Here is a 60,948-nt window from a genome sequence, read left to right as displayed (position 1 = left end):
TCCTTTGGGAAAGGTAGGATCAATAGCTACAGTATATTATATTAATATTATAATCCTAATAATAACTGAACCTGAACATGATGTGGTATTCCATCCTGAACCTGTCACGTGGCTGACCACGCCTGTTTCACGTGTGCGTGTGGGCACACCTTCACCTGCCTGTCATTGGAGAAAAGCCTCCTTCGCTGGCGGCAGCAGCTAACGCCGTGAACGAATGCTGCTCTTCAGTGTTGTTTCTCATTGTGCTGACAGATAAATAAAGTGAGGCGACAGTAAACGTGTCTTTGTGTCGCGTCGTCGTCGAATCAACGCGCTGCTGTTGTTGTTCACTGGCAGCTGAGCTGAGCTGTGGAGAAGCAGCAGCAGCAGCAGCAGCGACATTCCCTGCTCTGCTCTGGTCGTTAGGGATTTAAGGGAAGGACTGAGTCCGAGCCCCGACTGAGACAAACAATAGCAGCTATGAAAGGCGAGGGGAGGGCTCGTCCCAATGCAAATATCCACTTTGTGCGCCCTGAAGAACCTGCGCCAAACACTGACAACCAGCAACTTCCACACAAAGTGAGTTAGAGCTGCAGACCATGCGCGTTAAAGAAGTTTAAACGTTTGTTAAAAGTCTGTTTTTTAAAAGAGGAAGAAAAAAAAAAAACATCTTTGTCGCTCTTTGTGCACCAACGTGCTGATGAAGGTCTTTCATGGAGGCTTCAGTGATTCAGCAACAAGTGTTGGACTTCCAGTCTTCCATGGTGACAACAGCGCGCGCAGGAGGAGAGGACAGTTAGTGGAGACAGAAGCATCACTGGAAACGTGCACGTGCACCTGCTGAAGGACGTGAGACAGAGGTATGTTGTCCTCAACTACTCGTGTTCTCTCTTTAACCACTTCATCGTGTTTGCAGTTGGAACTGTCGAAGAAGTACAGTGTTTTGTATTTACTTTCCATTTGTGTGTAAACACGAGCGTTTTGTGGGGAAACTCTGCGTGCACAGTTATTTTCTCTTCATGCGTAGCAGTTATCACTTTGTCCTCCCCCTGTCCCAGGAAAACATGATTATCCTCAGACCATTGATACGCTGGTTTCATTCAGGACATGCATGAGAAAGGCCTCGCAACATAATAGGTCAGTGGGAGCCTGTCTGCTTGGAGACGCGTGAATCCTGCCTGAATATTGGAAATGCTGTGTGACACACACACACACACACACACACACACAACAGTTTTGTGCATTTTTGAGATCCCTGTTTATTTATTTATTCTATTTGACCATTATTTAACCGGTTGAGTCACTTGAGAACCAATTCTCTCATTTACCATGATGACATGGCCAAGAGGCAGCACAGGAACAGGGCACACATACAACAAACTGGGATAAATCCAATATATTATTATGAATCCATTCATAACAGTCACAAGTGACGGAAAAACAGTTAAATGCAGGTGCAACAGTCTAAGAGTGTAAGATTGGACCACAATGTACAAATAATAATAATAATAATTATAATGATGTATAATTACAGCACCTGTTAGCCATAATTTATTTTTCATAAAATAGTGTAGTTGTTTAATCCTGCACTGTAAGTTAATATCTATCTATCTATCTATCTATCTATCTATGTGAGCTCCATCATGACTCGTACTGACAAGTGCAGTCTCGAGCCCCCCTTTGCATCATTCCCGCAGTCTGCATCCTGCTTTTTTTTCTCTCTCTCTCTCTCCCTCCACTTTTTGTTGAGAGGAAAACTAACCAGAGTGAAATGCTACTGTAAAACCCCAGCATATCCCCCAGAGAAACATCAAAGTTGGCTCAACATGAGGCCTTTATCGGAACAATTGCTCCATTCTACCCCACACCCCCAACCAACCCTGACCACCCCCACAACCCCCTGTTCCCCCTATTTCCACTTGATTAAGCCCTAAGCTGAGCAGAGTTGAATCTGGAGGGAAAATGGTTCTCTAAAAAAAGTCTCTCTCTCTCTCTCTCTCTCTCTCTCTGTCTCTTTCTTTTTCTTTCTATCAATTCACTTTCAATTTCTTTCAAAGGTCTGCATTGGCATGGGAAACATGTGTTTACATTGCAAAGGCAAGTGTAAAAATAAAACAAAATGATGTAGTGACACGATGAAAAAAACATGTATAAACACAGAGAGAGGACAGTGGAATAAAATAAAATAAATGATGTCAGAATAAAACCACGTATGCTCTGTTTATGACCATGTAGGGTCATATATATGTATAAATCACACATAGTATGCATATAAAATGAAATATGATTGTACTGAGAAAGAAAGAGTAGAATTTACAGAGATGAGCATAAAGCCTGGTGCAGATGAGGAGGAGGAACACCTGAGGTCAGACTCTAAAGTGGTTGTGTAGTGCATCAGAATTTCATTTCCTGTCACAGCAGTTCACAAATCTCGCTGCTGCACATTGTTGTACTTCAGCCAGCAGTTATGGACGTTTGCTGTAATCTGTCAGGTTTTCAAAGTCTTTCTGAGAGTTTTTTTTTGTGATCAGAGGGGAGTGCTCGTCTCTGAGGTCTTGGCACAGTTGGCAGGTTGTTAGGAAGTGCAGCTCGGTCTCCACCACTTTTTGGGTGCAGTGGGTGCTGGGGCTGAACGATCTTGAACAAATATCTAATTGCCATTATTTTGACATGAATGAATTGTGGTATTATTTCACAATATCAGAGGGAATGGTCATTTTTTTTACGTCATTATTCTAATTTTCATTCGAGAAACCGAATGATAATTGTGTGATATGTGTGCAGATCTGGGAGAAACAAAGACAATAATATAGATACTAATAATAATTAATCTCTAATTCTGCTCTGCATGCATTGTTTGTTGTATTCATTTGGACATGAAGAGTGGATTTGCATAACTCCATATGTGGAGTCTCAGTTTGGTGTTTGTCCCATTTGATAAAGTCCTGGTTGGCTCGTGGGCCCCAGATCTCTCTGTTTCTCTCTGAGGTTTTGAATCCCATAATGACAAAAGGATAAATGTAGGCAGACCAATAAATGTGAGGAAGGGGGAAGAAAACTTTGTTTTTATGTGCATATCTATGTGGAACCATGTTCTCAAACAACTACAGTATAACCATTGGACAATAAAACCTTTATATTATAGGATATCCAGTTCCAGGATATTGTGGCACACTGAATATTATTCCCAGTCTCCATTCTGTTTGTTGCACCTTATTAAACTCATTGGATCTCCACTTATTCAGCGACTGCCCCATTTAGTATCCACTAATCTACCTTTTTATCTTGATTATTGATTTAGTTTATTAAACTGTTGACATATTAATTGTTTTTGAAATAGCTATTTATATGTTATTGTTTTTTTTGTTTTTTTAAATAATCAACTGAACATTGCGGCTCTAGAATGATTTTTAAAAAAGATAGGATTCATCTGAATCCATGTTTGGGTTCACACAGAAGCATAAAATGCTTTACACCACTATCCTATTTTGGGATGGAAAATTAAAGGATTTATTTATGACATTCATTGCTCATATTGTTAATATTTGACATTGGGTAAAGTACAGGTGGTTTATTTTGAAGTGCCAGATGGGGGAACCTGCATATTCCCAGTGATTCCAGTTCAGATTCTTGTTGTTGTTGTTTTACTTTGAAATGTTCACCAAAAATATGTATCCACGTGTTTTTGTAACGTTACAACATTTGGTGACATTTTCTTTGAGTAACAGAAGATCAGTCACTGACCACGTTGCTGTTCATCAGACACACATTGTACAGTGTACATCATAAGTGTACATCATAAATTTGTTTATGATGCTTTTTAGTTTGTGGTGGTGTAAAGACCCGTCATTATAATTTATGACTACTGTTAACACGTCTCTGTTGCTGCGGTTAGAAAACCCCTTGTGCTTGTGCAACATCAAATATCATCCACATCCTGCAAGTCCCGACTTCTGTGTTGAAATCTGCAGCGTGCTGTAGGTTTTGCACAGTTTTCTGAGTCATTAGCTCAATCGGTGAGAGTAAGCAGAAGCCGCCTGCAGACCACTGTACACATTCTCTGTCCAGTGTGAAGGTTGCCGGGCAATGTGAGCTGCTTTATGAAGGCTGCTGCGATAAATCTTTTTCTCCCCGAGGCCTCTCCCTCCACCTCTTTCGGTCTTACACCCCACCACCACCTCCTCTTCTCTCTGCTTGCTTCTCCTCATCTGCATACTAATAGATGGAGCAAAGGCTGGCTACAAAACCGGCCTGTCAAACTGATTATTGATATTCTTCAGTTTGGGACATAAATTTTACGGGAACTATTGTCGTTTGCCGTATTTATAGTTTTCTCTAACGTGCTGTGAAATACAGCAGACTGCGAGTCTACCAGAGAGTTTGAAACGCTCTTGTGTTCTGCAGGGGAATTAGGGTTTGTACGTCTTTGTGTCGGCCACTAGAGGAGGACAGCGTTCAAGCTCAGTTCACACGCAGTAAGACCCACTTTTAGTCCTGGTGCCTGTGTTTGTGTTCACGCTGTGTCTCCCTACGGAGAGCTACAAATGTTTTGCCCCAGACTCAGCACCTTTCAGAGGCCACATCATTTCAGGAGTCTATCTCCACTGCATCTCCTAAACAGGAAGGAATCATTACGCTGACAGCAACTCACAGACGGAGCGAGTGTTTAGTTTATTTAAAAATACACGCTCGGAACAGCAGTATGAGACGAATGTACCACTGCCACATCAGTGTAGAAGCATGCGGTTTGTTTTGAGGGGAATTCTACTTTTTACATTCATAATAAAGCAGCTTATTACAGTTTTTTCACAGGACAGATTTGATCTCATTTCATCATCATCATCGTCGTCTACCGCTTGATCCTCCACATGAAGGTCGCTGGAGCCGATCCCAGCTGACACGGGGTGAAAGGTCGGCAGTCCATCGCATGGACCAACACACAGAGATGTGTCAATTTAGATTTCCCAATTAACCTCAGTATGTTTTCTTTTTAGCGTTATGAATACAGCAATGATATAAGGAGATACTGCACATTTAAAGTACTATATTTTGCTGGTAGCACAGTACACAATGTTCAGTATATGTACAGAAATCTGAATGTGTGTGTTTGACTTGTTGCAGAGAGACTTGTGTTTAAATCTTTGCTTTTTTCTTTTAAATGCTTTTTAGTGAAACAAAATCTGAATACTTAATGAAAAACACAAACATAGAAAGAAAAAGAATCTCGACATTTTTGTGACATTGAGGAGTCCCTCAATGACAAAGTTCCTCTTCCTGACAGGCCTTATCCTCCAGAGACGGGTATAATTAGTGCAATGAAAACAGGAAACACCTCGCCCTCCCTATCGTTCTCCCCCCTTTTACTACCATCCTCTCTCTCTCTCTCTCTCTCCCTCTCTCCCTCTCCCTCCTTTGTTCGTAGATATGCATTTTTTTGCACAAATTATCAGGTGTGGACACTGAACAGTGTCTTTAATGAGTTCTGCGATGTTATTGCTGTGTCTTGCGTCCATAGGTTTACTGGAAATGAGGAAATGGCTTGTTCTTTTTCTGTCTTTCTCTGAACGAAATGAACAAACTGAAAAGAAAATGACTTTTGCTTTCCTTTAGCTCTCATTTTGTTTGTCAAGAAGAATTGCAGTAGATGTCTTTTATTTTCATATTTGTAACTGCAAAAAAAAAATGCAGTTTTCAAAAAGGAACAAAGAAGGAAAACTAGGATTAGGTACACACAAGGAAAAACTTCAAAATAAAACAGGAAACGATGAATGCTGAAAACCAGGATCCAAGACAATAACAGTCACTGATGACTGTTGTTGTTAAATTACTTTTTCCAGTTGCTCCAAGAAGCCAAAGGTGCTCAATTCACAGTGCTATGAACCTCACATTTAGCACCTCTTCCTGCCAACTTTTGTAACTGACTAATTGAGTCTGACCCGTTTGTGTCATGTTGCACTCATCATTCCAAGCCGTCTCATCTTAAACCTTCGTTGGATTGCCTGTGTGTTTTCATTGGTGATGAATGTGAATACACTCTCAGCTGTGAGGGACATGGGAGAGGAGAGGGCCTCTAATTTCTGCTAACTTCCTCCAAAGATTAAAGGCCCCGTAGAGGACCAGGTGTACAGTTCAGAGCCCAGATTATCCACCCATCGCACTTCCCTTCATCTTCTTATGCCACAGTAACCGCTCATGTGTCCTAAACACATTACATCTTTTTTAAATTAACTGCATGTAATTAATCCCGTCATGTTTTCCCCTGCTTTAGCACGCAGCGTACAAGAAAGAGAAGGTTCAGCTTTTTTTCTTTTTTTTTTTTTTTATTGACGCACAGGAGTGGCTCCAACCTTTTTCCCCGTCCTGGTGTGGAATGCACACCTGGAGGTGTTTGCTGAGTGGCTTTGGTAATCCATATAACAATGTAGTCTGACATCTGGTGCCATCACAAGTACTCGAGGCAGTTTGCTCTCGTGCAACCTCTGCGTCGCCTTTCGATGCTGCTACTGTTTCATGTGTCTGTATTTTTAGCACTAACTGAGGATTAAGGATCTAACAGGATTAACGATGATTACGGGCTGATCCAGCAGCCTGCTGAAAATGATTAGAGGAGGAAATTGTGAAACTAATTTGTGAAGATGAATAACCCCCCCCCCGATCAATATTCCGCGCCCAATAAAGGAATCTGAAGGCGCAGGTGAAGTGCAACTGTCTGGACTTTTTTGTTGACATGGTGGGTCAGTTCAGTTGCACTGCTCTTGCCCCTCGCAGTGTACACACACAAGAGAGATGGGTGCAGATAAAACGACAGGGTTACGCCCCGCCGAGGAATTGGGATGCCTGGGGGGGCTGGGAAACTTTCTGCCTGGCTAGCCTTAATATTGTGATTCTTCTCAGTCAACAAAGCAGCGTGTTTGATGGAACATGTCAGGTTCCTCCGGGACATACAGGGGCTGGTCCTCTGCTCTGGTTAGACAGCTGCCTGTCAGCACCTCAGAGCCCAGAGAGCCAATGACTGCTCCATGTGTTGTTAGAGACTAAAGAGCAGCAGAGTGTGAGTGAGGTGAGTTCTGACTTCTTCTTTCTTTCCAGACATGGACTCTGTGTTTGGTTGTTGAGTCAGGTTGACTTATGACGTAGCAGGTTCAGGCTACAGTCAATGTACAGTTTGAATTCTTGTTTAAACAGATTTATGGGTGCTAAGGCGCCCAGGCAGGTCTGTGCAGCAAGAGTAAAATCAAGCATTGGTGCGTACAGATTAGATTAGATTTAGACTCTGAAGTTGCAGCAAGTCATTTTTGGTGATTTTTGTTGTTCTTGTTGTTATTTTCCCTCTGTTTTTTTTTTTCTTCCCCAACATAAATGTTACATTATTTGTGTGCTGCATCTGAAAACAGGCTCTGTCAAGCAATACTATCAGACCTGACTGAGGGAGCATTTGTGTGTATACACTGGCAGCGCAGGGGCAAAAGTATTTAGGTTTTTTGAGCAGTAGAATTAACTTCTGAAAGATTTTGTGGGTTCTTCTTGGTGTTCTCCTGTTTGCAGCTGTCTCGTTCACGGCGCAGACTGTAGCGCAACACGTGTCCTTGGTCAGACCGAGTGTGTCCTCTCCCTGACTCCTTGATGATTTCAACTGTGAGAGCCAGCGCTGTAACTCGACCTTGCCTCCTTCGGCCACCTGTGCTCGTGTGCCCAGAGAAAACAGTGGCTTTTGTGTTGGAGTGAGACGTCCACACAGTGGGGGGCTAAGGTACATTAGGGGGCTACGACAGGTGGCGTGCTCTTCCTGGGCTTACCCGGCTGTAAAGAGCGCGCCGGCTATGGTGGAGCTGTTGGTGGAACAGCTGCATCACGCTGCAGTGTAGGTGGGGGTAAAGCTCATTCCTGACAAAGACATCAGAAACAGAGTGTGACTGCACTGAACTTTTGATTCTTTTTTTTTAACACATCAGTGCTGTCTGCATATCTCCATGTAGATATCAGTCTTGTGTGGCAGTGAGAGTCCGGGGGAGTAGGTGCTGCGTACAGTATGTGAGTCGAAGATGTAACATAGAGTCTGACTGAGAGGAGACACAGTGCTGCCGACCCCACTGACTGTTTTTAGTAGCTTGGTTTTGGTTGGGAAGGGGCAGAGGGGGCAGTAGCTTGTGCTGCCTGCATGGTGATGTGATGCGAACTCTCGTGGTTGTGTGAGGTGGACAGAAGGAGAGTAATGACTCATTCACTCTCATTCCTCTACTTGGACTCAGCTTCCCCAGCGTACAATACAAAACAGAGCTGTAAGTATCAATCCTGTAATTGATTTAGGCATTTTTTTTATTCCAGATATAAGGTATAAGATATAAGGAATTAATGTTTTTATTAATATGCACAATTTTCTTTTGGTTAACACTGTTTGTTAGCTTGTCTTGTTAGGATTGAGTGTCAGTATTGATGGAAAAATGTATTTCTTTATTTTGTTTCTCAAACGTAAGAAGGAATGGTCTTCCTTTGTCTAACATTTATGCACTTGTGTGTGTATGTATGTGTATATGTGTATATATATATATATATATATATATATATATATATATATACTGTACACATTTAACAAAACATTTATCCATGTCTTTTTGTCGGGAAATAATCAACAGTTGTGACAATAATTGTACCTTGCAGCTCGTGCATGACGTTTTTGCAAGTGCTGACAAAATATTGCCACTTAAAAAATCTAAATGGGTAAAATAATGTTGAATGTTTTAAAATAGCAGTTGTTGGGTGGCCTGTGTGCCACTGAGATGATGGTACGAAGTGAGGTTGGACCAAGGTGTCACATTCCACAGTTTGGTGTGTGTGTGTGTGTGTAATGACCACCCATCTAGTATATACAACAGGGAATGTACTTGATTGAAGTTTGGTTAAATTCAAGAGACGGTTCTCCCAATTAATTCCTCCTTGTTGTTGGTAAAGGTTAATTAAATATGAGTGTGTGTGCACCCGTAGGTGTGTGTGTGTGTGAACATACTCAGTGCTAACATTTTTCAGTCATTATCCAAACAGCCACTTTGTTCATCCTGCCCCTTAAATCTGTCTTATATTTTTTATCTTTGGTTAGATATGACGATGAAAAATGATGAAACTGCAGCTCTCATGTCATCTGACTAATTTGTTCCCTTGGTAGATTTTATCAGATCGTGTGCCACCCTTGGGACAGGCCTATCTGTTTTTTCAGATCACATAAATAATGTTTACCAGAAGCCTGCGTAAATAGGGCTATTTTAAACTTTCCTTGTAAAAAAAAAAAAGAAAGAAAACCCAAAAGGAAAGGTTTAATTCATGTCGATGTACAAACATATTATTATAAATGGTGTTGTTGTTATTCACTGTGGTTAATGGAAGATATGGCCTTAAAGCTTGTCACAGTAAACAGTCATGGTAAAAGTAACATTTTTGCAGGTTAAAGAAACCTGCAAATTGTGGTTTTAGACTTTTTATGGAGAAAAAGTTAATATTTGGCACATCTGAGAGAAAACAGTAGAAGTGATATATCTCAAAGTGTGTTTGTACAACGCATTGACATTATATTGATGTATACAATATGTACATGAACGTCTGTTACATAACGACTGCAGAACGTTATCTCATTACCGAACAGTTGATGTATGTCTGTGTTCAGCACAGGGGCATCAGTGGAATTAATCACCCAGAATTCAAAATATAACTCGGGTCTCACAGTTGTTTACTGTTTACAGAAGTGCAGCAGGTTACGCTTCTGAGCTAAATCATCAAGACTACAAACACACACACACGTCACAGTGGAAATTCCTAAAAAAGGCAGAAAATATAAGGTGGAAACTGTTTTCTGAGCGCAAGGGAGAGGGAAACACTTTCTGACCACTTTATTAGATACACACTGGCACCCAGTGTGTTCAATTACTAATAAGTCAAAACATAGATGGAAGGTGAAAAGGCGAGTAAATGGTCTAATACATGACCTTAATATATGCACCGGTAAGGTTAGGTAATCCCCTCAAGGGTTGTTAAAGCATGAAAATCCTAACTATTATGTAAATTGATATACTATATATCGATATATTATCAACAAAGTTGTGTTTCTATTTAGTGTATAACTCACATATGATTGTATAATGGTTTAACATTGAACTGAATAACTGAAATGCTATAGAATAGAATTTGTGTCATACAGTACAAAGCTGCTCTCTATCACTCTGCCTCTGGGTCACAGTATAATACCGTTATCCCTCATTAAATGTATTATGTTATGCAGATTAGTTAAGTATCATATCAATTCTGATCTGATCTCTAGATTTAGCATAAATGGAGCAGTAATCTGTGTTACATAAATAAACATAAAAATATGGATTCCTCATCACTATACTACCCGAGTACTGGAGCAGCAGCCGATCACTAAAGTTTATTTCTTGGAAAGAGTTTCAATATATATATATAACACATTTCTGCAGTAACATATTTAAAAATGTTATATATATTTTTGTTGAATAGTGTACCAAAACATCTCCATCACTCTTTAATTCCATAGAAATCCAAGATAATGGACCGTTCCATTTTTGTCACCTTTTGTCAGCCAGTGTGTGGTTATTTTGTCGTTGTATTGTGTGTATTTGTCACTAATGGATCACAACTGCGCCGTGCTGTTGGCGCTGTGTTCTCCCCATGAAATGCAAATCCACAGGGAAACCAAACATCCATTCTCATGCTCCCATGCTGCTCCCCAATGTCATCATTCTAGGTCTTTTGTCATATTTCCCCCACATTTCCTGTCGTCTCTTCACATTCAACTGGGGAATAAATACATACAAGTGCATCCGTGATTCCTAAAAATGTTGGCAGTCTCGTCTTCTACGTCTTACACTTTTTCAAAACCTGGGAACTTCGTTGACTTCAGTTCCTCAACTTGACCCATTTTTCATCCTCGCATGCAGAGATTCCAGCCCAATTCGATAAGTAAGAATTAAAAAGAAGGAAAAGGAGGAAAAAAAACAGGGAGGAGGAAAAGAATCTGCCACACTAACAGTGAAACCAGCCTAGTGGAAAAAGCAAGGGCAGATGAAATTATAGGGTCAACCGAGGTACAAACAGTATGAGACGGAGAGAGAGGAGGAGTGTATATTTGCATTGTGCACATGTGAGGTATGTGTGTGCCTGTGTGTATAGCAGATTATATGGTAGATATATATACATAAGAATAAATATAGACCCGCTGTATATATAACAACACAAGCAGCTCGTGATTGCAATTGTCACATCCTCGGTTTGCAGCAACGTTCCTGCTTCTTTTCGTGCTTTCCCAGAAAACTCCGACATCAAAGTGTGCGCTTGTTTCCCACAGTTTTCCCGTCAGCGCGCGCGGGAATCCGCTGTGTGTTTGTCGTGCGATCTGCAGACAGTTACAGTGTGTCTTTGTGTCACCGTGATGTCCGACTCTGACAAGAGTCCAGTGCCTCACTCTAAATTTAAACTAACCAAATTAACGTGATCTCCACATTCTCACAGGAGATGCAGCGTTCCTACTCACTCCTCATCTGTGTTTTCGTGCATCTCACTGAAGGACTCCTTGGGATGCCTCTCAGCTGTCATCACAATAGCTTGAGTGAGTTTATTCGAAGACATCCTCTTATTTTATTCTCCCCACAGTAAATCTGTTTTAAAGACTGACCTGGTCTGTCCATCTGTCACAAGAGGATGTCCCACACATGTCAGTAGTTTGTAAAGTTTTTAGATATTCCCCTGACAATATTTAAGCGGGATGTCATTGTAGTGAGTGACCCGAGCCACCAATCCAATGCTGATGTCTTCCTTTCTTTTTTTTTTCTTTTTGAAAAGCAGCAGAATAAGCTGAAACCCTAGTCCATTTGTATTGTCAGGACAAAGAAAGACCTTTGTGGCAGGAGGGGAGGAGGGGAGCTGCCGGTGGAGGTAGGGGAGCGAGGGGTCAGGAGGGGCAGAGAGGATTTAGTCAGAGTCCGACCCCTGCTGGGTGGAGTGTTGGGACTCAGGGAGGTGGGGGGGGGGCTGCAGGTCAGGTAGTGTGTATGTGTGTTTTTCTGAATGATGAGCCTGAAGTTGCAGCAGTGTGCATTTATCCAGCTGGAAGAGGCTTCAGTAGCAGAGCAGCAGCAGGGCGGGGGAGGTTTTTGCTACAGGGAGGGAGGGAGAATGAGTGACGGGGAAGCCAGTGCACTGCCTCTCTCACGCTCCGACTGGAGTTCAGTCTGCTCCAGTTGCCAGTGCCACAGCACACTGAGAGACAGAAGGGGAGAGAAATGGCTCCAGACCTGTTGATATCACAGCGATGACCGACAGAAGCGCGCACAGAGTGGATCGTACGCTGGATTCCAGCTAGTTGGAGTTAATGACATTTGTTCACTGAAGTTTTGGATTTGGCGTGACCGTTTTCTAAATGCTGTCGCTGGGCAAAATGCACTCCAGAGCAAAGTCGCAGAGTTGTGACAACTACCTGAGTATTAAGGTACAAGCAAATGTTCACCCTAATGTCTGTCCGTGCGTGTTTCCTGTGTGCTTCCTTTCCTCCTCTGTGTTTGCTGTAAACCTGGCTTCTTCTGAACCTTCAGTTGACTTTGTTGTGTGTGTGTGTGTGTGTGTGTGTGTGTGTGTGTGTGTACACACACTCAGAGGATTGATGTTTTTAATGCCTGAACTTGTAGATATTTGATATTTTGACTCTGTACGCTGTAGCCAAAACATTGCCGATTTTTTTGCACAGGCGTAGAATGACGGAGATGGACGTACAATTTGTACAACAATCAAAGGATTTTCTTCTTGTTTGACGTATGCACACACCACTTCTTTTCATTTAGTTCCAAGTATTCAATCCCTTTCTGTTAGTGCCATACGGTTACTAAACACAGAAATAGGAGACGGCTTATCGTGGATAATTGACATTACTAGTTTTTGTTTTATTTTATGGCTGGATCAAGATATAGACCGATTATTTACAAAAGCAATGTTATATTTGTGGGAACAGGGGAAGAAAACAATAAAACAATGTAGACACACTGTCATTTGTTGGGTCAGCAAAGTACACAAATTTGTGTCCTTTCTGATAAGTCAGGTTTCTTTATCATCCTCCCACTTGTTTTGGTATGCATCCTTTCTATATTTACCCTGCAGACGTATCAACAGTCTTTGTTAGTCTCCTTTGTCTCTGCTGTCACTGCTCATCACTGCTCTGATTGGTTGAAGGACTTCCACTAAATGTGTACTTTCTTTTTTCTTGATTTCTCTTCTGCGAAAATCCTAATCCTATATACTGTATGTGAATATGTGCATATACATATGTGTATGTGTGTGTATATATATGTATATATGTATATATATATATATATATTTGACATAAAGTCTTCTCTGGTTATTTACATGGGAAGTTTTAATGATCATTAAATGTACAAGAATAATCACTTTGCATCAATCACCAAATATGACTAGCAAAAAATTCTATTGTATGTTATAGTCAGGTAAAAGTATGTAAAATCAAATGACTGCAAATAAAAAAAAATAGTAAGTGTATAGTGTAATAGGGTCTGTATGTAAGTGGGTGGGCCAGGTTATCACCTCCAGACTTCCATTATTGTATCGCACTCACTAGGTGCAGGGCTTTCAGAGGTAGCGTTTATCTTGTGAGATAACATTTAGTTGACAGACTTTTTACAATGCTGTTTTATTACATGCTGTTGTCCACTGACGCATGTGCTAGTCTTTGGAGTTTAAGGGTTTGTTTTCGTATTAAACGCATCACTTCAAGCGTGTGTTTGTTCCCGTTACAACGCCGTCTTATTGACAAGTTTGTGTCTCAAGACTCTGAAAAGTCACTCCAATAACTTCTAAGTAAATGTAATGTTTTGATTCAACAAGTAACCTCACTTGGTTATCTCAAGACAAACATATTATTGTTGTTCTTAAATGTATCAGGAGTTATTCGAGGTGGAAAATATGTGACTGCGATTCTTCTGATAGTAATTTGATTTGTGCCAAAGTGTTTTGTGTAATTGTGCCGCTTTGGACTTGAAGACAATTAATTGTTCAGCCCAGTGTGCTGATCTTTTGTCTGACTTAATATCCCAGCTCCTCTTTTTATCTCCCCTCCTCTCATAAGATAAGATTTCCACTGGTTGGAACTGCGGGCTCCACTGTGTACTAAGGTCTCAGTGTGCTCCTTTGTTGGCATCCTGGCACCTGGCAGCAGGGCAGGTCTGAGCAACCTGTTGCTTTTGTCAGCCTGCTGCCTTTGAGGCTGTAAGCAGGTTGGTTAGTGAGCAGTCTGTATTGGGGCTCTCCCGTTACACTCCCCCCCGGTGGCTTCATGCTCCACTGGAGGCCTGGTAGGCAGCGTCTTTTGTGTCCATGACCCACTAAATGTGTCAGTGACCACCTCAGCTCTTCTCTCTTACTGCACTCTCTCTCTCGTCTTTCTCTGTTATGCACCCCTTCCCCTTTTCATTTCCCCAACTCTGTTTTTCCCCAGCTTTTTCTGTCTGCCTCAGAGGCTACTGCTGATTCACTGAGAGACAACCCCCCCCATCACCACCGCCTCCCTTATTGTTTAGCCTACTTACTTGCCCTGTGCACCTCTTGAACAGCTGGCTTATCAACAGCACAGACAAAAGTGTCCCACCTGGAGCTTCAAGTCATTCATTATCACCCAAGTCCTCCATCACCGCGGCTTACAAAGACCTGGCGTCAGAAAGAGTGGGACTTCCCACTCCACTCCACTCCTGTCCTGGCCTGGCTGAGAGTCTGAGGCCAGGCATTCACATCCATACACAGTGCATTGCATTCCTCTGTGGCTCAGAGTGGATGAGAAGCTCCGCTCTGGCAGCTTAGCTCCGTGAATCTGCTGAAACATGTGCATACGTCTCCCTCTGTTCGAGGTGACACTTTTAGCAAAGCTTCAATAGTTCCTGACAATAGAGAGTACCTGTACCTGAGCAATGATGTAATGTTTATTTAGCACAAGTCTGAATGGAAAAAAAACAACAACAATGTGTTATGCAACTATTGTTCAGATCAATGCAGTGTTGTGTGTGTGTGTACTGTATATTGCTGCATTGGATTACATGCACTGCCACTCCTGTGCAACAGGTTGAATAGCATTTCATTGATCCCTGAGCTGCTTGAGTATCTGCTCTTGAGTAATTGATCTTCAAAACACTGCCTCTGCCACTGTTTATTTGTGCCTTGGAAACCTGAAGAGAAACTCACTCTTCTGCCCTAACTATGTAAAGAGGGCTTTCCTCCCATTGTTAGCTTTCCTCCAATAAAACACCATGTTATTCTTCTCCTCGCGGGTGCAACAGTGACTAATGCCCAGAGACATTTTTGTCTCACTGAAAGCAGGCTGACTGTTAATGGAGGTAGGCGTTTTGTTTCATGGGACCAGCACTGTGCTGCTCATAGCACTTAAAGAGGCGGAGCGCACAATGACCGCCTTGTAGCAGAGCGATGGCATGTGTACCAATGCGCTGAACTGTACTCACTCCTCTAATTGATGGTGCTGAGCTGCTTAGATCAACAGGACAGATCCTACAAAGGGGTGAAGCACGGGATGTCTGCCAGACGAAATACACCAGAGCACAGGCCATCTCTTCTGTAGCCACTGTTTTTTTATTTTGTTTTTTTTTTCTTCTGCATGGTACGCTGTTGTAACAGTGTGGGACTTTTTCCTGGCATTGCTATCTGCCTGTATGGTTATCACTGGACTCAGATGTCTCTATTCCACTGTTGTGTTCCACTCGGGAAGATAGCAGAGGGATGTTTGGCCTTGGCTCTCGCTGCTGAGAGGAAGGTCACAGCGTTAACTGTGAACGTCACCTCAGTCAGTCTCATTACACGTTGTAACTAACAGAGATCCCACCACTGGGGTCACCGGAGTCACGCCACGGTCAGATAATACACAGCGATGACATTGTTGTTATTAGAGCATAACATCGCTCCTCTGGCCAGATCGGAGTTCAGTCTGGACTTTCCAGTCTGGCTGTTTTTGTCCACGGACGGTGACGTCATCATGACCAGGTGTTTCCCCTCTCTCCAATGGAAAGACCATCACAGCTGACATGTCATGTTTCCTGTCATGTTTATATTTCCTGACAGTCTGGCTAAGTGCACTGTCAATTTCAACGTGGTGGAACTGAAAAGTCAACTTGACAATATAAACTTGCAATATCTTTTTTAAGCGGTCATAAACGTCAGATTTTGGCTATTTCAGATTAAGTCATTTTAAGGATTTTAAATAGATTAACATCTTCCTCATCAGTACTATTAACTGGAAGTTTGACAGTAACATTAACATCACGCTGAACAAAAACAACAATGTTATACTTTGTTTTCTCTATTTCTGAGTCCTCTGTTGACTACTGGGATAGCACTTGGTTTGTGAGGTGTAAGTTTTTTGGAAGTGTAACCTGTTATTATTGGTTGAATGGGTTTTTAATCTGGGATTGGGGAGATCATAAAAAACAAATGTTCCAGGTTCTGATTAAACACTTTAATCTGAAAAGCTGATTACAAACTGAACAAGAAATGTCACTGTTCGGCTGCTCGCAACCTGTGCCCACATTTATTGATGCCATAACCTCATCGACACCAAGTACATGTTGCTGGAAGAGGCAAAAAAGCACTAAATGGATTTATTTTTTTTCACTCCAATTAATTTGTTCCTTTTTGATAAACATTTAAAGTCTCATATATGCCGCAGTGTTTTGATGAAAAAAATAGTCTCCTGTGTAGCTCTGAGCTTTAATTGCAACAGCATATTTACTGCAGGACATGATCAAACATGTCAATCCTCAATTGTCTGTATTTTCCCTCAGGACGCGGAGTCTTTGGACAACTGCATCCAGAACACCTTGTCGGCTCTGTACCGCCCCTTCACTGTCACGGCTGCCACTGTCCTCTGGCAGCTCTTCAGTGTGGTGGAGAGACAGTACCGCGGAGACGGCCTCCGCTGCCTCATTGACTTCTTGCTTCCTGCCAAGAGGATTCTGCAGATCATCCAACAAGAAACCTGCGTGAGTAGCTGATATCCTCGACACGGAGCAATCTGAGAATGCCCGCTGTGATTTGTTTCTGAATTCCTTCTGAAGTATAGCCCGGCCAGTGATGTTTGACTCGGATGAAGAGGATGAGGAGAGAATGTAATAAAAAAAGCACCAACAAAAACAAGGTTCACCGTGTCTGTGAAGCGTTTACTCGTGCTTTTCCAAATTCCTCAAAAGGAGCATAATGCTCCTCTTGAGAGATAACCACCTGGAGTGATAAGACAAAAAGTTTGCAACAAAAGAATGTGAGAACAGTGAAGCGGAGTGTGATTATCTTTGCCGAGTGGGAAGACTGAGAGACAGTTGATAATTGTTCTAAAAACAAGCCGTAAAGCAGCCAACTTCTCTGAATCGGGAAACTGGTCTGTGAGAGAGACGCTGCCATGGACGCTTGTGTCCAGAGTGAAACTTAATATTTGCTTTCAAAAGCGTTGATTGCTGCGAGTTAGGACTGTATGAGCAAAGCAGTGAAACTTTATTCCCCTGCATTCATCTCTCTGGTGATTACAGTGTGACGATAGCCATGGAGCAATAGTATCACCTAAGCCTTGCCCCTGAGAACAGTCTGAGATGCATGAGAGCCTTTGTGTTGCAGGCAACACGAGAGGCTTCAGAGGAAGATCACATCCTCCTTTGCCTTGACTTTCACAAGAGCTGAAAAAGCCAACCCTTGAGCGCCATATTCTTACTCCCTCTGTGGGTCTTCTTTTTTTTTTATATGCTGTCACTGTTAAGATTTGTGTTGTTGTTGTTGCTGCTGTGAAACCAGGCCTGATCAGACAGGTTTTCCTCTTTGGTGAAATGATCACTGACAGTGATTCATCTAGAGTGTTGCGTGAAAACATTTCGCCTCTGCATTAAACATGTGTTTGAACACAGCACTTGTCCTGAAATGATGCAAAGCATACCAAAGTATCATAATAATGTATTATGAGAGCGGGTATTAATTGATTGTCTCCTCTTCGGTTTTTCTCTCAGGTGAAGTTCAGAGGCTTGCTGTTCTATCACGAGGGGTGGCCCCTCTGCATCCACGAGAAAGTAGTCCTGCAGCTTGCCCCTCTGCACAAAGTCCGTCTAAAGCAAGGGGACTTCTACCTGCAGATAGTTCCTTTAGGACGCAAGACTGCCAAGCTCGTGATAAAATGTTTGTCATCCAGTGGGCAGGCCATTGCGGAAATCCCTATCGCAGAGAGCATGTACGGCAGCGTCTTCACAGCTGAGTTCCTGCAGAATGTAACGCGCGACCGAAACCTGCACCCGCTACAGAACTGTCTGCTCACCACTGGTACCTCTGTGTACAGGACGCCGTGGAAGAACGTGGTCAACCCTCTGTTTGTCAGCAGCACGTCAGAAGCCATCATGCAGGCCCGCTGCAGCAGAGGCGGCTTCCGTGGCCACCTCAGCACCTGCAGCACAAGCGGGTCCACGGGGACGCTGGACAGCCACCGCAGCTCCAGAGAGTCCCTGCACTCTCAGGGAGCGGACTCCATCTTCTCTGAGCCCGCTTCACCAAACACGGACCACAGGGACCCGAGCGAAGAGAGCCACGGCAACAGCACAACGGACCCTACTGCACCCCTCATTAAGATTGAAAGAGCCACTGAAGAGTGTGGGACAGGACAGGGGGATGAGGACAATGACTGTAAAGAAAGAGGGCCAGGGTCCAAGATGCTCTCTTTCAGTACAGATCTCAGTAACCCAAGCCCTCGGCGTCGCCTCCCGAGGGACTCTGTTGCCTTTGAGAGCAAGAGACTTTTTAGAAAATCCTACATGGAAGCCTTGCAGAACCCCATGAGCCTTGGGTCCAGCTCTGAGTCCATCTTGGAGGAAAGCCCTGAGCACAGTGCCGGCCTAAGCGAAAGAACAGTAACGGCCGTAAGTAGTGGCTCTGACACCCGAACCTCCTCCAGAGAACACTTGTCGAGAAGGCTGGGCGGCCGTGGATGGCTCAGTGGTGATGACTCCAGGCCCAGCACACCTTTGCTTTACTTACAGAGGGGGTTACGGAGTGCAGAGCGACGCTCAAAGTCACTGGAGAGGGCTAACAAGGCAGGCCATGTCAAAGGGCACCGCGAACGATCCTCCTCCGGAGGCTCGGCAAACACATCGCCCAAAAAACTGATCAACGGCTATGCTCTTCGCTTTGGGAAGCTGGATGTGGAAGCAGCTTTTCCTGGTTCTGAGAGAAGAAGCAGCAAAGAGGAGCCAGGTGTGTAATCTCTCTCCCTGATGTAAACATCATAAATACTGGCAGACACCTTCCTTCACCACAGTGACCATGTGTGGGCAGTGTAGCTTATTTTCAGTTAAACTCTACATTTAATACTCAAACCTACAACGCCCGGCTGTCTGAGAATATAGTTGATTATATACTATGAGCATAAATATTTAAAACTGACCTGTTTTGAAAGATTTATTATATCAGTACAACTAATAACACAGGGTAATAAAGATGTAGTGTGTCAAATACTACATTAAAATATCTAAAAAGCTCAAGACTGTTATATATATAGCCAACACCAGTGACGGTTGCTGGTCTTTGGAACAGGGGAAGCTCATTTCAGGCCACAAACGAACTGCTTTTTAGAATTTGAATTAGTTTTATTTGCACACACACACACACACCAATTACTGAAGTGTATTAGATTTAATTTGAAATTCTGTATTTAACCCACATAAACCTGGTGCAGGAGCAGTGGGCAGCATTTTATCTGTGTCCGGGGGAAACGGAGCTTGGGTACCTTGCTGGCACCCCAGCCGTTGACCTGTCCTGAGATTTGAACCGGTGACCCTCTGGTTACAAGCCCAATTCCCGTCCACTTGGCCACGCGATTGTGAAACGACCACAGAGTCTTTACTGAACAACGTACACACACGCACGCATTAACTGCATGACGTCCTGTTCCCTTCACGTCTATCTTAAAGCTCCTAGCAAATGTGCAATTATATTTATTTACTACCATAAATGAAAGCTATAACTTTGTCAGACTGAGTAAGAAACGTAAGAAACTCTGGACTAGTGGAAAGTGTGTTGTCTTTTGTTTGTGAATTTTATTTGTCACTTAATGGAAGTTGGCGTCTCCTGCATGTTCTGCCACCAAAGCTCTCCTCAGACAACGATGCCCATGATTCTGTGCAGACTCATGGCTTCATCAATCTAGGCCACTGTTTGGATTCAGAGACCCCTAGTGGCAGAAATGGGACTTTAATGGTTAAAACTAAATGAATATTTTGAAATTTTGATAGATACTTGGAAACCATGACGTATATAGAATCACAGAAAAGAAATGATTTTGTTGTAGTCGTATGTTCCTTTACAGAGTCTTACAAGCTGACATGTTTGGCTTCCTGCAGCAGTGAGTGGGTGAATCATCAGTCCACAGCTCATCATCTATCACTTATCAAATAGTACAGCCCGAGGGTGTGAAAACCAGGTTTCACTCTTTAACAACTGGATCACTGTGGTTTCTTACCACGGTGTGTGTTCATACCTTGCAGCAGGACTGATTGCAACAGTTCATGTGTTCATGGCTCAATCTGAAGTTGAAGCATTAACACTGTGTCAATGCAATTTAAAAGCCCACGCTGTGTGTGTGTGTGTGTGTTTTTGGATCGTCCCAACCCTGGAAACAAAACCTTTAGTCACTTCTGTGTGTTTTCTTTTCTGCTGTCGGTCTGTTGTGTTTTGTGTGGGTCCATGACGGGCGGTTCAGGACATCAACAACATGAGGATGTCACAGAGGGAATCGGGCTGTTTTTAGAAAACACGGCTTCTCTCAGGAATTGAAATGTCATCGTATTTACTGTCGACCAGGAGTGTCACATCATAGTCTCCCAGACATGAGCTGTGTGACCAGGTTATACACAATATATAAACGGATTTGAATGTACTAGAGAATACTACAGAAATTAAACCACATCACTATTACCCCCTATTACCTCACAGGGGATTGTATTTCAACGATTGCAAAGCAGGTTTCCCGCAACAACATTTCAATAGACACAAAGAATCCTGTAAACCCAGTAAACTAACCACAGGGACCCTGGCATTCCACATTGAGATGACCCTACAGTGTTGTTGGAGCTGGGGGGCTGCGCTGATCCCAGATGGGACGCCTCATTTACAAAAGTTTCCTTTGTTGAACCAATCAGCCACTGGGGATTGACAGAAAAAAAAGGCCTTTCAAACTGCGCCTGTGTCTTTGGAGAGTCCATTCACTCCAGAAACACGAGACATAACTTGTACTCACTCACACTGCTCTGATGAATATCCTTCACGAGGGTTGTATTACTTGTGATATGCCAAAATACTCACGGTATAGAAAGCACGCATTACATAATTATTATTTATGTGACCATTAAAGTTGTAAAGTAAAGGTTTAACCCCTTTGAGGGCATTTTTAAACACATCCAGCAGAGTCCTGACTTTCACACAGGACAATACTCAGGAGGCTTTACTCTACTTTTGCCGCTTCCTCTCAAAACAAAGCAATTTAGGAAATGTGCGGCAAACACAAGCCAGGCTACACAGTTTCACAGGAAATGCACTGTGGACTGTTTGAAGACAATGGAGGCTGAGCTGGCAGGGTTTACTGTCACAGGACAGAGCAGGACAACACAAGAGGCCGCAAACTGTTTAGAAGGACAACACTCAACAGGTGACCGTCACATGGTCGAGCAAGAGTTTATCGTGCCGTTAATATAAATTAAATTTACTGACTGATGTCCTCAGTGGCACAGCGAGTCCTCTTTAAACTGAAAGGTCGGGGTTTGGTTTGATTCCAGTCTGCTACTCTACGTCCCGATGTATCCTTGGGCAAGACACTTAACCCCAAGTTGGTCCTTATGGCTGTGCCATGGGTATGAAAGCTGTGTGAATGAATGTGCTGCACATAGTCATCAAGACTAGACAAGCACTATATAAATACACACCATTTACTATTTATTATCTTTATTTGTCTGATCAATCGTCCAAAACCCAATAATATTTGCTTTATCATCATGAGTGACAGAGAAAAGCGACACAGCATCATAGTAAACAGAAACTCTGTGCCGCTCTATACGTCACTTACTTTATTAAACCATCTTACCCATGTTGTTGGCACTTCATTGTCCACTGGAGTATACACACATTTTCAGGCCGTTTCACTGCCTCAGGGACAGGATCGAGTCTAAAAAACAAACCAACTGTGAAACCACTTGGGAATGTCACGAGCAGGTTTCCTGTAAACAGAGCTTTGGGCTATGTACTATAAAGGGACTGAAGGCAGAGGAGGTGAAGATATGAGAGTCTAATAACAGCAAAGTTAGCCATGACTCAGGGTGACTAAACACCTGGTCGCCGTGATGAGTCAGTGTCGACTCACTGCAAGAGCACTCCTTTACCTTTTACCGCTAGTAAACACATGTTTCATGAGGTCATTATGGTGAGGTAAGAAAGCACAGAGGTGAAAGGAAACAATCACGTTTTGATTGATTGTGCTTTCTCTGTAATCACGCTCGCTATTTGTGTTTTCCTCCACAGGGCATCCTCAGGTGTGGTCTGCTGGAGAAGAGTCACATAGTCCGAAAGCTGCCAATGGGAACGCTGTCAGGCTGGCTTCAATATCGAGTTCCTCATGTGACCTTAGCCCAGCCTTTCCCAAACTGGTGTCAGAGGTCAATCAAGAGCTGCTCACGTCGGGTGCTGTGATATTGCCAGGTAAGATATAGATAAGGTTAATATTGTTAGACATTTGTACTGCAATGTCGCACAAAGCAGTTGAAATACAACAATTGACCACACAATGCGGAACAGTTACAGCACAGAGAGGGATCCTTTCACTGTGTATTTTGCAATGTTGTTAGCCAGTCTTAGTATGTTGTTGTTGTTGTTGTTGTGAAAGAGTGATTCATGTTGGCTCTGTAAAGGTGGAACTATGATCTTTGAACGGATGTGATGGAACAATTTAGATTTTAGAGCAGTGGACAGACTCTTATTCTGTAGAATGATCATAATTACAGATTTAAAAAAAAAAACAACTGGACACTTAATGACGTAAATGTTCTCAGATGGAGGAGGAACTAGATAAAGACATGACTACTACTTTCCCATCCACCCAGTTATTTTTAATCATGATAAACCACGTGGTCAATATGTCTTTTGCACTGTTGGCTGATGTCAGTTCATGTGAGTGTTTGGTCGGTGGAAAAGACTGAAGTCAGAAACTGTCATCTTTAATTAAGCGAGCTTTTTTCAGGTACTGTTTTCCCCCAAGCTTCCAACAATTACCTATCTCCATTAGATGGCAAAATTGTCATGACATCTGTGCATGTTATGTGTTCACCCCGGCCTGCTCTCTTCCAGGAAACAGAGACCGCAGTGGGAGGGCAGTACTGCAGGTGTGCACCAGATCTCAGGTGTGGCCAGGTGAGAGTTGCACGGTCAGTGAGCTCACCTGCTTACTGGGCTACTACTACTCCACACTGCGGTAAGTGGCACATACGCAGGTTTTATTTTGTTTTGTCTTACGACACTTCACCACACAGCCAGCGTCTCATCCAGAATGTGTGAATACATTTGACTTTTTTTTAACATAGAAAAGCTTTGAGCTCATTCGTTCATTTAGAAATGCTTCTGCAGTTTGTTTATAAGCACATTATATTGATCGTACAATATAATCAATACAAGCAATTTTATTTATATGGCAAGAAATGGAGAACACGGAATCAACACAGGACTTTAATTAGCTCACATTTGTAATTGCAGACAACTGATGACTAGTGTAGATTTTTTGTCTAATTATAATGGCGTTTTACTCAGTCATTATCCATTTTATATGACAGCTTCACCTATGAATGCACTTTTAATACAATTATGACACATACACAAATAAACAGTTACATGTAACTGTTATAAATCATTTATTTAATGCCCATGCTTATACATGTGCATGAAAGACATGTTAAGGGTCTTTTTTGTAAAGGCACATCTCGATTTGTTTTCATGTATACATAGTACATTTTATCACTAAAAATACATATAATCACCAACTCTGTTATCCAAATCTGAAATGCTCTCGTGTTCTGGATTTAAAAACACAACAGAGACTGCAGTCAGCTGTTTGACAAAGACTTTACACTCATTTTGAAAGCTCTGGTTTCAGGAAAGAACGGCAGGATCAAGGTCTGACTGTTGTAATAGACAGCAGGAGGCAGCAGCCTGTTTCAGCTCTGTTGTCATCTCTGGCTGAACTGCAGGTGAGCCCACAGTGGAAAATGTGTAATTACCCTCCAACACGCCCAAAGAGTATTCAGCCCTAAATCATGTCATGCATCTCACTCTGTCTCTCCCTATATGTATTTTTTTTAAAAACTACACTAAAACACTCTTCACACATTTACTTTTTTTCTGCCTCTCAGTTTCAGACATGTTTTTTTTTTTTATTCCTTCTTAAAAGGACACGCCTTAAATTTGAGGTGAATGCGTATCAAGACATTTCTGTGAAAAAGACTAGCCTCGGGGCTCTGGTGGAGAAGCCTGTGCTTACTTGTCTGTTGTTAACCACATAGTGGGAGCTGGTCGGCTACAGCCAACTCACCAGAGACATGTCATCACATTGAGATGATAAGTTGCTCTCTGATGTAAGACGGATCATTCCGTAAACCACAACATGTACATTAGACGTCACTTTAAGAGCCTATTCTCCGCAGTGCAAACACACATCTTGTAATTTTTTTTTTTCCCATTTAAAGATGCTATTTTAAAATGGCATGTGTGCCCTATTTTTTTCAGGCTTTAGTACCAAATGCACTTTACTCAGTTCTCTTCCTGGGGGACAAAGAGGCTGCAGTGAAGCCTGAGCGAGACATCGACGTGCAGGTAACGACAGAAGTGATGTTTTTGTGTTTTTGATAAGACTCAGATATGATGAATCCATCTGATTTCATCACTATTAGAACTATGTATTGGCAGGAATCTGACGGTATAATACATATCCTGATACTGGGGTGATGCTATACTATAAACAAGGCAGTATATTGGGATTTTTCCTTAGGAAAAACTCTCTTAATATACAATTGACTGTGTAGTGAGAGAAGAGAGTCAAACAAGCCGAAAGCCTTCTGCCAACTAATATAGATAGATGGATAGATAGATGGATGAATGGATAACTTTATTTACCCCCGAAGGGAAATTGGGTCATCGTAGAAAATAAGTCAAAAAAATGATGATAATAATGGCAAAGATTGGAGTGGAGCTGGAACTGGAGTTTAGACAGTGTAAGTTACTGTGGCTGTGATTACGCACAAGAGAAAACACTGACTTTGTGTGCGTGCGTATGTGTTTCTTTTTTTTGTTTTGTTTTTTTCTTGCCACAGACTGAGACGCTGTCATCTCTGAAGGCCCTGCTGAAACACATCGACCAAACCCAGCTCACACGGGATTTGGAGGGAACGTTCCACTACGACCACAACCACTGGATCCACTTCAGACAGGTGGGCGTGGCACATGGGGGCTGGACTGAGGCCAGCATTAACACACTGTATTTGTAAACTTTCTTAAGAGCATTTTTTTCACTTTACTAAAAGGTGTTTGTGACCAACAGAAAAACAATACTACACAGTTGAAGGACAGTTGAAACCTGATCACTTTCCTTGACTCAGCAACATCATTTCAGATTGTGGTCATTTTTCCAAAAACCTTTCCTTATAATAACATGCACATTTTTTCAGATTCTTTTTTGATTTTTTTTTTTTTAGGAAACTTCTAATTAGCCTCCTTCTCGTTTTCTGCGTCTCTCTTTCTCTCAGAAAATCGAACCGTTTGCCAGCAGTTGCAGTGGGGCCATCGCCTCCCTTCAGGAGTCCATCAGCACACTGAGCAAACGTGGCAACATGAAGACGTCAAAGGTCAGAACCCAGTCGCCGTGGGCTGTCTGGCCTTCAGATTTATGTGTCTACACACAGTAGTCTTGAGTTTCATGGTTCACCTTTGTGACCTTTGTTCAATAGAGAGAAGTAACCTTGGAAAGATGTTGTTCTTAATATGAAATAATAAAAACAATTATTTATAATACAGAACCTGAATCAGTATCAGCTGTACTGACCATGTATGAGAGCACAGAAGAAATATGACTAAAATGACTACAAAACACAAATGTCTGGTTATACACATATACATTTGTGTGTGTATAATGTATAACTACCGTTATGCATGTGTTATTCAGGAGGTGTCTGAGGCGATGGAACAGCAGAGGCATCTTATGAAGCGTGTGCTGGATGACAACCGTCTGAACAGACTGCGCCTAGAGGGAGGAACTGTGTTAGCCCGCATCAGGAAGGAAGAGGCCTGTGAGAATGAAATCTACAGGTACTGAGGGGAAAGTGCGTGAACTTTCGATGGAGGGTTAACGAGAGGGGACGTGCTTGTTTGACCATTTGTGCCGTTTTCTTCTTTCAGGGACACGATAGACAGGTTAAATGCGCTGTACAACCAAGTAGATGAAGAGGTTCACGAGCTTGTGATCCTCTCCAACAAGTCTCAGAAACAGTTGGAGAGCCTGCTGGAGGTGCGCAAGTTTGAGGAGCAAACGCAACAGGTGAACTCAAACTTCACTTCTCCACACATGTCGTCATCTGTGAAGACTTTCTTTGCACTCTATGAAAAGTTGAATAGCAAATTTATCCAAAAAAAAAATCCCCTCTCCACCACCTAGATCAAACTGTGGTTCAGCGTAGAGGGGGAGAAGCAGCTCGCACCTATTGACTCTCTAAATCTGTCTGTGACCAAAATCAAGGAGATGAGAGAGAGCTTGGAAAACTTTCTGGAGGAATCTGTGGTAGGTATTACCACAGCACAGTTCCTCAACATTTTTTAAAACCTATGCTGGTGCGGATTAGTCCCTATGTGTAATTTTCAGACAGTGGTTAACACTAAATTCATCTTTTCCTCACAGCGCCAACAGAGACATGGCCTGCGGCTTGTGAAAGAGTCTCCAGAGTCTCTTCCAGGCTCTGCTCTCTTTGAGTTTAAGCAGCATCTGGGCTCCATTTTAAGCAGAGTCGAGCAGAGGAAGGCCCACCTTGACATCCTGAACAACCTTTATGAATTCTATGACTCAGTAAGTATTAAAAATGTCAGATTTACTGTACATTTCCAATTTAAGACACTGCATATTCTTATAAAATCTCAAACCTTTAAGATTGTAGACCTAAACGTTCCACCTGTCTGTATCTCTTATATCATATTTTCACATCCATAGGCAAACCAGTGGATGGAACATTGTCAGGATTATTTTCATCACCTCAACTTGGACAGCTCAGGTGTTTCGCCGTCTGTGGTGCAGGTGCTGCAGGATTACTGCAGTGAGGCATCCAAGTTCTCCATGGACAACTTCAGCACCCTCAATGACATGGTGCTGTCACTGGAGAGTCCTCAGCAGCTGGAGCAGTGGAACACTGTGTGGCACCAGTGTCAGCAAACCAAACAGCAACTAGAGGAGACTTTGGCCCAAGCCATGACACCAGCACTGACCTCCACAGCTGTAGAGATGATGGCTTCCTTAAAAACTGCCGAGAGTCAGATCGGCACAGCAGAACAACATAGCGGTAATAGTTGTGTGGTTTTACCGGGGCCGATGACGCCCTTGTCTTTTGAGGATAACAGGCCTCATTCTGCTGGGCCTTTCTCCAAAAGCCCCTCCAGTTCAATCTCCTCCTCCACGCACTTCGCGTTCCCTCCAGACTCTGACAGCAAACTGAGGCGGAGCCCGTCCATGTTCGACGACACGGACAGCGACTGCACCATCGACTCGACCATATCCTGTCACTCGGAGCCCGTCTACTCCGGGGCCGCCCGCCTCCGCAAGCAGCCGATGAAGAAGATCATGAAGAAGACCATGAGCTACGAGCTGACGCCGCGGGACAGCGGGCACTCGGATGTCAGCCACATTCACGGATATACGGGCGTCTACATCAAGGGTTTGGAGGTGGCAAACAATGTGTCTGCAGAGAAGAAGCTGCAGAGGCCGGATGTGATGAGCCCAGCGTTAGGACGGAGCCGCAGCATGTCCACACCGTCCAGGGTTCATAACAGACGCAGCGATGGAGACGGAAAGAAACAGAGCAGGTGAGGAAGAGAACCACTGTGTTGTGTCTAGAATAAAGGAAAGTACTAGGCCATTTAAAGATCCTGCACAGGAGGTTCCAGTATAAGAGGCCTGATCATCCCAGCTGCAAAGGACTTCCTTGAACCACTCACAGCCAGACTGCCGTCAGACATTTTTGTGCTTGTTTTTAAATAAACCTTTAAAATGGTTTGTTTAGTTTGTTGCTGGTGGTTTCTTGGGTGTTGGGAAGAGGGAGGCTCCGTATTCATGTTGCGATCAGGTTTTCCCCTAGGCCTGGTCCTAACACAATCACAGTTGACCTTAAGCAAAGTCATAGTCCTGCTTAGTTATTGTATAAACTGTCAGTTTTATGATGTTGGCGAAGCTGTTTGTCTCTGGTATTGTTTTTATTAATTAGTCTACACCAAATACTAATGACACAGGACTATGTTCGCATAGTTATTGAATTAAGCATAATTTAGTCTTAATATAGATTAGTGCTCTAACTACTCTGACTGTTACTTTCATTAACATTATTTAAAACTAATATGTAGGGGGAGAATAAAGTGGTAGAAGATGGATGGATGTTTAAAAAGGTGCCTCACAGCAAGAAGGTCATCGGTTTAAATCCAAGTTCAACCTAGGGCCTTTCTGTGTGGATGACTGTGGAAATATGCAGATTAGGTTAATTGACCATAGGTGTGTGAGTGAATGGTTGTTTGTCTCTATGTGGCCCTGCGATGGACTGGGGATCTGTCCAGGGTTTATCCCGACTTTTCGCTCTATGTCCGCTGGGATTGGCTCCAGCTCTTCTCGACCCTCATGTTGAGGATTAAATAAAGATGAGAAAATCAGACAGTCATTATTAGGTTTGTCTGGATTAGCTTCTTTTTTTGCCGGTGTAATGAGTAAACAGCACGTGTCTTGTTGTGTCCTGATATTCACCAGTAAAGTGCAGCACATCATGGATGAGATGATCTCCACAGAGAGGGAGTATGTGCGCTCACTCAGCTACATCATCGAGCACTACTTCCCTGAGATGGAGCGTCTGGATCTGCCCCAGGACCTGCGGGGGAAGCGCAGCATCATCTTCGGGAACGTGGAGAAACTGTGGGACTTCCACACTCAGTATATCCTGAAAGAGCTGGAGTCGTGCGCTCACTCCCCGCTGTCTATCAGTAGCTGTTTTCTCAGACACGTGAGTCCACGCAGTGCGGATCTGCCCCGAGGCAACGACACACTGACAATTTAAAAGCCGCACTCCATCATGTCACCATCGCTGTAATGATGTGTTTTGTTTAAAACAAGTAAATAGAATGTTTCCAGCGTAGTGACGTAGTTTCACTCTCTCCATGTTCCATTACAGTGTGTACATCCACGCATTTAAGTCAGCATCATACAGCACAACTCGTACGAGCTGAATCATTCTCAGTCAGCGTGCCTTTTTTTTTTTTGTTGTTACTTTAGTCAGTGTTGTAACTTGTTAATCTTGTGTGCAGGAGGATCAGTTTGGAATGTATGCTCTGTACAGCAAGAATAAGCCCCAGTCTGACGCTCTGCTCAGCAGCCATGGGAATGAATTCTTTAAGGTGCGTCTGGAATCTTGAGTGTTTCTGGAGATGTCAAAACAAAACTATATTGCTCACATTTATTCAATAATTAAGTTTAAGGCATACTTTGTGTTTCGGTTGAATAAAAATCATAACAGCTATTGCATTTTTAAAGATTTCCACAAACTGCAGTTGCACAATTGATTTTGACCTTTGCATTATCAAGTGTTTTAGTTTGTAAAATAAAAAAAGAAGACGCAAACAACATCACCGTATTAATCGTTACTACGTGTGTCTTTCCTCAGAATAAGCAGATGGAGCTGGGGGACAAGATGGACCTGGCGTCCTACTTGCTGAAGCCCATCCAGAGGATGAGTAAATATGCCCTGTTGCTGAAAGACCTGATAAAAGAGTGCAGCCAGTCTCAGGAGCAGGAGTTGAGGGACCTGCGCACTGCAGAGGAGTTAGTCAAGTTCCAGCTTCGCCACGGCAACGACCTGCTGGCTATGGATGCCATTCGGGGCTGTGATGTAAGTAGTAACACATGAGACATGTGCCATTATAATGACTGTTTTTGATGTCAGCATAAAAGCCGCGCACCACTTAAACAAGGCACAGGTCATTGAATCTCTTTTGGAGTTTGAGGTCATCTTGTTATTTATACAGTAGGGTGAGGTCAGAACCCCCGTCAGGAGGGTTGTATTGTTCTCTGTCACGCATGTGAACGGTCACGCTTCCTCTCCAGGTGAACCTAAAAGAGCAGGGTCAACTCCGCTGCCAGGATGAGTTCATAGTCTGGTGTGGACGGAGGAAATACCTCCGCCACGTCTTCTTGTTTGAAGACCTCATCCTTTTCAGCAAGACCAAGAAGATCGAGGGAGGATATGACTTTTACATCTACAAACAGTCCTTCAAAGTAAGAACATGGCTTTTTTTTTTTTTCTCCATCATCTTTTTGTCTAATGACAGTAAATCTAATGTGTTGTGCTGTTTTTATTCTTTTCCGTTCAGACAGCAGAGATAGGCATGACTGAAAATGTTGGCGACAGCGGCCTGCGCTTTGAGATCTGGTTCCGTCGGAGGAAGTCACAGGACACGTTCATACTTCAAGCCAGCTCGGCAGAGGTCAAGGCCGTGTGGACCGCCATCATTGGAAAGATCCTGTGGAGGCAGGCACTCAGAAACAGAGGTGTGTTCCCATTTTACATTGTGCACTTTTTAAACGGGCGACATGTGTGGCCATTAGAGTTAAAAATGGGTACTGCAATCCAAACTTCCCCCCCTGCTCCAGTTCTAGTGGGTTGCCAGGTCATTTCCAAAAAAGAGAGAAACACGTCAGGGTAGTGGCTAGCACTTTTTTAGCAGGAAGGTCACAGATTTGAATCCTGGTTACTGTGGTTTCCTATCAAAGTCCAACAAAGTAAATTGTGGTGAATTGACTGTAGGTGTGAATGTTGTTTATATCAGTTATATAAACATTTTATATAACTTTTATACATTTCTTACATAATACTAAGCCTTTTTAATGTTACCTTTGTTTCATTCTATATAATATTATTTGTTTGACTCCAGAGTTGCGCATGCAGGAAATGGTTTCTATGGGGATTGGAAGCAAACCTTTCATGGACATCAAGCCAAGTGATGCAGCTATCAGCGACAGATCCATTGACTATATAATGAAAGGGTCAGGTGAGATGTTCTTGTACACACACACACACACATATTTCATGTCTGATGATAACGACGTGTGGACTCTCCACCTCTCTCCAGTTTGTTTCCCTCTATCTAAGACTAAGCATGAATTAGTGAGGTGTTTATGTCTTTTCTTTGCTGAAACCTCAATGACTTGACAATGAGGTGTAAGTCATATTTTGGGGATTTTGTTAAGTAAACACAGAGGATGTAATCTCAGCCATACTTAAGTTTTAAATATCATTACACTCAGTAAGATATTTTGCACGGGTTTAACCAGAGAAGTTTCACCTCCGCTATCATGATTTAAAACCGCGGGAATGTTGATACGTACGTGTCCCACTCTCTCACAGCTCACTGTGCTTGTCTCTGCTACAGAGTCCAGGACGAGAGCCTCCATCGCCGTGTCCTCATTTGAGCACTGCTCTTCATTCAAGAGACCACACTCCACCATCTCTAACAGCAGCACCTCCTCCTCCAGCAGCCAGTCGTCGTCCTCCCTGCTGGGCTCGCTCAATCTCCACCTGTGCTCGTCCCCCTCACATCCGCACTCGCATCCATACCCCGGTGTTCCCTCCTTTGCCCAGTGGCCCTACGACTGTATAGAGGAGGACGAGCTGGAGCAGGACACTGGGAGCCAACCTTCTATGAGTGAGTGTCCATTTTCAGTTAGATATTTGTCAGATAGATGTTGAATCTGTTTATCTTTTGTGTGAAATACCACCAACAAAAGTTAGTGGTGTTTCTCTTATCTCAGGCCTTCACTTCATATAAAATAAAATAAAGATATTAAAGAAGACATTTCTGCTCCACTTAAGTCAGCATTAATCTCTATTACAAAATGCTTCACGAGGCAATATGAAGAAGATGCATGAAGGAAATACTAATTCTACTAAAATGGCCTTGCACTTTTCTGTAAAACGTGACAGAAATGGGATTTTGTACAAAATTATAAAGAAACATAATAGAGCAAGGTATTCAAATATCTGTGTAATTACCCTTCAAGCCTGTATGTGAAGCAATGATGAGGATTTGTCTGTCACTGTCTTTCCTGCTGTCACCACTAGGAGTCACCTGAGTCCAGTCTGCACATTTTTTATTCCATGCCTCAGAGCTGTGAGAAAAATGTAAAAACTGTGTCATAATATGTCTGTGTGTTTTTTTTCTCCGCCGTGCCACAGTCATTGAGAGCTCAGAGACGTCCTCCCGCTGCACGTCCAGTGAGAGTGTAGCAGGGCTCAGTACACTCCCCATACCTGTGCACCCTAACATGGTCATGGACTCCTACAACAACAATGAGCCCTCCTCGTTTCTGCGCTCCTCCACACCTCCCTCTTCCAGTACGTCTCCTTCGATATTCCAGAAAGACGAAGACCTCCAGCCACAAGGCACCAAGTTCATCACAGCAGTGAGTGTTTGATTACTAGTTTTCTTAAAGGTCCAGTGTGTCCAGAGTTAGGGACACCTGTTGTCCCTCCCTTTCTCAACTTTCATGAAGAAAGGATGTCACTCGTAGTAAGTTTCCACATTAAAGCGTAATTAGGCAAGCGGTAAGCCTTGGGTCAGGCTTGAGAACAGTACCTTTACTGTGCCTGATGGCCATGTCGGCGAGGTTAATGGTCTTTCTAGTCTTGATGACCACTCAAAGGTCAAAGGCATCTGAGACAGAGCCAAGAATAGAACCCACAACCTTCGAGTTGAAAGATGACATGCTCTACCACTGAGCTATCGCCGCCCCTAATAGAGATACTTAGCGTGATGACGTACCGGTGCCACAACAACGGACAACTGAGGACGTCCAGCAGCTCGTTTTTTCCTGCTCAGTCTGTGGCTCATTTTCAGTTCTAAAAATGCTGGGCTCGAGTGGACAACAGGTGCACAGAAAGCACAAGTATGTTTCTTAAACAAAAAGAAAAGACTAGTGTGTCTGTAGAATAAGTAAGAAACCCATCCAATAATGTAAGGAATCCTGTTATACACTCTTACACGTATGACAGTTGTGATCCTCATCGTAGGGGGAACTGGTTATTTCAGTGATTGGGTTTAATTTAAGACTCTTACAACTGAAAGGGAAGTGACAGAAAATAAAGTTGCAGCTTTGTTTCACTCACAACCTTTCTGCTGTTCTGTTTTTGACAGAGGAAGATCTCTCATGTAGCAGTAGGCCTTTCTACTGTGGTCTGACACAGAAGTGGGGGGTTTAGCTCAGTAAGTAATGGTGTCACCAGAGTGAACATACATACATATATATATATATATATATATATATATATATATATATATATATATATATATGTGTATATGTATGTATATATATATATATATATATATATATATATATTCTGTCGTGTTCCTTTGTTTCCTCCGAATACTGATCTGTGTGAACTGTGCTTTGGTGTCCGTACTACCTGCTGGTTTGTTGTGCTGGTTTTCTTCTCCTCTCTTTTGTCAGGTTCAGTTTGAGTTGTGAAGAATTGCATGCTTTATGCATGTTTACACACACACACACACATATGCATGTTCTAGTATGCTGTCTTGTGGCCTTTATGGTTTAGGGTTGAGACCTCCCCCCCCCTCCCGAATACCGTATTTGACAGATGTCCTCTTATTGTTTTTGACTTCATTTTTCTCATGCTCTCACTTAACTCTTAATTCTCTATTGTTTCTAAGGACAAACACATACATTTTTTCACAATTATATTTAATATTAAATGTCCAACCTATAAAATGAGACTACCTAGGAAGTGGAATAAATAAAGTGAGCATTTTAGTGTGTAAAATCTTTAACCCTTTAACACCTAAATGTCAAGACTTTTAACCATAAAAGGACCAGAAAATGCAGTTATTTACAATTTACTGCATGTTTAAATATTGTTTTAACAATTTAAAATGCAGAAAAACAAGAAGGTTTATTTAGAAAAAGTTACATTTGAAATTTGAACTGTACAAAACATATTTACAATAACATTTTTGTAGCCACTCAATGTTTCTTTGTCTCTCAAAAATAGAAACTGTGTACAAGTGTTCTTGCCACTCTCTCCTCTCTGGTGACAAAGACACTGATAACCGTTGGATTTTTTCTGATAGCACAAGCTGTCTTGGAATTGCAGTAAATTTGCACGTGTGCAACACATTGTGATCTGTATCAACATTATTGACTCCATGTATTTAATATAGAATGATATATAGTATAGTGTAGTAGTTTAGCATTTTATTTTCTTCTTTATTTTCTTCTAGATTTAAAAAAAAATGTAGTTTAAGGCAATAAAACCAGAAACTGAACATGGTTTTATAAACAAATGTGATGACCAGTCACCACTAAAGATTTTAGGAATGTAGGGTCACCCCTAACTCTAACACTGTCATTATAGGTTTGACAATATCCATAAACTTCAAAGTAAAGCTTGTCTTATGCCTTTTTAAATGCTTTCAAAAAAATATTTTTGAAAATGGCCTTTTGTTTTCTTAATGTTGCATGGCGATTCAATTAAAATGTCCTGAGTGTCACATGTTGTTGTTCTTGCTTTTCTAAGATCTTAATACCGTGTTACTTCTCTTTCTCCGCAGCTGTGAAGTCCTCTGACTGAATGCTACTTGATGCCTCAGCAGTTTGTGTATCCAGCGTCCAGCTTTCGCGGCACTAAAAACCTCAGTGGACGAAGTTCAGCTGTTTTGTTTTTTTATTACATTTCATATTTCAAATTGGAAACGGACACACAATATACACTGTCATGATGGTACGTCAGTGGTCTGTACATTTGTTTTTAATGACCTAGGTATGAATCAGTGTTTATATTGTAGATGAGTTGTTTTTTTTATTATTATGTATTCTACAAAGCAAACAAAAACAACAGACAGCAGGCAGATGCAGTGTTAAACTGTCATGTTTCTTTCGTTGCCAGTTCTGTGACAAGTTTGTACAGATGATTAAAAATGTTTCAACCACACACTGCAGTATTGATGTCTTTGCTGCAGTCAACAGGAAAAAAGAAGCTCTAATTCACGAGCTAAAGTGAGATCAGCCAAAAAAAAATAGGTATTTCCACTGAGAAGAAAGCACGAGTGTAAAACCACATGCACTCGCACGCAGACGAGAAAAAAAGAGAACACACTGCAAACTGAGACCCACTACTGCCGTTAGACAGACGATGCAGGGGTTGAGGAGGGTAAAGAGAGGGTTTTCCTTCACAGGACACAAGCTGACATTCATTTACCACAAGCCTTATACTCTCGGTCTCAGTCAAACATCAGACACAGACCACAATCCGGTCTGTTAAGAAGCTACACGAAATGTACCAATAAAAAAAAAAATACAACAGTTCATTTAGTTCTGCTGTGGTCGGTGACTGGCGATTTTGCACGTTTCTCTTTAGAGAACCAGAAGCAGAGGATTGCCGAGAGAAAAACCTCAAGCCCCATCACACAAAGTGCCAGTAGCTCCATCTGTGAGAAACAGAACATTAGTTCCTCATTAGGAGATGTAACTTCATCAAAAACACATCAGTCGTTCACAGAGGAGTGTCACACTTACCTTCAAAAAATATTGATTTTCTATATTCCATCCAGCCAAGTCAACGCCTATCAGACAGGCAGCCAACACGGCTACAATAATGCAGCCACAGTTCACCTTCAGGGACAGCTGGGACAAAAGTCATTCAGTGATATGTCATTAAATAATCCATCCTCATTAGCTGTGACGTGTTGTCATCCTACACTTACGGATAATAATGCTGGATATTTGAACAGCAGGTTGGACACAACTCCGGCAAAGATGAACTGTGGAGAGATGACAGGTGTAAAAACCTCACCAACATTACATCTGACAAAGTAAAAGGCTTCATTCAAAATCAATCAATCAATAAATAAATGAATCCGAGTGCAGAGACGTACGAGCGTTCCGGTGAGTTGGGCAACTCTGAACAAAGTGAAGAGGGACACGTTTATATTCTGGGACACAGCGAAGACAATCCCCACTCCAACGCTGAAGAGACCACTTGCCACCTGCAGAGACTTACACAGGGACAGACGAGAGGATTTGTACATGCACATTTATGTGTGTGTGTGTGAGGACTTAGTCTTTGTTACCTAGTTAGGACATTTTCTGGCATAAACACTGACCTTGTCAGTGCTCATCGATCCAACACCAGGTCCTAATGAGGCAGAACTCATTTTTCAGGGACTGGTTAAGTGTAGGACTAAGATTTTTATTGTAAGTCGCTTTGGATAAAAGCATTTGCTAAATGACAGGTAATATAATGTAATGTAATGTGATTTAAAGTGTGGTTTGATTAGGGTTGTGGTTAATGGTTAAACTTGGCCATGACGCTGTGTTTAGGCTGTCCTAGTGAATGGAAGTCAATGCAGTGTCCTAAGAAGAATAGCTAGAAGAATAACAAAAATGTGAAGCAACACATTTAACACCATCACATGCCCCTATTGAATCTGACCTGCTTTCTTGACTCTTAAAATGCTTTCTATGTATTCCAAAGAAACAGGAAACAGTTCATCAGCGTGATGAACTTTTGTTTGTTTAAACGTTCTTCCAATATGGAGACTTTTGGAGAGTATGATGTGAGACGATGAAAACATTCATTAAATTTCTCTGTTATATGTGAAGATGTGCAGTTTCAGTCGTATGTGTATAGATACAATTTCAAAATTGTGCATTTTTGTTTCACTTTTAGGACATATTGGTATAATGTGTATTTTGTTTTATCCCAAAAAAGAATATGGAGACTGAATGATAATTACTCTTCTTGGCAGAAAATGGTGAGAAATCCTAAGAAGATATCCCTTGACTGGAGTTGGCCTGGGCCAAGGCCACAGTTTTATAGTTTATTCTTATTGACTGTTGCATAAGATTACATTTGAAAGTTTTTTTGCATTTTTGTCACCGATGGGACGATTGAATGCTCTTACCCCCAACACAGCAGGCTGCTTCTGCAGCAGCCCGTGCAGCTGTCCTTTGTTGTCTGGGATGAGCACTGTAGCTTGGTACTCTTGTATCTTGGGCGCAAGCAGCTTTTGTCTGCCGGCTCTGCTCAGCTCCTCGTCACCTCCGTGGATGTCCATGTCAACGTCAACACAGGCCATTGTTTTCCTCCGATCTGAAATGGATAGTGTTTTCCCCACATGAACCACAAGAATATAATCTAGAAGTTTTGAAGTTAAATTAGTACTACTTTTGCCTTAGCGTCAGGACAACCAAAAATATGGCAAAGCCAGTGTTAATTAATGCTTCTGTTTTATTAGACGATGGGAGGGAATTGGAGATTTAAATAATTATGTTTACATGTTTACAAGTATATATGTTTGCAATCCATCACTGGAAATATAAGAAGTAAAGTTTTTTTGTGTGGTTTGATCAAGTTTTTTTTTGTCAAACAAAACTGTTTGACAAAAAGTAATAATATTTCAGCCTACAATAAGATAGGTATGTGTCACATATTTATCCTATTATCAATAATTAAACAGAAAACTACTGTCTATTCTTATCCATATAAGCCTCGTATGCTTTGTAGAATTGTACATGCACAAAAAATATCTTGAAATATATTGTATTTGATGCTCTTTAAATATTCTGTTTTGTTTTGGGGTTTTTTCCAGTGTAAAAGTCTTAAAAAAAGTCTTAGATTGAGATTCTTACCACGGTTGTCTTGAGCAGAATGGATTTCGGTCTTTTGAAGTCTCTCAGACAAATGCCTCGTTCTTTCTGCATTTTCACTTCCCCGCAAATACTTTGAAATATGAGGTAATTTCGCACAGGAACTTCCTCATCCACCTGTCAGTGTCTGTGTTTGCTTCTCAGTGACCATTTGCCGTGCCTTTTATGGAATTGTATGTTTTAGTATTAAAAAAAGACAACATATATTGAAGAAGTAAGATATTGTGGTTTGTACAGTTTTAATTATTTCATTTTTAAACAGTAGGTAAGTAAGTTTGTGTGTGTCTGTGCATGTCTGTGTGTGCATGTGTGTGTTTGTGGGTCAGGAGGGGGTGTGGGCGTTAGGTGGCAGAAAGGGGGGCAGAAAGTCAGCAAGAGAGCCAGGTCACTTCCTTTCAACCGCCTTTGACAAAGCAGAGAGTTTCAGAACTAAATCCAGCATAAAGAAAACTAAGGTAAGTTATTGAAAATGTGAACGGTAAATAACCACTGATGAAAACTTCAGTACTGCATTGTTTTAGTTTGCGCAGTCGACCTTGAGTACCTTATTTAAATTTGCTCTGCACTGATCTCGTTCACAGGAGAATGAGGAGGACATTTGAGTGTAATGAATCCATGATCATCACTATTCCCATCGGGAATCTCAAGGATGCTGGAGCAGGTCAACTGATGCCGGAGAAATTCATCTGTATGTTCAGAGATTCCTACAAAGTCTTTGTCTGCAATGGAAAACCAAAGCCTCTCGGAGTAAGTTCAGTTGCTTCGAATACAGACGGATGCAGATGTTTCAACAGCTGGATAGTTTCTGGTGATTTATTCCCTCTCTTTTTATCATAAGGCAGCTCAAGCCATGACTGGACTGCTTCTTTGTACCATTGGTCTGGTTGTGTTTGACTGGAACACTGTGGTCTACACTCTACCGAGTGCTCTGGTAAATGCAAATAAAATCCACTTCGAATTAGTCCTAAAAAAAAACAAATATCATGCTATATTTCCTGATGTTAGTTATTGCAATATGAGGAATGTCGTGCATCGGTTATGTGTCCTAATTCAACATTTTTATTATTATTGTAGTTTGTGGTCTCTGGTTTGCTGTCCTATGCTGCAGGAACAGCTCCACACATGAACCTGGTAAGGAATTTAAAAATGATTTAAAACAATATTTTTATTCATTTGTTATTATTGTTGTTACTTTTTTTTTTTTTTTACTTTTGACATGGAGTAGTTTTTATTAGGTTGTGATGTGATTTTCACAACTGTTCATTTTTTATCCTTAACTTAATTACATACTAGAGCATGTTTAATGATAAATAACTAAATCCTTCTCTGTCTTTTTCCAGGTGAAGTTGTCATTCTCCCTGAACATTTTAAGCTTCTTCTGGTCAATTGCTGCATTTTCTATCAGCATGATCCACTTTCACTCTTTATCAACTTACAAACAAAACCATGTCAAAGTAAGAAAAACGCCGCTACCTGCTACAGTGTAACTATTTCTTCCCTAGAAAAACAAATACATATTTACTTATTATTATTATTGTTGTTTTTATAATATTCTCCACTTGTTCATAGATGCATCAGGGTGTCACTGGATTGATCATGAGTCTCCTGGTTGTTGAAAACATTACAGCCCTGTTTTTGATCTACTGGCTGAGTAAAGCTGTGTGCAGACAACAATTCAACACCTTGGTAAGTCATTAATATAAATTAATATTAAAAGAATATATGACATGTAAAACATTTTTATGGCAAAATAGTTGTTCTTCTTCTGCAGCCCATTATACGGCTGAAACAGGGAGACTGAAGCAAAACGCTCGCTGGAGATCAAGTCAAGACCCAACCTGATATTTGAACTTAACTTTCTGATCATATTTAAACAAAACAAAAAATTACTTATTAAAAAATAATTCAGCAGTATATTCTGTATATCACCAAATTTATGTTGATGAATATTAAATGTAATTCCTGTTACTTTTGTTTTGTACAATTTCCTTTTACATTAACAAGCTACATTTTCCCACCACATATGTAATAACTTTATATTGATATTTGAACGCTGCTGTTCTCTCTCGCTCTCTAGATATGTATATATATATTGATATATATATATACATATAGATATATGTAAATATGAATGTATTGCCTTGCTTGATTTCATGCCTGTATTTATGAGTTGATGAGAAGCTTGTTCTCTCATGATTCTTTCATGTCATTAAAAATTCAAAGATACAGATTCATTTTAACTCTGTTTTCTTCATTAGGTGAAATGTAAAAATGTCATCTTTACCGTATATTATTTTGTGTGATGCATACGTCCGAGTTCAGATCAGTGGATGTTTTTGGATTCCTCCTTGTTGAAAAAAAAGTGCAATAATAATAATAAATGCAAAATAGTGACCAAGCAGCAAATTTATATTTTAAATGAATATAAGTATATTATAGGTGTATTTCACCCAACTACAAATTAAATAAACTACACATTGGTAAAACAAAATATCAAAGATATTTATTACCCCTGCTACTGTGAGCTGCTGATGATGGTGTCGTCAGTGACATGTAGGAGCCATTAGTGACCACAGGAGGGAGACAAACGCAAGAATTCAAATAAAGGCACCTTTTGGTTAAGGATGACCTCAAGGAACCATATTCATAAAAGTCCAGTGTTTGCATTCAACTCCAAATAATGTTGAAAAAATAGTTAATTTATGAGTTTAAAGATGAACTTTTGTAGAAGTCTTTAGTGGTCGAATTGAACTATCGTAAGAAATGATGACCCAAACATGTGATATGGACCAATACAATTAAATAAAAATATACACAAAAGCTATATACATTTTAATGAGAATGGGTCAAGAATAGTATTGTAAGGATGTCTCTATTGATTTGTGAGAAAGGTCAAGTCCTCACATGCTTCCACATTTACATGGCCAGAGGCGATTCTAGAGTCTTTGGGGGCCTGATGCAAACATTCACAGGGGCCCCCGCCACCAGCATTCAGCACCCTTATATAATAAATGACACTAACAAAACATGTGAAATGTATGTTTATTTCAAACGTTTAGTATCTTTTCAAAGACTTTTTGTGTGTTTTTTAGAGGTAGAATATATATATATATATATATTTTATATAAGATATATATATATATACATATACATATATATCTTCATTAAAAATAAAATCTATAAGGCTGTAGACAAATATAAAAATAAGTAGATGATGATAATAATAAATTAACAATTAATTAATTAATTAACAAATTAATAAAGTACAAGGCACTTATTCCTATCAAAGAGACTTCACAAAAACAAATATTTCTTTATTAATTACATTTAATTAATTACATTTAATTAATTTAAACTCAGTCATGTTTTCGTGGTCCCCCTTAGTGTAAGCATAGGCGATAAAACACTCAATGTTGAATTCCCTGTGCTTATAACAGCAGCATGCACATTTCACCACGAATGTTAGTCTGATACAGTCACATACGACGGCAGTTTATTCAGCTCGACGCGCGCCACTGGCGATCAGCGGTGGCAATCAGCGGTGATGTCCCTAAGTGTTTTTAACTGATTTACAGTTTGGCACTGTTCGGCTCGATCCTTATGTAGGACGTCTCATCCTGTGACGGCACTCTCGCTGTTTTCCACACACGCTGCCATGCTGACATTGTCAGAGAACTACTGGAGGGAGGGGGAGAGGAATGGAGTGGAGAGAACAGGAGGTGAGCGAGTGAGCGCTGTAAAGAGGACAAATCAGAAACCCCCTGGAAGAAGTGGGTGTGTGTTTGCCTGTGTCTCATTTGCATGTACAGGGACCATGCACAAAACCGAGCGTTCTGAAAGGGGCGGGTTTAGCAGGGTTATTGAACTGCTATGATGCTTCATCCTTATGGTATTTTGACCAAAGCATGTCACTGACATGTTCATTAGGACACCAGGGAACTATTTTAATGGGGGAAATAGGGTATAATATGTCCCCTTTAAGTACATTTTATACCAGAAAATGACTTTTGATATATTTAAGTACAGTAAATGTCATATACTTTACTACTTTTACTGAAGTAATATTATAAAATGTGATTTTAACTTATACCAAAATCATTTTGGTAGAAGTTCATCAAGTATTCCTTTAAGGTACTTTATACAAGACCGCTCTGCTCTATGTGAGAGATGAATAAAGCTACAGGACTATAGGGGGAACTTTGAACTGTGATGACAAAGGACAACAATAACTGTGATAGAACTTAAAAGTGTGATAAAATAATTCAAATTCACTCAGTCTCACTCATCTTCGAACGCTTTATCCTTCACAAAATGTGGTTGAGAAATTAAGACTGCAACTATAGGACTGTGCTGCATTACAGCTCTATGTGTACAGTCCACTGGAAATTAAACTGGAAAACTGGTGACTTGGACTTTGATCTAACACAACTTTGATCTATAAAGAAAAAGAACAAAACAAGGGTATGTTTTCTGTCTCAATTCTAAAGCAGATATCTACCTTGACTTGATGCAACATTACTTGAGTAAAATTAAAGTAAAACTCCAACAACACCAACCTTTTCTTCTCACTCAAGTTCTTTTAAAGACAAAAAAAACATTTGGACAGACGTCGTGACTTCTTCATATTGTGATGTAAGTGACTGTGATGTACAGTGCTAAACAAATTTCTTTCTTTTTTTCCAAACAGAAAACATAATTATTTTAGAAATCTTAAAAACGAAAAATGGTATTTATTTGGCAAATAACAAACTGAATTCATATTTATATCCCCAAATGTGAGCCGGCTCATTGGGCATGACATTCAACCATTAAAACACAATTTTCTGTTCAGGAATGTAAGTAGATTTTTTATGTTATTAGTTTATTTATTAATTATTATAACAACAATAATTCAAAAATATAATCTATTTAATGCTGTTTATTGAGAGCAAGTGTGGTTTTGAATGGTGGTCTAATACATGAATATCTATGCAGAATAAATGAGATAACGTTTCCTGTGTCATGTGTGAACAGGACGCGTGCACGCGCAGGGTGACAGTTGGTGTGGAGACCAGACGGCGCAGAACACCCACTGCTCAGCTGGATGTGATATTTACATAATTTACACACACTGCTTCCTGTGTGTGAAGCAGTGTAGCAGGGTACTGCTGCCTCTGGTAGTCCCCGCTGGTAAACGCCTCCTCCTCCTCCTCCTCCTCCTCCTGCTGCTGCTGCTGCTGCAATGGCGTCCGCGTACAGCGGATCCCACACCTTGAGCAAGGATGATGTGAACTACAGGATGCATTTCCGCATGATAAACGAGCAGCAGGTGGAAGATATCACCTTAGACTTCTTCTACAGGCCACACACAATAACGCTGCTGACATGCACGGTGGTCAGCCTCATGTACTTCGCCTTCACTAGGTAAGTGGCTCACAGCTAACAGTTAGCTCCGCGGGTGGGTGGGTGCTAGCCTGGTTAGCATCCGGCAGCTAGCAGTAGTTGTTGGTGATGCTCTGACTCTTGCCTGGCTTTTCTCACTCGGGTTGACTTGACATCTGCTTGAAGACACTTTTGTTTTTGCATGAAAATTACATTTTTGTTTAAGAGACAAAATCACGAAGAACAAACCGAATATACGTAAAATACGTTAAAATACTGTTGAATTAATTGAGGGAAACCATTTATTACTAGTCATGCCTCAGATTTACTCTTTTAAATAATCAAAACCAGTGATGGGACATACACATTTTTCTATGTCCGATACGATATCGACATCACAACTACCAATACCAATATTAGTCATTTTAGACCATTTATGAACTATGAAGCAGTTAACATCTGTGTAACAAATAATGTTCTCCCAAAAAGAAGAAATAAACAGCCCAAACATGAGTCCGCTGAAATGCTTTTGCTTATTTCTATTTACATGTATTACGATCTGTGCGATATAGAGGATTTTTGAATTGTACTGGATCTGACTGATACTGGTTCCTGTCCCTAGTTAAAATAAGATGTAGCATTACCATATAAGCTGTCATTAAAAATACTCATTTGTATTTCAATGCAATATTGTAGCTTGAAACAAATTATCTCCAAAATGCAAATATTGCAGCCTTTGAAAAATGCTATGCTTTGTTTCAATTTCAAAACAAACAATTCTTCAGGTATGTTTTTGACCATCTAATTATCTAGGAAATAGGACATAAAGTCATACTTAAAGTGACCATAGCATTTTTCCTGTAAATCTAATGTAATGTCATTGCCAGTTACACTTTGAGAAAGTTATCTGAGTCACATCAGTACAGCTCTGGAGGGGGATGTATCGCTGACTAATAAATTGGTTTGTCATGTAAACTACAGTATGTGAGCAGATTTCTGTGTCTGTCTTTCTGCAGAGATGATGGAAACCCTGACAGTAATCTCTGGGTGGGGCTCATCCTGGTCACCTCCTTCTTCCTTGTCATAAGTGTTTTGGCATTTCCCAATGGTAGGCACAAAAAGAGACAATGAAATGACTATATTGTTTTGTCAGGCTTTCGGTTAATCTAAAGATTCTTCACAAACCCAGTATAAGAGGAATAAAAGTAGTGCAGGCTGTGTATATTGAATCTGAATTCCACTAGTGCCATTTTTGACTTTATTGTTTAGGGCTGTGACAATGAATGAATTATAAATTAATGTCCAACTATATTGCTATTTTCTTTGCCCCTCTAAACCAAAGAGACCAGAAAAAAATTGTTTCTTTGGTTTGTGGACAAAACAATATATGTGAGGATTTTATATTTTGAGATTTGAACAATTAATAATCAAATAAACACAAAATGTATTGACAGATGAATCAATAACAAAAAAAGTGGTTGTTTGCAGCATTAATATTGCCTCACACAGGGATGATAACTTTAAAAAGTTGTTTTGATCATGCTTTTTTGTAAAAGAAGTGTAAGATAGACAAAAAGCAGCTTTGTTTAAGTATATGTATAACCTATGTTTAACTGTACTTTTGGTTATACAGGATCTTCAACATTGTGTTCTTTGTTGTAGGGCCATTCACCAGACCACATCCAGCTATATGGAGAATAGTTTTCGGTGAGTGTTTGAGTCTGTGAGTGCAGAACTGTCTCTGTCTAATGTGACCTTAACAATAACTCTTTACATCGTGTTGCTGCTACAGGTCTGAGTGTCCTCTACTTCCTGTTCCTGGTTTTCATCATCTTCCTCAACTGGCATCAGGTGAAGCAGCTCATGTATTGGTTGGACCCAAACCTGCGCTATGCCAAGAGAGAAGCAGACATAATGGTGGGTGTTTGTTTTCTTTCTTTTTTGATTTTTGATTTTTGATTTACATGCACCAGTTGGAGATTGCCAGTCACTCTAAATGAGCATGTGTGTGTGTGCTGCTCTCTGCAGGAATATGCTGTGAACTGCCATGTGATCACATGGGAGCGAATCCTGAGCCATTTTGACATTTTTGCATTCAGTCATTTCTGGGGCTGGGGAATGAAGGCCCTGCTCATCAGAAGCTATGGACTGTGCTGGACCATTAGTATTACCTGGGAGCTCACTGAGGTACAGGGACACACCAGCTCCACATGTTGACTTCACACATGTTGGATTACTATTTCCCTCTTTGTCTGTCTCTGTCTTTTTCCCTTAACACTGCAAACAATAAATTTAAGTCAGCAAAGCTGCTGATGTAAGTGGATTATGTGGTGGAATTTGGGGGTTTGGCTGTTCTCAATCATTTTGTACAACCTATAGTTATTTCTGAGGCTAAACAGTTTACAGTTTCTTTTGGTCACTCATTACGTTATGTTCCTCTGTTTATGTAGCTCTTTTTCATGCATCTGCTGCCTAACTTTGCTGAGTGCTGGTGGGACCAGGTGATTCTGGACATTCTGCTCTGTAATGGAGGAGGCATCTGGCTTGGCATGACTGTGTGTCGCTTTTTGGAGATGAGGACCTACCACTGGGCCAGTATTAAGTATGACTCTGTACTTTAAGTACAACAGTATTAAGATTTTTAGTAGTTCTTGTGGGGTTTTTGTTTGTTTTGTTTGTTTTTTAATGTGAAAAGTCAGATTAAGTAACATTTTTAGCTGATTATGTGCTTTGTACTATCTCTCATTTGTTTTTACTTTTTTGTAATATCATTTATCTGTCTAGCAAATCATACGAGGTCAATCCTAAAAGTAATAATTTTTTTGTAATATCATCGCACATGTTCATCAGGGATGAGTGTGCTGACTGATAAAATGACATTACTTTCATCTGGAATAATACTGACCGTAAATCCATCTGCAGTTTTGTTTTTCCTAATCCCTCTCTTGCATTTCCGATCCAGGGACATCCACACCACCACAGGGAAGATAAAACGTGCCGTGTTACAGTTCACTCCTGCGAGCTGGACCTATGTACGCTGGCTTGACCCAACGTCTTCCCTGCAGCGAGTGACGGGCGTCTATCTGTTCATGATCATCTGGCAGGTGGGCTTGTGAGAAATCCTGTCACCGTCTCATGGTGATCAAGTGCTGACAAGTGGGGAGATCATCCGATATGCTCTGCCTGCTTAGTTGTGACTAATCCAATTATTGAAATCTAAAACCTCATGGATCCAATTTCCCTCGCGGATCCATATAATGAATGAGTGTCTTGCTGTCTACACATTAACAGCTAATCCAACCCAACATGAGCAAAAGAAGGCAGGATTACTAAAGTCAGTTTATGGTAATGAGAGAACTGTGAATGGAGAATTTGAGTACGCTCCATCGCATCCCACCAGAGAGTCAGCCATGAGTGCCAAAAACATTTTTAGCCACAAGCTGCCATGGTGTTGAAAGCTGATGTTTCTGTCTTTTTTGTATACTTATGAAAGAATATCATCACTCTGCCTGTTTTACTCAACAAGATCTCAACTGTCTTGAGGCTTTACAGAGTAACTACTTAGCGTTGGAGAATTAACTGAGGAGTGACAGGACTCCTACGTTTTGATTGGTGCGGTGACAGTTGAGCTGCTCTTCAGGGTTCAGCCACACAGGCTTCAGGCCAAATGAGTGAATAACACAGCAGCAGTCTTCCTCTCATTATTTTCCAGTACAGACATGAGGAAACATGCACAATGAACACTAATGGTGTCAAGTCAAGCGTTACTTGCACTGTAAGAAATGACTCGATTATTTGTGCCCTAACTTCCACCCAAAGTGGTTTCAAACGTTTCTCAAACAAATACATTTATTATAAATGCAGTGTAACATTGGTTTACATAAAATGACTTGCATACAGTCACTAAAACATACCAGACATAATTGTCAACACCGTCTCCTTTCACCACAGACTAAGTTGGTTGACCTTTTAGTGCTTCTGCCGATAATTTAGTATGGCTGCCAGGTGTCCTAACGTACAGCACAGGTGTAAGCAATCACCATAATGACGCTGCATTCCTTTAAAGTGGGCACAGCAGTCTGGCTTGTCCTCCTGGCTCATAGGAGTGGAACAGAACACACTTTTCCGTCCATGACATCAGTATGTCTGTTGTGGAGTTGTTGTTGGAGATGTACTCTGTGTTCCCTAATATATATATAATGTAATTATTTACACAAAAAAAACGAAAAATATTTGGCAGTCCTGTATATCAAGACTAAAAATGTAACTTGAAACAATGTAACGTTGAAGCAACATTGCACAGTAAGAATGTTTCTTTCACTTGTACGTTCATCATCTTTGGTTGCGTTTTCTTTATCCACAGCTGACGGAGTTGAACACGTTCTTCCTCAAGCACATTTTTGTCTTTCCTGCCAGCCACGCTCTTAGCTGGTGTCGAATCTTGTTTGTCGGGATCATCACCGCTCCAACAGTGAGGTAAAAACACCAGTTGTGTGTTGTTAACTGTTAATATCACCTTCTTCTCTTTTTTTGGAGTTCCTTGTTTTGACGGTTGGAAAACTGTTGGTCAGCAGAAACGGCAGGTGTTTTAACCGTTGCACTGTTTGTTTTTGGCTGTAGACAGTATTATGCATACCTAACAGACACGCAGTGCAAGAGAGTTGGGACCCAGTGTTGGGTGTTTGGGTAAGTGAAACATATTTTAAACGATTAAATAGTTTAAGGATAGTTTAAACCTAAACACAGTAATACTATACTGCATATTTCTGTGTGGACTGTAGTATACCTGAAAGTTAACTGCATATGGCTCAGAGGTTTTAGTTGTGTGTGTTTTTCTCTCCTCCCCCATCTTTCACAGGGCAATTGCGTTTCTGGAGGCCTTGGCCTGTATTAAGTTTGGACAGGATTTGTTCTCAAAAACACAGATTCTCTATGTGATCCTCTGGCTTCTGTGTGTGGTAAGATCACAGCTGAGTTTGTATCCCACTGTGTTCTGCAGTCATTATTAGGTCCTTCACACCTACAAGTGTATGAAATCATGTGCAGTAACATTTACTTTAATCAGTTAATATACACTTACACCACATACCTTCATCCATTAATCATTGTATCTGTTTATTTGTTTGAAGGCCTTCATTACATTCCTTTGCCTATATGTAATGGTGTGGTATGCGGAAAATTATGGTCCAAAAGGAAAGGTATGTAATCGATTTAAATCTCAATGTTGTCTTTGACCTTGTGAAGTCTGCTAATCGTTTATGAAAGAACAATAGTAATCCATGTTCAGAAGTATGTTAACCTTTCATGTCCTGGAAAACATTTTTAAGGTTTAAACCCCTGTTACTTTACACATTGTGCATATGAATTCATAAATGTTCCTCTCGGGTAATTTACCTGTTCTCATGTCTGAATGAGTACTTTTTCAGTATGTGGAAAAAAAACAACAACTATCTCACTGTGCACCTATCAGTGTTTTTGCTTGGGGAGATATGCCTCCTCCATTTCAACCTTGTGCTTCAGGCCAAAGACAAACGGTTACAATACTCTGCAAACACTTCAAATACAACGTCAGGGCCAATGTGAGCTGTGGAAAAACTGGTTCTCTCATGGGGAAACTCTGAGAATATTAACTTCACAGAGTCATTCCTGTCCATGTATTGGTACGTGTGTCATGTGTCTGAACCTCCTCTCCTCTCAGAGCCTCTCAGAATGGGATGACAGCAATTACTCGGAATCTCCTGACCATGTGTCTCAAGCATTTAAAGGTACAGTGACTTTACTGTTTATCAGTCATCAATTTTTCTTAAATTCTTATCCTTTGAAATTACCACTAGAGTTTTGAAGTACTGTTTTTTTCCATGAACTGTATGTGAAAATAGGGGTAGTAATCCAGTATGAAAAGTGAAGCCCTGGAATTAGGATTACTGTAGAGTAGAGTCAGTCACCGGGGACAATTCCGCTGGGTGCAAAAAGAACTTGGTATGAATGGAAGTCTATGGGAAAATCAGCCTACTTCTACCATTTAGAGGAAAATGGATGATAAATCACTTACATATTTCCAATAACAGTACGTGCACATATTGACTTACTTTACAACCAAAAAACGATGTCCATTTTATATTTTTCTATACAGTCTGTTTTCCTTTTACTGTAAATGTACAACGTTTCATATGTTTTTCAACGTCATTAGTAAGTGCTGGTCATGTTTCAGAAGAGAGCGTGATGGATGAAGACAGCCCTACGACCAGACGGAGAAGGAAGGACTCAAGAAAGACCAAATCCTTCAACGGCCTGGACGGCCAGTAGGGCACGAAGCCAGAGGGTGGTGGTGGGTGACTCCACAACTCGCCCTAAAAAAAAAAAAAAAACACCCATGTGAAGGATCACAGGTTGAACTGGGGTTTTAAGATACTACCACTGCCTGGTGTAACTGAAGTCTAGAAAGCCCCTGCCTGTAGTAGAGGGAGTGGAGACAGTCCTCCTGAGTGAATAAACAGGTCCATGCAGTGTTATTAGGAGTGATCTGAGGGTTGGACTACAGAGATGCTCACATATCTTTGTGCTGTTGTCCTAAAGGCTCCTGAACCACTGATTACTGGTTTGTGTGTTTGTGTAATGACGGAGAGAAATAGTGGAGTGTGCGTGAGTGAGTGAGAAAAAGTGACCATAAATACAGCCAATTCTAGATGTGACTGCATGATCATTGTAGCTGATGAACTATAATTTCCAAACATTTATCCTACAATATAGCACCTACCTACAGTTTATCATTGATGGTTGATGTACATGTGACTGGTTTACACCAGCCTTAACTCTAGTGTGTCGGTTCTGAATATTTCAATGTTAAAAGCCATGATGTGGAGTTGATCACGCTAATTGGAGCCACTATGTTAATAGCACAGAAAGGCTCTTGTCTTTTAATCAGTACCTGTCGTAGTTTTGTCTGTACATTGTAGATGTTAGCGCTTGTTTTGTGTTTTTTATCTTGATTGTGGTCAGAATTTCAAGTTTTTTGCTCGACGGGGATCATCAACAGAGTTTTGGTCTGGCCCAAAGCAAAGCACACGGTTTAAGCACTTTTCAGAATGTTTTGTCTGTACTGTTTGATATATTGTGAGTCATCATGACCTTGCGTGATTTTACTCTCCCTGTCCATCTGTGGCTGCTATTTTTTTTTCACTGTAATAATGATAATGGTGGGCGATTAAATTCCTGCATGTGTCCTCTGGCTCCTCCTGCAACGTGCAGGTGGTTTTGTTTTAATGCTGTTCTTCTTGTCAGTGCATGTTTTTCATTTTCATGGCCGTGTCAAATCAAATCAATTGTTTTGGTAGGACCATGTTAAGAGTAGTTGCCTGAACTTTGTATTACACCACACAAGAATGCCAGTATTGTCATTTATATCTCTTTATCTGTAAGTGTAACATTTTAACTCACCCCTGTGCCTGTTTTAGTGTTCTCTTTTTTTTTGTATTTGTGTTCTTTTCTCGGTTTCAAATAAGATTATACATTTTGGGTTTTTGGGTTTGATTCTTCTGTCTCTTATTTGAGCATTTCTCTACAGATAGACTGACCCTAATAATTCTTGACAATCCAGACACTGACCTCTGTGGAATGGACCATGTTACATTAGACTATGAATGGTACATTGTCTCTGATGATGTCACTTGCCAAACACAGTCCAGCAGAAAATGTGCTGTCCTTTTTTCACTGTGATATATTAAAACATTAAACAGTTTTGCATCTCCTGTTTAACTCATGTGAGTTATTCCAGAAAAGCTGCATGATCATGTATATGCACCACACTTTCAGTAGCAGATGTCTTTACCAAGGGAAAAGCAATTGTGTTTGTGACCAGAGGGTTGCCGGTTCAAATCCCAGGACAGGTCAAGGGCTAGCAATGCCTCCCATTGCATCTGGTTGCAGAAAAGTGCTGCCCCCTGTGCCCAGCTTGTGTGTTTTTGCTATTTGTGTGTAAAAAGGATGTGTTCAATGCAGAGGTCAAATTCACTATCACTGATAGGTGTGTGCAAAAATAACATTCTAAAAAAAAAAAGTATTTAACAAAGACGACTCAAATGGGAGGCAATTTGTTTTACTTTACAAGAGAACATCATCCATGACCTTGTCTGCCCTTTGATAAGCACAGTGCTGCAGCAGAGTAGTGCCAGCATGGCTGACTCAGCCTGTCTCGGATCAGATTTCACTCGGTCTGCACACCATGAAACGCAGACAGAAATAGCCACCTCATGCCGACCTACAACAACATGTATTTCAAGGTACAGCTAATGTTACCTTTGCTTGCATGCATGTTGTAAAATTCAGACTTACGGTGGTAGCAGAGCTACAGCTAGAAATCAAGTCTGCTGCGAGAAATATCTTCAAATATGAGCATGCATCACCCCACACTTTTTTAAAAGAGTTTAAAAGCACAAACTGATGTTGTGTAACAACTGTTGGAGACACTGGCTTTGAATCCAGCCAGACATCTTTCAGTTATTATTTAATACACATCTAAAAAAGGGAATGCAGTCTGTTCAATGTGTTCTGAGGAAGGTGATGTTCAAAAACATGGCAGTAGCTGCAATAATTTATCCTCAACTTGTCCACTGTCTAAATCAGATCTCCAAAGGAGGGCAGCAGAGAGCTGCAGTGCTGCACAGGAAAGCTGTGTAAGGTGTCACGTGATCTTCTGGGCCTACAGCACAGGACATGAGTGTGTAAGCTCTATTCACCCTCTGTTCATCATTCGCAGGGTTAGGGTTAGCTCGAATGATCAGTCTGCTTATTTGTCTCTGCATCAGCTGACTGTGAAAAGGCTATGTCACTCATGGCCACACAATGGCGGGGCAGCTCTGACGGTATCCTGAGAGAGATCCAGATTAATTTGCTGGAGTGTAAAGTCTGCTTCGAGAAGTTCTGCAGACAGCAGAGGGAACGCAGACCGCAGAACCTTTCTTGTGGCCATGTACTGTGTCTGGAATGCATCAAAGCTTTGTCCCACCCTCTCCTGAGGAAGCTGGAGTGCCCGTTCTGTCGACAGCTGTGCAGCGTTGACAGCACCTCCCACTGCCAGGTTCTTTGTGACCTCCAGGAGTTGCTGTTGTCCTGGAGTCCCAAATCCTCTGCTCCTCCTTACAGGGCAAAACAAGGCTGCAGGTTGCCTGCAGGAGCAAGCTCATCGGGCCTGAACTTCTCTGCAGCTTTTGGCGGCTGGGGTACTCTCATCAACCCGACTGGAATCGCTGTTTTAGGGGCTTCGGGTGGAATAGTGGTGGTGCATGATGGCGAGAAGAGGGTGCTGGTGTTTTGTCCACAGGGTAGACAGTTGAATCATTTTGGACAAAGAGGACAAGCCAGTGGAGAGATCTGTTACCCAGTGGATGTGGCAGTGACACCCTGTGGTTATGTGGTGGTGACAGATGCAGGAGATAAAGCTGTGAAAGTGTTCACCTCCAGAGGACACCACGTATTGACAGTGAAGGAGTCCTTCCAGATGCCCTGGGGTGTGGACACAGACAGCCGGGGCCACGTTCTGGTTTCAGACGTCCAGGCGGGCACGCTGTCTCAAGTAAAAGTGGACTTTGCTTGTGGTCGTGTTCTGCAGCATCGTACGCCTCTCTCTGAGCTCCAGCATCCAAAAGCAGTGGCCTGCTGTCAGGTGACAGGGAACACTGCAGTGATGGAGCACTTCACTGATGACACACAGTCACCGGTGACGCACCAACGCACAAGACTGAAAGTGTTTACCAGAGACTTCCAGCTCCTTTATGAGACAGACAGTTTCAGCCTGAGCCTGCAGTCCCCAGTGAGGCTCAACATGTCAGGCGTGGCCTTTGACCCAGCCGGAGACCTGCTGCTGGTCGACTCCACGCAGGGGATGATTTGGAGTTTGAAGAGGCTGGAGAATGAGTCAATCCTGACTCCTCTTGTAGGAGACCATCTTATCCGACCCGTTGGACTGGTGTCACTCAACAACATGCTCATCATTCTGGACAGTGGAGACCATGCAGTGAAGATTTACTTTCCTAAATCTGAGGCTCCATCTATGATGTCATGACAAGTATAGAATTAATGATAGTTGAGTTTCATTTACTGTCCTCAGATTCAATGTGTATACTCGTAAACTGTCCAGACTTAGGTGAATGGAACATTTGATCATTTTAAGAAGAAATTTAATTGAGAAAATTCCAAGGTAATTTAAACAATTGCGTGTGTTTTAAACAAACACTTTTAATATAATGGCATGTTCATGTTCCAGCCTCAAACTTTCATCAGTGAGTCAAACTGTTTTACTAAGTAAAGGTTTTTGTGAATACTGTACATGTTATATAACCTTCTGTGGTTAGATGTGCAAACATGTCAAACTAATTGTCATTTTCTTATTCCTGAACAGCTGTATAAAAAATAAAAGCATATTTATCAGATTAAACCATATTCATTTTCTTAATGTGGCTGTTGTCTTGCCTTTTCCTGCATACTTTCACCTTTTAAGGAAGGAAAACAAAGGAAAACAAAAAACAAGGCCATAAGGTCGCAAGGTCATAGCCTGTAATATGGTGTTATACAAGTAGAAATTCCTTCAGTTTAATGGGGCCACATGGGAAGAGACAGGGAACTACTGCAATACAGACATAGTTAGCACTGAGGATTCACTTAAAATGTTGAGTGCTTACATTCTCTTATCTGCACTCAGCATTATCCTCTCTCACAATGTCAGTGTTTAATGGTATTTTTTATGGGTATTATTAATCTAATGTCAGGTTTTGTTTATGAAATATGCAGCGTTTGTGTGTGTGTTTGTTTAATAATAAAATAATGCTAATAAACCCCCTTTTTTGCATTCTTACCTTTAAATCATCTTGACGTTTTTGTCTTTTCCTTTGTCATGTTGTTGAAATCATGGAAGAAATGTATTGATGAAAATATAGGCAACAATAATAATAATAATATACACAATCTTTAGTTTCAAAGTAAAACTTTTCACATAAGGTTTAATGTAGGAATGGTTCAAATATGCCTATAAACATGGCTGTTTAATTTTAACAACAATATTAGATTGCTATTACCAAGCTATCACTAAAATAGGGATGCACGATATTATTGGCACAATATTGGTATCGGCAGTTAAAATGTATTATCGGACGTCATGACGGATGACAACAACAGAGCGCTAAATATGCTGCTACCAACATGAGTAGGCAAAATATGATGTTAATTTCACTACAGAAGAGACTAAATTACCTCTGCAGATGGGCGCAGGGAAAAATGTATACAAGTATATTATATATATGTATACATATATATTGGTATCAGTTATCGGCTCATGCACTCCCAAAATATTGGCATATCGCCAATATCATGCATATTATATACTGTATTATGCAATAGTAAAATATGTATGTGTATATATATATATATATATATATATATATATATACACATATGTATATATATTTAATCAGCAATGGTTATGATTATTATAAATTTGGTCATTATTTTACAGTACTTTTTATTTTTTTAAATAAATAAATAAATAAATAATGTCTGCTCTCTCTCCCTCCCTCCCCCTCTCTCTCTCTGTCTCTGTCTCTCTCTCTCCCTCCCTCCCAGTGTGTGTGTGTGTGTGTGTGTGTGTGTGTGTGTGTGCAGCAGTGAGGGAGTGGGGATCGCAGTCGTGCTCCCAGTGGAAGATGGCGGTGGAGATGCTGCCTGTTCCTGGAGCAGGACACTGGATCTGTACAAGAAGAAAAGCAAGACTGGATATACAGCGAAATGAACATGTAGCTCTTTTATCTCCTCGAAGTGTGGACTATTTTGTTTGAACAGAGTCTGCTGCCTCTTTTATTGACCCGGCAGAAACCCGGGTTGTGTGGTCGGGGCTCCACTGTGTTTCACTGATAGCTCGGCGCATAGACAGACAGGGTGGCAGTGAAAAGTGGACGAAAATGTCGGATACAAAGGTGAAAGTTGCGGTGAGAGTTCGGCCCATGAACCGCAGAGGTAAGTCTCACAACATACGGTTCGTTACCTTCGTTCATAAAGTTGCTTTTCGCCATTGCTGCTCCTCAGACTTGAGTGTGGTTATACGAAGCTGGGTTTTTTGTGTTTTTTTTCCTTTAAACTTTTAACACCCCCGCTCTCTGTCTGCCTCACTTCATCCAACAAAACTTCTCTCTGCAGAAATTGAACTGAACACAAAATGTGTCGTGGACATGGAGGACAACCAAACTGTTCTGCACCCTCCACCCTCAAATACAAAAGGAGAGAACAGGTAAACAAAGCTGAAATCATGCCAACACTTTTTAATTTAAAATAAACTTTGTTTGTTTTATAATAGACACACAGCATTATCACTGGGGCACCTCATGCTTTACTGTGGTTACTTTGACTATAAAGAAAACACATAATGGAGGGTCTGGGTGTTTATGAAATGCACATAAATGCAGGTTGCACTCTCACTGTATTAACTTTATCCCAGTAATCTAATTGTAATACACTTACAACAACATTCAATGCTATACAATGTTGATACAGCTCAAATGTCTGAAAACACATGTTTCTCACATGTATCAGTGAGTTTTAACTTCAAACCACAAACAATTTCTCTACGTTAAATAAATGCACCGGGTGAAAAAGAATCCAGCACACGCTGCTGTTACTGCTGCTGAGGACAGGACTGTCTGTCACCTGCTTGCAACTTGATATTGTGTTATGTAATTCATGTGAACGTTCCAGTATCAGCCCGGCATAATAACGTTGACACTCATATTCTGTGGTGTAACATATGTTATGTTGAGTTTGAGGGTACAAAGAGGTTGCTGAGTGTGTTGATCACATGATGGTGGTTATCCAGACAGAACAGATTAGTGCAGAACCTCAAGCTATATCACAGAAAAACTCTGAACTGAGTTCACTCGCGTAGCATTCATGTTGAAAATAGCAGGATGCTATTCAAGTTATCCTGGAATGAAGTAGGTAAAAATCATTGTCTCTGCCTGTCCACAACGAGCTGTAATGTCTGCATGTTTGCAATATGACATGCTCTCAGCTTGCAACAAGGAGGGTTTTCATGAGTCACACAACCAATGATGGCTGCATGATTGTTCAAATGTCACGTCTGTTGCAGTGCAGTGGCGTTGTAAGAGGAAAGGCAAACCAGGCAATACCCTGGGTCTCCAAGCTGAGATCCTCCCCTGAAGAACGTAAAAATTAGTCCACATGGAGCCTATGTTGACAAAGTTTGAGACTGTGCACGTTCCCTGTAGCACTTCCCTGTCCTGTTGGTTGTGCACACAACAAGGGTTGGACGAGGTTAACCATGGATGCTTGGTAATGTTAGAAAGTCCACTGGTACCCACACATGTAGAACTCAGCACTCAAAGAATATCAAGACATAAAAATGAGGGCAAACTCCTGGCGAAAATTTGCTGCTACTGGCATGGAATGTCAGATCGAGTGTACATGTGTAAACTGTGGGCATACACGTGCATGTGGAAATATCAAGCGCCTCTCCACAGACACAGAATGTGGAAAGTATGACCCAGACCTAAAGATTCAGCCAGTATGTTAAAATGTTAGCAGTTTAATCAAGCTAAGGTCATAGTCTGACTAAGACAGGCAATCGGAAAACAGAGAGCGAAGGAGAAAATCAATTTATTGGCTATGTATGTCTGACTGAGTGTATACATGCAGGAGTAATCAGACTATGAATCACATTATTAAGGATGTAAACACTATCTATTTCACTCTCTCTGCTGTTTCTCCTTCTCCTTCAGGTGCATGTAGGGTCAAGATGGCGGCCTACCATAAAGCAAGACCCTTACATAAAACAAACCTTTTTTATTTTAAAGCAAAATAATACACTTACATGAGCAGGCTTATAGGTAGTATATTGAATTTCTACCAATGAAACCTCCTACATGTTACACTCAAAGTCTCTTGAAATGACAGATGTTTTCTACATCTCTCTCTCGTGAACTCTTTGTTCTACTCTTTGTATCGCACATGATTAGACAGCTGACCTCATTATCCTCACGTACAAAAGATGCTCATTTAGGGGGGAAAAACACATGAACCCATCGGAGGCAAATACAGTGTGTTGCACCAATGTCGAGGCTTTTTTTCCCTCATGGCCTTGAGCCAGTCTGGTTAAAGTGTAACACTCTGCTGTCTGATATTCCATGTAACCAAGAGTCAGCATTAAATGGTATTGCACTTACTCTCCCAGCACCACAGGTCCACATATTAACCCGTATTTAAGGCAATTATCGGAACAGAAATTGCCACTCAATAGCGGTGTTCCAGGCAATTAAGCGAGCCACACTCAAAGCTAACATATGTGGAACAGGATATGTAGCAACGGAACAAAAAGCTTTTGTAGGCAAGAGGTCAGAGAACCAAGAAAACAATGCTTGCCACGTTGTCGTGTGAGACACAAACAATATATATTTTCCTTCTGCGGAATATTTTTAGATCAGCTTTTAAGATCATACCAGCAGTGCAGAGATTTCCATTCAGTGACGTTGATATAAAATTATATCAACGTATTCATATTTGATACGTTGCCGTGCTGTTGTATGGTGCAGTCCAAGCATATAATTACTTGTTAGCATTTCAGTGCTGTGTGTGTTTTGTGTCTCTGTATTTAAGCTGCCATGGTTTTTTTAACCATATAATTTTTCCCTCTGCTGCCCGAGGAGCCACATAAGGGGGATACCCTAATCACTAAGACTTAGTCTTGTTTTGAAGACACCTGTTCCTGTGTGTTGGTAATGTGTCAGATTTGGTGGGTATTAGCATGCCAAATATGGCTGCAGGGCCGAGATCATGGGAACTGTTTCTCTCTCATGGGAATGCTCCTTGCTCACATCCTAAGGCACCGTTTGTTAAGCTTCAGAATTTAAGATATGGGATTTTACAAAGAGGTGGCAGATTTTTACATCTTAGGTGTCTTTCACGTTAATATCGGTGGGCATACGTGAGATTTTTGAACCCGAGTAAAGCGGGCGATTAACAGCATTCTCATTGCCCTTGGTTGGTCTTGCACCAGAAATGATGCTAGAATTTGCCTCATGGCAAAAACAAACAAAAACAAAAGGAGTAAATGCCAAATAAACACACTATCACTGGTCAAAAAACTGTATAATTTGGATTGAGTTAGTCATTTGACCAGTGGGTATGGTGTATGGGTGAACCTTTTTCTGCAGCGATATGTCTATTCACTATTTCTTATAATAACACTATGAATGTGGTTTCAAGCTGATGATATACAGGAATTAAGTTACAAAGGCGATTAACTTGGAGCCAGCAACATGTTAAATCACTACTCAGACACTGAAAACGTTCCTGGTTACTGTGTTTTGATGTTTTGATTTGCTCAGACCACACACCACTGAAACATTTAAGTCACATAAAGAATTTGAAGAAATATAATGGATTTAGCTAATCCTCATTCTTTGTACCACTAAGCATTATAGTGACACTCGTGACCACCCATCTCTCCCCCCCACACCCCTCTCACTGTGCTCGCTCTCATATTTCCCTGAGAAATGAACAATAATCTCAGTGGTCGGCAAATGAAACGTGGATATTTGTCTTCAGGGCGACAGGTTAAGTTTCTTACGTTTCATCTTTCATCTGCCTGTTAGGCTGGCACAAATGTCATATTTGAAACTTGAATCTGGGAAAGTAGTTTTGTTTTCATGCACCCGTCTGCTCTCCTTAAGGCTTTAGACACAATGAGAGTGGGGGTGGAGAGGCAGAGAAATACCTGAGGCTGCTGCCTGTACAGGGGATGATGAGCCATGGAGAGTCATGACAGGAAAATACCCTTCGTCTCACACAATGGGGCTATATTATATCTTTCATGCCCCAACATGTCTGTCAATGTGCAAGAATAGAACACAGGGCTCAGAAAACCCTCCTGATGCTAAATGATTTTTACATTTGTTCCCTGTTTTAAAGAACGGTGCTTATCTTTTGTCCTCCTGTCACTGTAGCTGACCACAAAAATGCAGATTTAACTAAAGATGTAAAGATCAGTGTATGAGAGGAGAAAAAAATCAAACCCCATGTGTCCGTGACTCTGCAGTCCAGTGTTTGAAGACGATCAGTGGAAGCATTGTCCTAACCAAGCCTTAAATTTCCACTCTAATCTTGTGCTTATCGCTAATGGTTACTAAAGCTCAATTAGGTTTTATCTTCACTTGCCTGTCTTATCTTGCTTACTTGAGTACTGTAATCTGAATGCTGTGTGGAAGAGCTACACAGTGAAGTCATCCGTCAGGAGGAGGGTGCTTCCCGTCTTTGAACTGCTGTGAGGGAATGTTCAGAGGTAGCCAAGTCCAGGTTCTTTCATGGTTTGACAACCATGAATATTGTGTAGTGCTTCCGTTTTTGTAGTCATTGTTTTATTTATTTTGGGAAATGCCCATTTTTCTGTCATTATTGTGGAATTGTATGACAAAGATTGACATCACTATCATCCGTTTTCAAGCCAGCAGCTTGTTACTTACTATAGAGATTGGAGGAATAATAATAAGCTAACCTGCCCGTTTGTTGCAACAAGTGTGTGGTTTTAGACATGTGGTCATGTGACAGATTATTGCTTAGCTCTGGCAGTAACTTTCTCTGCTGGTTTGGCTGGCAACCCTGCGGAGAAATAGTCAACACATAAATCCCTTTGTAAAGCATTTTGGTTTTCAGTGTTATAATTTCTGAGTATGAGACGGCGGGGATGAGAATCATCACCTCTAAATCAGAGGCCATGGATCTCAGTAGGAAAGTGATGGATTGCCTACTCCGGGTGGGGAATGAGTCTTTACCCCAAGTGAAGGAGTTTAAGTATCTCTGGGTTTTGTCCACGAGTGAGGGAACAGTGGACCATGAGATTGGCTGGAGAACCGGAGCAGCGGGAACGGTGTTACATCCACTCTGTTGTGACAAAATGGGAGCTGAGCCAGAAGGCAACGCTACTGGTCGATATTCGTTCCCACCCTCACCTATGGCCATGACTGAAAGAACAATATCGTGGGTACAAGCACCTGGTAAGGATGCCACCGGGGCACCCAGAAGTGTTTCTGGCTCATCCATCTGGGAGGAGGAGACCTAGAGGTAGACCAAGGACTTGGTGTAGAGATTATATTTCCTCACTGGCCTGGAAGCGCCTGGGGATCCCCAGTCAGAGTTAGACAATGTGACCAGGGAAAGGAAAGTCTGGGGCCCCTGCTAAAGCTGCTACACCCGTGACCAGATCTCAGATAAGCGGTTGACGATGGATGGATGTTATAATTTCTATTCTGTTTTATTAAAAACAAAGAATACATTAACTTTAGGTTAATTTTGTGACCACTGAGATGTTTCTAGTCTTTTATATGTTTTGCTTAGCAGCGATGGCTACTGCTCTCCCTCTAACCCTTATCGCTTACCCTTTTATTCCACTTTAATTTACCACAGTGAAAATGAATTTACTGCGACCGAGTGACGTCTAATGGACGCCACTCACCCTTCCATTTCTCATGCATATTAGGAAACTACGG

At 41.3% G+C, this 60,948-nt stretch overlaps 6 protein-coding genes across 23 annotated transcripts in view; 5 read left to right on the top strand and 1 right to left on the bottom strand.

The window, feature by feature from the left end:
- Positions 1-12,192: 12,192 nt before the first annotated feature.
- On the top strand, positions 12,193-35,330 carry zgc:158766 (uncharacterized protein LOC100009641 homolog). 2 transcript variants are annotated; one of them, XM_044034201.1, is made up of 24 exons: positions 12,193-12,469; positions 16,827-17,024; positions 18,033-19,263; positions 22,579-22,755; positions 23,401-23,524; positions 24,200-24,293; positions 24,829-24,915; positions 25,413-25,529; positions 25,845-25,943; positions 26,261-26,403; positions 26,494-26,632; positions 26,750-26,872; positions 26,990-27,154; positions 27,296-28,161; positions 29,090-29,339; positions 29,641-29,730; positions 29,997-30,221; positions 30,437-30,607; positions 30,703-30,880; positions 31,264-31,380; positions 31,762-32,034; positions 32,565-32,791; positions 33,523-33,591; positions 34,951-35,330. In XM_044034201.1, the coding sequence occupies exons 1-23, from the start codon at positions 12,401-12,403 to the stop codon at positions 33,565-33,567; spliced, it is 5,208 nt and encodes a 1,735-aa protein (XP_043890136.1). In that variant the 5' UTR covers positions 12,193-12,400; the 3' UTR covers positions 33,568-33,591; positions 34,951-35,330. The 2 variants fall into 2 exon arrangements, with proteins under 2 accessions (XP_043890136.1, XP_043890137.1); XM_044034202.1 differs by lacking the exon at positions 33,523-33,591.
- Positions 34,627-38,213, bottom strand: si:ch211-269k10.4 (uncharacterized protein LOC100150242 homolog). Its single transcript, XM_044034203.1, has 6 exons — positions 38,030-38,213; positions 37,303-37,490; positions 36,274-36,393; positions 36,103-36,159; positions 35,915-36,022; positions 34,627-35,826 (listed from the first exon to the last, which is right to left on the bottom strand). Exons 2-6 carry the CDS (start codon positions 37,474-37,476, stop codon positions 35,704-35,706), a joined length of 582 nt encoding a protein of 193 aa, XP_043890138.1. The 5' UTR covers positions 37,477-37,490; positions 38,030-38,213; the 3' UTR covers positions 34,627-35,703.
- Positions 38,214-38,399: 186 nt separating this feature from the next.
- On the top strand, positions 38,400-40,273 carry LOC122775006 (membrane-spanning 4-domains subfamily A member 4D). 2 transcript variants are annotated; one of them, XM_044034675.1, is made up of 7 exons: positions 38,404-38,502; positions 38,629-38,794; positions 38,886-38,978; positions 39,122-39,178; positions 39,388-39,501; positions 39,617-39,733; positions 39,819-40,273. In XM_044034675.1, the coding sequence occupies exons 2-7, from the start codon at positions 38,633-38,635 to the stop codon at positions 39,846-39,848; spliced, it is 573 nt and encodes a 190-aa protein (XP_043890610.1). In that variant the 5' UTR covers positions 38,404-38,502; positions 38,629-38,632; the 3' UTR covers positions 39,849-40,273. The 2 variants fall into 2 exon arrangements, with proteins under 2 accessions (XP_043890611.1, XP_043890610.1); XM_044034676.1 differs by lacking the exon at positions 39,388-39,501 and having other exon boundaries at positions 38,400-38,502.
- Positions 40,274-43,230: 2,957 nt separating this feature from the next.
- On the top strand, positions 43,231-51,163 carry ptdss1a (phosphatidylserine synthase 1a). The gene is made up of 13 exons (XM_044034855.1): positions 43,231-43,450; positions 44,425-44,516; positions 45,071-45,115; positions 45,201-45,325; positions 45,437-45,595; positions 45,859-46,010; positions 46,371-46,512; positions 47,772-47,884; positions 48,029-48,094; positions 48,267-48,366; positions 48,538-48,606; positions 49,107-49,173; positions 49,620-51,163. The coding sequence occupies exons 1-13, from the start codon at positions 43,269-43,271 to the stop codon at positions 49,712-49,714; spliced, it is 1,407 nt and encodes a 468-aa protein (XP_043890790.1). The 5' UTR covers positions 43,231-43,268; the 3' UTR covers positions 49,715-51,163.
- An 888-nt stretch (positions 51,164-52,051) lies between these two features.
- LOC122774940 (E3 ubiquitin-protein ligase NHLRC1-like) lies at positions 52,052-54,265 on the top strand. Its single transcript, XM_044034555.1, has one exon. The coding sequence runs from the start codon at positions 52,230-52,232 to the stop codon at positions 53,466-53,468; it is 1,239 nt and encodes a 412-aa protein (XP_043890490.1). The 5' UTR covers positions 52,052-52,229; the 3' UTR covers positions 53,469-54,265.
- Positions 54,266-55,063: 798 nt separating this feature from the next.
- kif13a (kinesin family member 13A) overlaps positions 55,064-60,948 on the top strand; it is a 37,716-nt gene continuing 31,831 nt past the window's right edge. For all 16 annotated transcript variants that reach the window (XM_044033762.1, XM_044033756.1, XM_044033755.1 and 13 more), the window contains exons 1-2: positions 55,064-55,411; positions 55,592-55,682. In XM_044033762.1, coding sequence (XP_043889697.1) covers positions 55,357-55,411; positions 55,592-55,682 — 146 coding nt within the window. In that variant the 5' untranslated portion in view covers positions 55,064-55,356. The remainder of the gene's footprint in view (positions 55,412-55,591; positions 55,683-60,948) is intronic.

The sequence above is a fragment of the Solea senegalensis genome, linkage group LG9, assembly GCF_019176455.1.
Source record: "Solea senegalensis isolate Sse05_10M linkage group LG9, IFAPA_SoseM_1, whole genome shotgun sequence".
Lineage (NCBI taxonomy): Eukaryota > Metazoa > Chordata > Actinopteri > Pleuronectiformes > Soleidae > Solea > Solea senegalensis.
This window is presented reverse-complemented; position numbering and strand designations above follow the sequence as displayed.

What these genes read in the sequence shown, in the direction of transcription:
- zgc:158766 (XM_044034201.1), top strand. Translation starts at nt 12,401, where the DNA reads ATGCTGTCGCTGGGCAAAATGCACTCCAGAGCAAAGTCGCAGAGTTGT. An exon ending in AGCGAGACATCGACGTGCAG is followed by an intron (nt 24,916 to 25,412) that starts GTAACGACAGAA and finishes TTCTTGCCACAG; the next exon opens with ACTGAGACGCTGTCATCTCT. An exon ending in GCACCAAGTTCATCACAGCA is followed by an intron (nt 32,792 to 33,522) that starts GTGAGTGTTTGA and finishes TGTTTTTGACAG; the next exon opens with AGGAAGATCTCTCATGTAGC.
- si:ch211-269k10.4 (XM_044034203.1), bottom strand. Translation starts at nt 37,476, where the DNA reads ATGGCCTGTGTTGACGTTGACATGGACATCCACGGAGGTGACGAGGAG. An exon ending in AGCAGCCTGCTGTGTTGGGG is followed by an intron (nt 36,394 to 37,302) that starts GTAAGAGCATTC and finishes TCCCTGTGTAAG; the next exon opens with TCTCTGCAGGTGGCAAGTGG. An exon ending in AAAATCAATATTTTTTGAAG is followed by an intron (nt 35,827 to 35,914) that starts GTAAGTGTGACA and finishes TGTTTCTCACAG; the next exon opens with ATGGAGCTACTGGCACTTTG.
- LOC122775006 (XM_044034675.1), top strand. Translation starts at nt 38,633, where the DNA reads ATGAGGAGGACATTTGAGTGTAATGAATCCATGATCATCACTATTCCC. An exon ending in ACAAACAAAACCATGTCAAA is followed by an intron (nt 39,502 to 39,616) that starts GTAAGAAAAACG and finishes ACTTGTTCATAG; the next exon opens with ATGCATCAGGGTGTCACTGG. An exon ending in GACAACAATTCAACACCTTG is followed by an intron (nt 39,734 to 39,818) that starts GTAAGTCATTAA and finishes CTTCTTCTGCAG; the next exon opens with CCCATTATACGGCTGAAACA.
- ptdss1a (XM_044034855.1), top strand. Translation starts at nt 43,269, where the DNA reads ATGGCGTCCGCGTACAGCGGATCCCACACCTTGAGCAAGGATGATGTG. An exon ending in ATCACCGCTCCAACAGTGAG is followed by an intron (nt 47,885 to 48,028) that starts GTAAAAACACCA and finishes TTTTGGCTGTAG; the next exon opens with ACAGTATTATGCATACCTAA. An exon ending in ATTATGGTCCAAAAGGAAAG is followed by an intron (nt 48,607 to 49,106) that starts GTATGTAATCGA and finishes CTCTCCTCTCAG; the next exon opens with AGCCTCTCAGAATGGGATGA.
- LOC122774940 (XM_044034555.1), top strand. Translation starts at nt 52,230, where the DNA reads ATGTCACTCATGGCCACACAATGGCGGGGCAGCTCTGACGGTATCCTG.